The sequence below is a fragment of the Lactuca serriola genome, chromosome 6 (assembly GCF_051521515.1).
Source record: "Lactuca serriola cultivar US96UC23 chromosome 6, Lser_US96UC23_V15, whole genome shotgun sequence".
Lineage (NCBI taxonomy): Eukaryota > Viridiplantae > Streptophyta > Magnoliopsida > Asterales > Asteraceae > Lactuca > Lactuca serriola.
The window spans coordinates 18381826-18453914 of record NC_136413.1 but is presented as its reverse complement, the minus strand read 5'-3'; the positions used below and the strand labels follow the sequence as shown (position 1 = coordinate 18453914).

At 37.5% G+C, this 72089-nt stretch overlaps 4 protein-coding genes and 1 non-coding gene across 6 annotated transcripts; 2 read left to right on the top strand and 3 right to left on the bottom strand.

Moving 5' to 3' along the window:
- Positions 1–27502: 27502 nt before the first annotated feature.
- Positions 27503–30552, top strand: LOC145057867 (vacuolar-processing enzyme-like). Of its 2 annotated transcripts, none has more exons than XM_079005777.1 (7): positions 27503–27757; positions 28603–28767; positions 28858–29014; positions 29116–29201; positions 29288–29487; positions 29566–29614; positions 29693–30552. In XM_079005777.1, exons 1-7 carry the CDS (start codon positions 27563–27565, stop codon positions 30290–30292), a joined length of 1452 nt encoding a protein of 483 aa, XP_078861903.1. In that variant the 5' UTR covers positions 27503–27562; the 3' UTR covers positions 30293–30552. The 2 variants fall into 2 exon arrangements, with proteins under 2 accessions (XP_078861903.1, XP_078861904.1); XM_079005778.1 differs by lacking the exon at positions 27503–27757 and adding an exon at positions 27796–28093.
- On the bottom strand, positions 30302–33547 carry LOC145057868 (protein neprosin-like). Its single transcript, XM_079005779.1, has 8 exons — positions 33488–33547; positions 33185–33290; positions 32880–32966; positions 32544–32804; positions 31964–32125; positions 31769–31822; positions 31434–31580; positions 30302–31123 (listed from the first exon to the last, which is right to left on the bottom strand). The coding sequence occupies exons 4-8, from the start codon at positions 32802–32804 to the stop codon at positions 30743–30745; spliced, it is 1005 nt and encodes a 334-aa protein (XP_078861905.1). The 5' UTR covers positions 32880–32966; positions 33185–33290; positions 33488–33547; the 3' UTR covers positions 30302–30742.
- Positions 33548–33652: 105 nt separating this feature from the next.
- Positions 33653–36688, bottom strand: LOC145057865 (protein EARLY FLOWERING 3-like). Its single transcript, XM_079005776.1, has 5 exons — positions 36225–36688; positions 35728–35953; positions 34954–35651; positions 34803–34854; positions 33653–34711 (listed from the first exon to the last, which is right to left on the bottom strand). Exons 2-5 carry the CDS (start codon positions 35938–35940, stop codon positions 33836–33838), a joined length of 1839 nt encoding a protein of 612 aa, XP_078861902.1. The 5' UTR covers positions 35941–35953; positions 36225–36688; the 3' UTR covers positions 33653–33835.
- Positions 36689–52181: 15493 nt separating this feature from the next.
- Positions 52182–52284, bottom strand: LOC145060727 (U6 spliceosomal RNA). The gene has a single exon (XR_013686913.1). It is a non-coding gene; the product is annotated as a U6 spliceosomal RNA (small nuclear RNA).
- Positions 52285–54619: 2335 nt separating this feature from the next.
- On the top strand, positions 54620–57027 carry LOC145058213 (vacuolar protein sorting-associated protein 32 homolog 2-like). Its single transcript, XM_079006126.1, has 9 exons — positions 54620–54703; positions 54859–54913; positions 55024–55127; positions 55771–55870; positions 55970–56055; positions 56173–56264; positions 56360–56474; positions 56552–56745; positions 56834–57027. The coding sequence occupies exons 3-8, from the start codon at positions 55056–55058 to the stop codon at positions 56741–56743; spliced, it is 657 nt and encodes a 218-aa protein (XP_078862252.1). The 5' UTR covers positions 54620–54703; positions 54859–54913; positions 55024–55055; the 3' UTR covers positions 56744–56745; positions 56834–57027.
- The last annotated feature ends 15062 nt before the right edge of the window (positions 57028–72089 follow it).

Genomic DNA, 72089 nt, shown 5'->3' with positions numbered 1-72089 from the left:
TATAATGAAATGGTAATATACGTAGAAATAAGTGGAAGAAACATTTACTTTTAAAAGTTGTAAAATGAAAGCAACAGATTCACGGGGGCTTCGCTTATTTGTTGCTATAACCATGGTTGTGGAACTCGCTACTCGGTACCTGCTCGACCGACTGCCGAGTAGCGAGTACTAGGGAGTACTTGGGGAGTACTCGGATTCGGTAATTCATGTAGAAATATTTTTAGGAAAAGTATATATTTCAAAATCATAAGTTAAAATCATAATTTGATTGAAATATATAACAAAATTAAATTCATGTGAATCCATAAAAACTGAAATACAGACAATTGTCTCACTTTGTGAATAATTACTGAAAATTTAAGATATATATGTAGTAATAATCACATGTGTATGTTAAATAATAAATCATTAAGTGTATTATACATATTAATCTTGAAATTATTAATTTTTTTCTTTTTTTATGATAATTTTGACCCTTTGACCGAGTTTGACCGAGTTGGCCGAGTTTGACTTTGTTGATCGAGTAGGCCCGAGTAAGACCGAGTAGGACCGAGTTAGAGAGATGCTGACCGAGTTTTGACCGAGGTTGATTGATTTTTTGACCATGTTTGACTTAATCCAGTTTTTTTGCCGAGTTCACATAACTCGCCTCAGTGAAGGCCCGATTCCGAGTACTTGGCCGAGTAGGCCGAGTTTTGCAACACTGGCTATAACCAAAGCTACATTATGTGGATTAGCCTATGAAGACGTCACAATACACAAAAATTAAACAAATTCAATACATGATTGTGCCTAGATTAATATTGTATAAACAATATAAATATAAATGTATAAAAACTGAAATGTTATTTGAATATGTTGATTGTATCAATATAATTATGAAAGCATTTTGTGTTTTTTTAAACTTTGGAGATTAACATAAAGATAAGTAAAAGAAACAATGGTTTCTCTTCTCTTCATTCAATTCAATTGTGTTGTCAACTTCAATGGCCACAACATGAATTGAATACAAATTTTGTACAGTCCATGGTAAATAAATTCAAGGGGGGTTACAGTAAATTTCAAATGAAAGAAAACCAGAAAAATAATTGTAGCAACTGTAGATATGATAATAAGTGAATTTTAGGAAGATATGAGAGCAAGGAACATGGTTTATACGAAAATATATAGGAATCATATCACCAATCAGATGAACCAAAAATATCTTATTTACCAGATTTAGCCCTTCAAGAAAAATCTCGCAGGTCTAAGATCTTAACAGATGATAATCTTTAGAAACAATCTTACTAAAGTCTAAATGTACAGTACCCAATTCACACCAGCAACATTGAATTTTTGACCCTTTAAATCTCTCACAACCAAAACACTGAACACCTCATAAACATTATAATCTAATCCTCGTTTCTATATAAAGAGGGCTATCAACACTTCAGTAAAAATAAAATCCTTCAATTCACCTCCATATATTACCTTCTTCTTCAAAATTTCAAATTTAGCAACAACATATAAATATAAAATACTTGGTTAAACATAAAACATAGTTGGATCCAATCACCTATCTCATGTTGCGAAAATGAAAGATATATTCCTTCTTAGAGGGGGAATGTAAATGATTCTCTCTATACGTGACTCTTGTTTAGAGAGAGAAAGAGCGAGCAACGAATGATTAGAGGTTGAGAGCCAAAGGCAAATGAAAGCAATTCGAAATTGAAAGTCTAAATGAAAGCAAAAACCTTGTCCCTTCAATCGACCAAAAAATATGAAAATACCAATTCTTGAACAACGTTATCTGAATAGTTTTAGAAACGTAAAGGTTAAATAGTCTCACTAACCAAGTTAAACCCGACAACTGATGGATTAAATCAACCCAGTAATTATTAAAAAAACAATCAATAAACAAAATACCAAAATCGAAATAATCTATGAAATTGTGTAACGCTTGATATCCGATACGAAGTTGATTCCAAGTTGTTTATGTTTTTTCCTTGGGACTCAGCGAGTTGGAGCCTTAAATCGGTGTGTCGAGATGTTATTGGCGACGGAATTTAACAAACCAACTCGGCATGTTAAGGTGCCTCAACACGGCGAGTTGGCATCTGGGTTGGAAACCCTAATTTTTAGGGTGTTGCACCCTATTTAGAGGCCTTAAGTCCCTTTGGTTGGCCTCCTTCTTAGCCTCCATTGTTATGAAAACCCTAAAATGAGTTATAGTGTCCATTGTCAAGCGTTTGAGCTTTGGAATGAAGTTTGGTATTCATTTTGTGTATTATGAAGGAGTTAGAAGATTTTGAAGTTGCTAAGCCAGGAGAAGGAAGTCTTGGATCCATAATCGCTACCCATTTTGAAAGGAGTTTGAGGTATCAAGTTCTTATCTTGATCGCTATATGTTTAGATCTCTTTTTTGGGTTAAATTGTTATGTTTTAGTCATGGGTTGGATGGATGTTGGGATTAGGACGTCCCAAAGCCTTATTCTTTCAGATCTAGGGTTTCCATGGACTCTTTTGGCATAAAGGTGCCAAATTTATGGATTTAAGGGATTCATGAATTCATTAAGTCCCTTATTAAGCCCTTCTTGAACATTTGAGCCTCTTAGTCATGCATGAGCGTAAAGTTGGAAACTTTATGTGGTCTTCCAGCTCTAGGGTATCAGATTTGCAATTTGGGGCTTTATCATTGAATATTAAGTGCTTAATGGTTAAACCCTCAATCTTTTAAGTCTAGGTTTTGGGCTTGGACCCATTCCGGTGGTTCCTAGTGGTAATGTTGGAAACTTTACCCTTCTAGATCTCATTTTGGTCGAGGTCTAGGTTGTGAAATTCTTAGAGTCGATAATGTCAGCTTTATGTATTAAGATGTTGGGTTTCTGGCGAACTCGGCGTGTTTATAGATAAACTCCGCAATTTGGCTCGGCTTTTCCCCGACTTTGTAGATAATGAAGAAACATGGCGAGTTGAAGGACAACTCGGCGTGTTGGGTCAACTCGGGCTATTGACCTTGACTTTTGACCTTGTCTTTGACCAAGTTGTTCTAAGGGGGTACTTGAGGTAATCAGAATTGTAATTAAGGAAATTATGGGCTTAGGATAAGGCCCATATGGGTTTGGGCCTAATTTGGAAAATTGGGCCACTAATGGGCTTTTGTGGATCTTTTGGTTTTGGGACTCGTTTTGATGCATGTTGGGTCAGGGGTAAAATGGTCATTTTACCCCAAGTATGGATGGTGGACCTTAGAATGGAACCAAGTTAATAATTTGGTGTTATTTATATTAGATAGCTCGGAGGTGTTGTCAGGGCAGCAGCTAGGGATTTCTTTTTGTGAGCTTCTACGTTCGAGGTAAGTCTCATGATTGTGTTATGGTTCGAAGGCACCAACTCCGGCCCAGTTGGTTTATGTATTGTAGGAAGACCCGAAGGTGGCTCCTGGCACTTGTATGCTAGTTATGTAGTGTAGATTGTATGTTAGTTGTCTTTGTGATGCTTGCAAGGAATACCAAGAAGTGGCTCCTGGAACATGTATGTAAGACCCAAGGTTTTGGCCCCCGGCCTAGCAAGGATGTAACATTTTGTTTGAAATTTAATTAAATAAGTAAGTAAATAATAAACCCTTAACCCCGATATGTAAATCATATTATTTTATTGTAACCCTAAATCCTTAATAATTAGCAGGACGTTGGGTTCGGGAGTTAAATGTCATAATTTTTGGAATTCTGGGGGTTAAGTGTAACTTTCGGAGTGATTTTGTAAAGATTTCCGAAGGCAGGGGGTGTTTGGTTAGTTTGGGAGTTAATTTGAAAAATATATTGTGTAGAACGACTAAACTTGGAAAAATGAATGCATGTTTGATAAAGAACAAGGGAATTAAACCCGCTGCCTTCCCTCTCATTTTAGTGAATATTGAACCCTGTCCCTAGCTCGTTTTCTCTCCAGATGCCAACACCTTGGAAGCTTTCTCAGTCGTCACTTGCGATGTCGAGTCCGACCGCCACCATACCTCCTGCCACTTTGTCGTTGAACACCACCACCACAACTCCGTTGCCGGTGACGTCGTATGCAACCGAGAGGACCACCGAAGACCGAGGAAGGGGTTGTGTTCGTCGATGCGTGGGTTGTGATCGACCAGGGAGCTCTCAGTAAGGCTGAACTCCACTCCTTCTTTCCTCTCTATTTGTTCGATCCAGATATGTCGTTGCTGTCGTCGGTGGCATTTGGCTGCTGTTGTCGTCGATTCCAGCGATGTCATCTGCCTAGGAGGTGGTTATGTGTGTGTGTGTGTGTTCTAGTGCACATGTTGTTTTCTGTATTCGTAGGGTTTTATGTGCAATAGGTGACTGGAAAACCCACCACCACCAACGTGAGGTTGTGGCTGCCACCATTTTTCAGCCACTAGCCACCAGCTCCGGTGGCTGTGTGTTTATGTGGGTGATTGGATTGGTGCTTGGAGTGCTTTTGTCATCGTTTTGGCCTCGAATCATAACCACCACCACCATGAGGTGGTGGTTACCGTTGTGAACCACCGTCGACCACCATTTCTCGAGGTGGCAGTGGGTGGTGCCTGGCCTAGTGAAACCCTAATTGACCTAAAAACTTAACCATTGGACTAATTGGCATATTTTGGGGTTGGAAACCCTAATTAGGGTTTGGAAAACCCTAATCTTGGAGACTTTTGTTTGGAACTTATCGGGACCCGCGTTTTGGACTGTTGGATTGGAGTTATGATTTATGTCGACCGTGTTGTATAATTGACCTTGTAGTGTGATGGACTTAATGGATTAAGTCCTTAATGGGTTAAGTGTTTTTACTTAACCCTAATCGTCATTTTATGTGAAAATTGTATTTGTGTATGGGCTCGAGTTAGGCCTTTTCTTCTAGGCTTAGGTGTTTGGGTTCTTAATGGGACATCTAAGAACAAGTGTATAGACTATGATACTTGGATGGGATTTAGGGTAAGGACCGTGTAAGGGGTTTGGGCCCAATTTGGAAAATTGGGCCATAGTTGGGCCCTGGTTGATTATTTGGCTTTTGAGCTTTCAAAGTGAGCTTGGGCCCTGTCTTGGACCAAGCTAGTTTAGGGGTACCATGGTCTTTTTACCCAAAGTGTGGATTTATGGTTATGCATCGAAATCTGGATTGTTCATTGGTTTTTGTTTTGATGTTGACAGTTTGGGGATCTGTTAGCTAGCAACTAGAGATTTATCCGCGGGATTTCAGCCGTGCGAGGTGAGTTTCCTCACTGGGTTTAGTGGGTTGAGGGAACAAATGTCGGCCCATGTTTATGCTATGTTAGTATGATAACTGTTTTCATGACTCTGGCATGTGTATGTGTTTATATGCTTTCCGGGATAAGGTCCGATGCAGGGCGGGGCCCGATGACTGTTTGTGTGCTATGTATCTATGGTGCATGTATATGTATTTATTTGATATATGTTATATGCATGTCGGGCGGGGCCCGATTTACTACCGAGCTCAGCTCGATGACCGGGTGGGGCTCGATGACTGGGCGGGGCCCATTATATGTTTTGCTATGTGTGGTATGAGGTATCTTGGAGAACTCACTAAGCTTGGTGCTTACGGTTTTCATTTTATGTTTCAGGTACTTCGGTTTTCAAAATCGAAGAGCTCAAGTTGATTGCGTCGCACACACCGTTGAGATTTCCACTTATGATGTTTACTCCGATTTTATGACAAAATGATACTTGGAGTTTTATTTAAATGTTTGGATGTTATTGTAAAATACTCTTTTATCTATTATTGATAAGAAATTTTTGGGACCATATTCTAGGATGTTACAAGTTGGTATCAGAGCCTTGGTTTGAGGGATTCGGGCACACTCGCGGGTGTGTCTAAACACAAACCGAGGATTTGGTAAAGTTTTTCAAAAAGAAATATATCTTAAAAAATGATTTTTCTAAAAGAAGAAAAGGTGTGGTGTATGCAAACAACCGAGCTCAAGTAAGTTTCACAAAATACCCATACATGTTATATGTTACGCTTTGATCTGTGAATCTGTGAAAGTGCATGCTAGTTAGAGCTAAGGATCTGCTCAGTTTTTGCATATTATAATGCTAGGAGAGATACCTTTGTATGCCTATTATATGAGCTTGTAGGCTTGCATGCTAGTTTTGATTAGTCAATGATAGGTTGGCCTGATATGTGATGCCTAGTAGTCTAGGAAGCATGTGATGTTGGATTTGGTTTGGTTGGTATGCATAAGGCAATCAGTAGAGGGAGTGGGAGCTCCTAGTATGTGTTGTAGTAGGTTGGATTGGAGTGATACTGCACGAATGCTGCTTGCTTTGTGCTTTTTGGAACTTCTAGGTGATGGGAGCCAGCTACTAAGTGAATATGTCAAGTCACATGTGACGAAGGCTGGACAATCTCAGAGTGACGGATCTGACGTTATTGCGTATCTCTTGTTTGAGTCCAACCGATGTAGAGATGAGTTTGTTACTCGAAGGATTATCTAAGCTTCATTCCATGTGATTGTGTTCATGAGGTAGGTGATTGGCATTATAAGGAGTTCTTCAGCAGTTGATGGCAGGGTGAGGTCGGGAACCTATGAAAGCCTAGGGATTCCTTCAGTGGGATGTGATGCAAGTTTCGCGAGTGTTTAGTGTATGGATTTGAGAATGTGACTTAGAGGATTTGGGAGGATTCTTGAGGAAAGTATGAATAAGTGTGGAAGGTAGTATTGAGCCTATACTACTGAAAGCACAGGATCCATACTCGAATCGGGAAGAGTCTTTGAGAATCTAGGAAGCATGTGGGATGAGTATTCTCGGGTTAACTTGGACCTTTTGCATGTTGTTTGCGGTATGGTGTTGAGCACTCAGGTTTGGGGTTCAGATTATAGTTTCGGCATAGGTGCAGGTATTAAGCCGATCTATGTGCGGATGCGGGAGTTCATCCCATCAGAGATTACTCGCGGTATTTTGGAGTGGACCCCCCGGTGGTCTTGGGTTCAGTCAAGGAAGGGATTTTGGAGCTCATGGATGATCATCTCATGCCTTTCAGGCCGAGATTGTAGAAGGGTAGTTGGGGGCTCATCTGGAACCCAAAGTTTGTGATCCCTAGAATCCTTCAGGAAGGAGGATCCTATTGTTAGTTCCTATCATTGGGATCGGAAGGGAGTTTTGCACCATGTCCTCAGGATGGTCGATGTATCTTGGGAGGAGGTGACAGGATTCCTTAGATGTTTGCGGGTATGTTATCTTCTGCTTCTTCAAAGTGGATATCGAGAATTTGTATTTCTTTGGAATTTTGATTGGGATTGAATAAGTTATATCTCGAGTCGGTCCTCTGCTACTGTTTGGGTTATCAAGGATGGTTATATGCCTTTGTTCATGCCGAGAAGTCTTCAATGAATCTTCTGATGGGCATAACTTGTCGGGTGGGTTTCAGTGTGCTCAGTTGTCTATCCTAGTCCTTTTCAGGATCAATTTAAGGGTGTTGCTTGGAGGATATTTGGTCAGGGTTAGCGTGATAGTTCTCCAGTGAAGTCAGGTTTCAACGGTTCTATAAATTGTTCGGGTATGATTGGCAGTTGCCTATGGAAAACCTTTGGAGTTCAAGGCACTACCATTGCTAGGAAAGGAAGGGTAGCATGAAGATGGTGGTGTCAGTTGCGTGAGTTGTTTGATCATTGTATGTGTCAACGGCATTTTCACATGGACTGAAGTTGGTTAGAGTTCAATGATTCCTTTAGGATAGAAATTAGATTAGAGGTTCGTCAGTACATGGCAAGAGTTATGGTTCTTAGTCGCAGACATAATAACTCAAGGAATTGGTATGGTATCATGGGAAGTGATTTGGATCATCAAACTTATGGGATGAAAGAGCTTCGTCGAATCCAAGTGGGGGAGAACTGACCAGGTTTTCTGGGAGTTGGATCGGGTGGGGAACTAGGGCAACTTTAACATCCTGGTCAAGAATAGAGATGACCCAAGTGACTGTTTATATTGATGTGGTTTAGTAGGAGTTCAGGAAACTTCCAACCACTGGTCGGCGTCTTCTTTGTTATGCATTGTAGGCTTGTGGTTGAGTCCAGGTTGAGGGCTTTGGAATTCGAGGTATGACCCAAACACTTGATTGGATGTAGTTAGATGCAGGTTTCGGCTTTGGATGCGTGGGGTTGTGATGGTAGGATGTGGTAAGGCCAGGGGTGGTAACCATGGTTGGTTAGAAGTGTTGTGAGACTACGATGGGATCGTAGCCTTTACCTGTACGAGGTAGACTATCATTGGTAGTGGTTTAATGGTTTTAGTATACTACAACATCCTATGGTGCACATATAACCCTAAATGCTCCGGATCTATGTTTTCTCTAATTATACATGCAATATTGTTTCCAAAGCATTAAGCCTACAATTATCATACAAAATGATATAATCAACATAAAAGAGAGTTATAGGGTTACCTCTTAGTTGTAGCTTGTAGAACTTCTTGAGTTTGGCCTTTAAGAACTTAATGCCCCAAGTGTTGCACCTCAAATGGAATCACACAACACCACCAACAATGGAGGACTTGAGAGAGAATACTTGTACTCTAAAATCGGCTATAGCTATTCCAAGAACACTAGGGTGCCAATTTTAGGAGCCAATGGGTTTCTTATATAGTGTGGCAAAACTAGGGTTACATCATGTAAACCCTAATGTGCATGACCTTCCATATTCCTTAGTAGGGATGTCAAAAAAATCATGTGGGACCCCGATCCCGTGGGGGCCCCGTCCCGTATGGGGGCATTTATTGAAAAAAATCAGGGGCGGGGGCGGGTGCGGGGGCAAGGTTAACCCCCATTTTAATTTTGGGGACGGGGGCGGGAGTTGGTAGTCCCGTCCTGAAACCCCCGTGGGGGCCCCGTTAATAATTTATATAAATTAACATATATTAATTATATAAATATAATAAATATAATAAATAATAAAATGATTTTTACAAATAGAAATTCAATAAAAAAACATGTTTTTAAGTTGTTTGTAACATGTAAAACTATGTTATAAATATCTATTTGTTACTCAAAAAATAGTTTCTTTTAGCCCAAACAAGAACTTCTTTTAGCCCAAATAAGGTAGCCCAAAATCAATCAGGGGCGGGGGTGGGGAGCAGAAGGTGAATTTGGGGGCGGGGGCGGGGGTGGAAAGGATGGAGATTTCGGGGGCGGGGGCGGGGGCGGGGGAACAGGGAAATTTTGGGGGCGGGGGCAGGGGATGTAATCCCGGTCTCGTTTGCCCCCGTTGACATCCCTATTCCTTAGGATCCATTAATTTAAACCTCCATGGATCATCCATGGGTTGTCACATGGGTTTAGCCCAACCTAAGAAATCATGGATCATTGGCCCACACCATAAGAATGAATGATTTTACCAAATAACCCCTTATATTTAATTAGTTTCTTTTGATCACAATTGATGAGAATAAATCTCTGATCGATTAGATCTTTCACAGGTAAACGACTAAGATCAAACAAAACAAAAACAATAATACGATGAACACATAATAGAATCAATGTTGTGCTTATGATTCAAATATAGTCACGCCTCAGCAGAGCTCGATGAAGAACTTCCACTATAGAGGCGAGCTAGGGTTTACAAAAATTCAATAAGGAAAATAATAAAAGCGTTAACTACAAAGACTGCATGCATGCAGCTTAAATACTAAACCCTAGGATAAAATAAGCACGGTTGGACAGGACCAAACCGACAACCAAAACTGGGCTAAGGACCGAGCCCATGACGCAACACTATAAGCCCAACAATCTCCCCATTTGCGTCAAATGAGGCGAGAGATCACTTTCTTTTAGTTGGCTTCACAGTCTTGACCACCTTGTACAACCGAGGGATAATAGCAAGAAGAGTCTGCCGAAATTGAATGTACCATCTCAGCATATCAGTAAACATCTTCTTGTCAGCTGTAGTGTTCTGATCACACCTCTGAATAATCTCCAAAATGTGCTCCAAGCAAGCAGTTGAGAAGAGGTGTTTGTCAACAAGAGCGAACATGAATTTCTGTCCTTCGCCTCTGATGAACATCATAGTGTGGTACTTCGAATCAGTCTTGCCCTTGACCATTGTATTAACATTTCCCGCTCTGCCCATAGTTTTGATCGTGGTTTGCTTGTGAATGGCAGAGGCAATCTCCCGGTCCATCTTCGCTAACTCGTGAATGTAGCATACAAGCATGCACTTGACATGGTCAATGATCGGCTGATACTCCTGTGGATTTAACGGTAAGATATTATTGAGGAGTATCCAGTCGTGGGGATTGAGGTTCGGTAGATTAGCAAGGGTGAAGTTATGAGCCGAGCCTTCAGAGCCTCGAGTCACTTTGAATTTCACATTAACAAACTTCCCTGCTGAATAGGGCTTCAGAACCTTGACAGTTGTAATTTTCTTCGAACTCCAGGTCAAGTACTGGGGTTGAGCGAACTCTAGGTAGAACTCCAACAGATCCCTATCCACCTTCGAGTCTGGAGACGGAATGGCAACAGTCGAGTTGAAGCAATGAAAGATGAATGCCTTTCGCGTGATCGTCATGTCAAATTGTGCATCCTTGGAGTTATCAAGCCCGAACGACATCACAGGCTCAAGCCAAAGTGTGCTTGGCTCATCAATGGCACACCTTTGAAGAGAATCAAGAGTCCATTCAGGAAAAATGGACTTCTTCTTTTCCAGGAGCTCCTTTTCCTTTTGCTTCTGCTCCAGCTCAACCTTTTGTTTCTTGAACCTTTCTTCAAGCACTTTATCAGAAGGTTTTGTCTTCTGAAAAGGCTTTTTGGGATTTTCACCATAAACATCATCTTCATTATCAGTGTCATCCCCTCCCCCCCCCCCCCAATTTTCTTCTTCTTCTTGTCTCTATTACTGACCGAAGCTTCATTATCCTTCGGTTCAGTAGTTGATTTCGGTTGAGGAAGAGGTTGAGTTTTTCCTGCCTTCTCTCCCCCTTGTATCAGCTGGATGCTAGTCACCGAAACACCCTTGATACGACTAAGGATGTCCAGGGCAGGTCAAAGTTTGTCAGCCAAATGCCTGCGAATGGTGATGGTAATGATGGGATCATGGGCTTCAAAGAAGGTGAAGTAAGATGGAGTGAACATCAGCAACAGAGCTTCATATAACCTCCCTCTCAGACTTCAAGTCATTAAGTTCGGCTGTTGCAGTGCGAAGTTTGAGATTCTGCATCTTCAGCTGAGAGGTTCTTTTGTCGAGTTCATCCATGATGCGATTTTCAACAGCCAACTCTGCCTCCAATTGAGTCAATCGATCATTGACATTGTCGTGCAGAGTGGTGTTGGCTACCTCAATTGCTTGACGAGCAGCTTCAAGGTGGGACCGTTCAGCTTGAAGAGAACGCTGAAGGTTATCAATCGAAGCGTTGACAATTTGATAATTTTTCTGAGCTGCGGCCTGCAATGAATCCAAAAATAAGTGAGCCTCAGAAATTAGTTTATCGACTTTTGTGGTCGCTTCTTTTCACTTCTTTGTGGAAGCCTCAACAGCGAGGGAGGCTTTCTGGCATTATGAAGTGGAGGCGTTTATAGCCTTAGCAGCAGCAGAAAGAGAGGCATTGTGTTCTTGAACTACATAAGAGAATAAAGCCTTTAAAGCAGCATCAGAATAGGCTCCAGATGAAGAGGAGGAAATCAGTTGATCGAGTTTGTCGTTGACTGCTTTGAGATGACGCTTGGTGACTGGTTCATCGTCGTCTTCATCACTCTGTACACGGTAAGGACTGAAATAAGTGGAATCAAATTCCAAGTCCTAACCGCCTAGAACTGGGGTGGTGTCAGTAGAAGGTGTAGGTGATAAGGGTTTGGTAGTGACAGGAGGTTCAGTTGTTATTGGTGGTTCGGTTGTAGCAGGTGATTCGGTTGTAACAGGTGGGGTGGGAGCTGTAGAATGAGTAGTGGTGGTAGTGGTAGTGTCTGTGAAGATTGGAGCGGGGATGGGAGTAGTGTTTGATGGTTGAGATGTAGGGAGAGGAAATATAGGAGGGATGGATACTTGGATAGTAACAGGTGAAGGAGAGGAGGTAGGGAGCGAACTAGAATTTCTGGGGTAGGCGAGCGAGGCGGGGTATCACCACGACCCGAAGCCTCATCGTCAGAGCTTTCGCTTTCAGATTCAGAAGGAGGAGAAGATTTATGTTTGGGAGGAACATACTCTGGGTCTGAATCGCTTGAAGATTGGAGTATGAGTCTTCGAGCAGGCTTCTTCTGTTTCTTTGGTTGAGGCTGTGACGGAGCAACCTTGTTAGACTTTCGCTTCTTAGGGGTTTGCCTCTTGGTGGTTTTAGTCACCTTCGTCTCCTTCTGAGTCTCAGTTTTCTTTCCCCTTTTTGATGGCTTGTCAGCCTCGTCAATGGAGCGAACCATGGCTGGTGTGAGCTCCCTCGGACCCGAAGAAGGAATCTTCTTGTATTGTTGCAAGACATTACTTGCTGCAGACGCACAGGCAAGCATGGTGTCAGGAATGGATCCAATAAAGGAGCACTTGGTGGGATCCGTGACGATTATCTTGGTTGTATGAAAAGTACTGATGGAGGAGAGAAGAGAATCCACCATGATTGGAACATGAAGACGATCCATTGCCCACTTGCTGATGATAGACCAGTACCTGCCACATGAGATTTCTGAGTGTCTTGAGGAAGAGTACAAGCTTTGGACCAAATGTTGCCACATAATGGACCCATAGTCCAGATCTATCCCGTGATATAGACGGTAAAGCACAGTCATGAATGACTTGCTTGCTCCATCTGAGTCGGCGCTTTGCTCAGAAAGTCCTTTGAACAGTAGAGTAAATAGGCCATTCCATTGAGGAGGAAGGCAGGACTTCTTGAACTTGGTGATGGTGGTTAGGATTTCAGTGTACCCCATTTGATAGAGCATTGAGAAGAGCTGACCAGTAGTGATCGATTTAGGGTTAACCAAGTTTGGTTCTTGAGAGAGTCCAATTAAGGCACAGAAGCAATTCTTGGATATTGAAGTCTTCTCGTTGTGGATTTCAAAGTGAATCCTCTCAGCAGCTTTGTCGTAATAGGCAGTGGAGTAGATGAGTGAGAGGCAGGACATGGGAACGACTTCAACTTTGGTCAGAGCGTCGACAAGAGGCGAGTATTTGAGAAACTCGACGACATAGAGAATGTAGGGTTCATAGATGAAGGGAGTAAGATCGATGATCAGGTTTTGTTGAGGTTTGATGGTGAGAAGGGTTTGGTGAACAAAGGTATCATGAACTGATGAAGAGTCTGCCATTGTTGAAGCTTGGAGAAAATGATGAACAGTGAGATAAATCGCCTTTGTTCTTTGAGAGAGTTTTGTGAGTGATAAAAGGGTAAAGTGGAGCGTGGCTGACCCTTTTATACGTAATAGTAGGAGAGAGAAGAATCTGACTGATATCTTGGATTTAATTGATAACTGCGCCTGATTTGATGGATGAACAGTTGGCATACCCTATGATGATGTAGGAAAGAGAAAGGATGTTTCCTTTTTGCACGACATTCCATAAAATGTGCTTTTTCAAATCGTCGAAACGATTGGATAGCTGCTGAGTCACCCTTAACTTTATCCCAATCGACATTCCATATTCCACATGAACCGTCATCGCTTTTTAATGTTATCGAGCATTGAAATACGTGATGACATGAAGCTGGAACAAGTAAATCACCATTAATAGAACCAGATTTTGGAAAATTAAAAACTTTCGTGCAAGGAGTGTAAAAGATAAAGAAATAAAGAAAACTTTTTGGCATAATTTGTGATGTCTGAAAAAGACATAAAGCAGCTGATTCTGGGCACGAATCTCTTCCTTCAAAGTCAAGAGAGACTTTAAAGTGCTTGTGTGGCTTCCCATGAAATAATGATCAAGTACTTGTTAAGAAGTATTGAAAGGCATCTTTTAAATTAAAGCTTAGAACGGGTGGCTTTCGCTTCAATTCATGATTTCGATACTTGATATAAGACCGAAACTGAACGAAGTACTTGTGAGATCAATGAGATATGTTGAACAAGTAGGTAGGAAAGATATTTAATGACTGTTGGATAGATGAGAAATCTTAAAAAAGAAATTAACTAGATCCTTGGGGAAGAAAATTTCTTGGTAATAGAATGTTTCAGAAGAATCACTCAAAAAAAATAAAAAGAGATTTCAGTCGTAACACATAGTTCATGTACCGTCAATTCATTAATGGTATTGAATGGTAGGTTTCACTTAGTACATAGTAACACGAAACTAAGATCATTAACATAGAATTTTGTATAACCATAAACCTCAGTGGTAAATGCTGAGAGTCTCAAGGGTTATGTTGGTGAGACGAAGTGTAATGAAGAAAGATGATAGAGGTGGTATAAGAAACAAATGTACCTCTGCTATAAAAGAACGACTAAGCAGAAAACTCTAAGCTCAATGTGAGTAGAGTAAGGTAGCTCATGATTAGAGTGAATATTGCAGCCTAGCTTGGGAAAACATGATTTGTATATATCATGCTATTAAGGCTTCACTCAAAATCTTTCGAGACTTTAGTCAACATGCAACAACATGCTTCTAGGGACGTATAGAACGTGTGTAGAAAAGAAATCATACCTTCTGGATCTTCATCATTGAGAATAACACTTAAAAAAATTTGATTAAAACGAAAAATATTTTTGTATTTTGTGAAAAATATTTAATTGAACAAAAAAGAAAAATATTTTTGAATTTTATGAATATAAAAAGAAGTATTTAAAAGAATGTACATGGTAATACAATCAAAATGCCTTGATAAGAAAAAGAAGCGAACAAGTTCAGAAGGACCGAACCCGAAATAGACCGAACGTTCGGTTCATTCGGTTCATGGTCGAGCTTCACCCGAAATAGACCGAACGTTCGGTTCATTTCGGTTCGCTCTATTTCGCTTCTTACCTTTATTGAAGTGAAGGCGATTTTGGTACTGATTCTGCTTCCATCATTCCTAGGATTTGCAAAATCTTGTTGAAGCTTGCTTCAGGTAAAACCTTGGTGAATATATCCGCTAGTTGATCAGTTGTCCTTACGAAGTGAATTTCCACGTTGCCATCTTCCACGTGATCCTTGATAAAGTAATACCTCAGTGCTATATGTTTGGTCTTTGAGTTTTGCACTGGGTTATGACAAATCCTAATTGCACTTTCAGAGTCGCAATATAGTGGGATTTTCTTCATGTTCAGCCCGTAATCTCTTAGATGACTTTGTATCCATACAACTTGAGATTTGCATGATGCTGTAGCAATGTATTCAGCTTCTGCAGTGGAGAGAGAAACACAAGTTTGTTTCTTCGATTGCCAGCTCACCAATTTACCGTCTAGAAATTGGCATCCTCTAGTGGTGCTTTTACAATCTAATCCACAGCCACCTAAGTCAGCATCTGAGAACGCTTGAACAAAAAATCCTGAGTTGGCTGGATACCACAGACCGAGAGAGGAGGTTCGCTTTAGATAGCGAAAGATGTTTTTCACGGCTTGCAAATGAGGTTCGCGTGGGTTAGCTTGGAATCTGGCACAGTAACAAACTGAAAACATGATGTCAGGTCAACTAGCTGTGAGATACATTAAGACCCAATCATTTAACGATATAGCGTCATGTCAGCGGTCGGCTTCTCCAATGAGGGCGTAAGCTTTCTCCCAAAAGCCATTGGAACTTTAACTTTGGAGTCCCCCATCATACCAAATTTAGCCAACAGTGTCTTGGTGTATGCCTCCTGATTAATAAAAATGCCTTTTGGTCCCTGTCTAATATTTAAGCCAAGGAAAAAGTTAATTGGACCCATTGAGCTCATCTCAAATTTAGTTTTCATCAACTTCCTAAATTCAACTGTTAGGCTGGGATTTGTGGAACCAAAGATGATCTCATCAACATAAATTTGGACTATCATAAGGTGGTTACCCTCTTTCTTTCAAAAGAAGGTTGGGTCAACCGAGCCTTGTTTGAATTTAGACATTTTTAAGAATCGAGTTAGAGTTTCACACCATGCTCTGGGAGCCTGTTTTAGGCCATATACCGCTTTATCAAGTATGTAGCAGTGATGTGGATACTTTTCGTTCACGAAGCCTGGCGGTTGCTCAACGTACACAGTTTCTTCAAGTTCTCCGTTGAGAAAGGCACACTTGACGTCCATCTGATAGACTTCAAAGTTTTTGTGTGCAGCGTAGGCAAGAAAGATACGAACAGACTCTAATCTTGCAACGGGAGTGAAGGTTTCTTCATAGTCGATACCTTCTTCCTGATAGTAGCCTTTCATAACCAACCGAGCTTTGTTACAAATCATGTTCCCCTCCTTATCCATCTTGTTTCTAAATACCCATTTGAGACCTACAACCGAAGCATCCTTTGGAGTTGGAATAAGACGCCATACTTTATTTCTTTCAAACTCATTCAACTCATCTTGCATGGCTTGCACCCATTCAGAGTGATCAAGTGCTGAATTAACATTCTTCGGTTCAACTTTGGAAACAAAGGAGTTGAACATACAAAACTCCACTTGAGAAAAGAGTGCAGCTTGTTTCGCTTTGATCTGAGATCGAGTTAACACCTTTTCTAAAGATTCCCCAATAATTTGACTTTGAGGATGATCTTTGGTCCATTTAATAAGCAGTGGGTAATTTGGATCACAAGAGGGATCCAATTCTGCATTAATTTCTTCTTCCAATTCTGATAGCATGTCATCATTATTGACATTGGTGTTCTCCCCCTCGAAGGATGACGCCTGTTCAGAATATGGATTAGTATCTTCTCCTTCGATTGGATTCTCAAAGGAGCTTGAAGATTGTGATGATAAATTCTCCCCTGGAATGAAGAAACTTGATCGTGTTGTAGTGACGAACCCTCCCCCTGGACATTAGGACGGTCATTCAAAGGTTCGCTTCAGTCTGGCCTCTCGGTTGCTTTAGGTTGATCAACAGCCATCTTTTGAGCAGCATCATCAATGATTTTCCTTAGACTATCAACCATGTTGTCTTTCACCGTTGATTCAGAATCAATTGCTGTTTGAGGCTCGTCAAAAAGAAGCATATATTGCTTGAAAAGATTTGAAATAGATGTTGTAACTTGACTAGTCTTTGGAAAGATTTCCTGTATGGCACCTTCGGTTGTCTTCATCTTCTTAACATAGCTATCGTCAAAAGTGACATAGTATGTTTCTTCAATCTTCTTAGAGCTCTTGTTTAGAACTCTATATGCCTTAGAATTTAGGGAGTAACCTAAGAATATTCCTTCATCCGCCTTAGCATCAAACTTATTTCGATTCTTTTTAGAGTTGAAGATGAAGCATCTTGAACCGAACACATGGAAGAATTTCACATTCGGTTTGCGATTGTTCAAGATTTCTTAGGGAGTGATAGAGAATCGCTTGTTCAGATATGATCTGTTCTGAGTGTAACAAGCAGCAGCAATTGCATCAGCCCATAAATACAAAGGTGATGATGCGAAGCATAACATTGTTCGAGCTGCTTCACACAGAGACCGGTTTCACCTTTCAACGATACCATTCTTCTGTGGAGTACAGGGGGATGAGAAATTATGTTTTATTCCCTTCTCGGCAAGAAACTCTTCGAAATATTTGTTCTTGAATTCTAAGCCGTTGTCGCTTCTTACATTACAAACAACTTTCCTCAGTTGAACTTTTATCTGTTTTATGAAGAGCTTGAGCTTTGGAGTAGCCTCAGATTTTTGCTTCAAGAAGAACACCCAAGTGAATCGAGAGAAATCGTCCACAATGACAAGAATATACTTGTTTCCACCAATGCTTTCAATGGAAGAAGGACCACACAGATCGATGTGCAATAGCTCCAATGGTTCTATCACCTTTGTATTGATAATAGAGGGATGACTTTGTCTACTCTGCTTTCCCATTTCACAGGCTGCGCATAGGTGATCTTTATCGAATTTAAGAACTAGAAGACCTCGAACATGATCTCCTAAAACCAGCTTGTTGATATCCTTGAAATTAAGATGAGAGAGTCTTCGATGCCATAACCAGCTTTCATCTGAGTGAGCCTTCGTGAGTAAATAGACTGCTGGCTTACCTTGAATTGGGTTGAGGTTTAAAGGGTACATTTCCCCCTTTCGCTTCGATTTAAGCATAATGTTATTTGACTTCTTCTCGACAATTTATGAGCCTTCATCATCAAACGATACCTTCAATCCAGTGCTAACTACCAGCTGTGATATGTTGATAAGGTTGTGTTGGAGCCCTTCAACATAAGCCACTTTCCTTATCGAGAAATCTCCATTGGTGATCATTCCATAGCCTTTAATAGTACCAAATGAGTTTTTGTCGTACTTCACAATACCACCATCATTGAGAGACCGAAACTCTCTCAATTCTTCCTTCCTTCCAGTCATGTGACGCGAGCAGTCACTATCAATATACCATTCTTCGTCAAACTGCTCGCCACGAATAACCTGCAAAATATTAAGCAGATTTAGGAACTCAAAGTTTCTTGGGTCCTTGTGAGCCTTTTACAGGACAGGGTATAGTAAGAGAAATATCAACCAAATAAGTACGTTTAATCAAAGTTGTTTCATCTTTTCTTTTAATAGTGAAAACTTTAATTTTGGTCAGTTTAGGTTCATTGGATGTAGGTTTTGAGATTTTGACATCAATAATCTTTTGTGTCTCTTTTGGACTTTTGTCATCTTCTGGATAGAGCTTTTCTTTTCCTTTTAAATCTTTTGAGGAATAAGAATTAGTATGAGAAGAGTTGGGTTTAGAAGTGACATTGGGTCTTTTGTTCATCTGATTGAACTTGTATGGTTGCGGACCGAAACCTCTCTTTCGGTTGATATTGGATTGAGGACCGAAACCGCTCTTTTGGTTAATATTGGGTAGAGGACCGAAACTGCTCTTCCGATTGATATTGGGTAGAGGACTGAAACTGCTCTTTCGGTTGATATTGGGTAGAGGACCGAAACCACTCTTTCGGTTGATATTGGGTTGAGGGCCGAAACTCTCCTTTCGGTTCCCTTCAGTCATGGGACCGAAACTAACCTTTCGGTTCCTTTCTGTCGAGGGACCGAAACTACCCTTTCGGTTCTTTGATTCCTCTTGAGATTTATGCTTCCTTTCATTCCTGACATAGTGAGGATTTTGTGATCTCGAAAACTGTTTTCTTTCCGAGAGATTCTTCTTGTATCTCAGATTTCGTTGGTGTTTTCGATATGCCACCTGTTTTGGATTTTTGTAGATGTTAGACTTTTTCTTTGAAGCACGAGCACATTTTTCGCTCTTTGTTGAAGATGTTTCACTGGTAGTTTGCACCGATTCACCCAATGATGTTTTGGTGCCACTTGTGCTTGGCACATCATATCTTGTAGGCTCATTTAATGGTTCTGGCACGTATCTACCTTTCACTCTCCATGAGGTCTTCTGAGATAGACCTTTTGTCTCGTCAGCATTGTCTATTGGTGCTGACCAGAAGAACTCATCACATCCATCTACATTATCTTCTTCCACCATCGTTGTCAACTCTGCGGTTTGTTGTGGAGAGACTCCTGGAACTGTGTATACTTGGTTTGGAGAGGTTTGTACCTTTTGATACACAACAACTTTAGCTTTGAGAGTTTTGGTCTTGTATGTTGATGAGCGAGCGAACTCAACAGAATTTTCAGAAATCAGATTTTTGCGTGTTTCAGGTTCGCTTTTGACAAATTCTGAACAGTCCACCAAATCCTCTACAGAGATTTCACTCAGATCATCATCCTCATTAAGTTCAGATGCATTTTCAACATCAATTTTATTTTCTGAACTTAATTTGGCATTCAATGAGTCAAATTTCTATACAGTTTCGGTTCTTAACTTCAATTTATCATTCTCATCTAACAGATTTTTTAGCATGTCCTTGTGGTCTTCGACTTTATGTAGGATTCAATTTTGTCAAGACCGATTTTGTATGCAGGTGAGACCTCATCAGAAGATACAACGCTTTCACAGTTGTAGGCTTCAGCATCGATTTCATCCTCCTTTAACTCAAGGAAGGGTAAAATCATGCGATGTATCTTCTTTCCTATTTCACAATCGAGATGCAACTGAGTGATATTAAAATAATTTTTTTTAGAAATCAAACAAAACACATTTCGTTGTTTTAAAAGTTTAAGATTGTCTCTTTGTAAATAAATCGACTCATCCTTAGACCTAATCAACTCTTTCTCCTTCAGCTCAATCCACATCCTCCTTTCCTCACTCTTCGACGACATCCTGCTAATTTGATCAGTCAGGTTAGAATTTGTGACACGTGTTTGGGTAAGACTACTACTTATACTTGAAAATTTAGATTTTAAGTTATTCAATTCCTTTTCATAGTTAGTAACAGGTATTTTTAGAGAAGCAAGAATATTTTGTACCTTCTTGATCAACTCATCACATTCGTTGATCTGTGCACTAACAGGTTTCGCAGCAAAACACCTATCCTCTCACTCCTTCTCGCCTTCTATCCCACCATCGGTTGTATATCCTCTCATCTGGGATACACCTTCGGTCACCATCAAACATCTTCCTGTAGAAGGTTCTTGTTTAACTAGCATCGCCTTGTCATGAGTGGGTTTTCTTACTTCTTCATCCTCGGAAGCTGTGGACCATACTTCCACACCACCGAATTCATCACAATTGCATGAATCCTCTACAATCAAAGCATTCATGGTTATATTGTTAGCAGCAGACTTTCTTTTCTTGATTTCCTCCAGTCATCTCAGGAGGCTCGCTTCCTCCTCATCATCATCTATCTTTTCTGCTTTCTTTTTCATCATACAGTCTTTTGCAAAATGGTTCTTGCCTCCACAGTAATGGCAATTAAATCCTGAATCTCCACCAACTTTCACTTCTTTCTTTGACTCTTCTGACTTCGACCCCATCTTCGGTTCCTCCTTAACCTTTTCAGCGCTGTAACTTCCCTGCCAATTTCGGTTCTTGTTGGCTGGGAGCTTTCTTTTAATGAACTTTCTAGGATTAGACACCATCATGGCATATTCTTCACCGGTTAGATCGTAGTCAGCAAGATCCAATTCCTCCTCTTCTTCAACTGAACTCTTCCCTTTTGAAACAAGGGCTAACGAACCCAAACTGGAAACCACATTCGTTTCCTTAGATAGTGCATTTTCATGGGATTTCAAAATTCCCACCAGTTTCGCTAGAGAATACGATTTGAATTGTTCATGTGCTTTAACAGTGGATACGACAGCCACCATTCAAATCTCAGACCGTTCATGAATGTAACCTTTTGTTCTATAACCTTCCTTTCGATCCCATGCTTTATCATCTTACTTAAAAGATGATTAAAGCGATCAAAAGCCTGAACCAGTTTCTCTTCGGGCTTCTGTTTGAAATCACCAAATTCAGAAAGCAAAAGAGTTTGAATGGAATGTTCCCGATCTTCATCAGTGGAATACAATTCTTTTAGCATGTCCCATATCTCTTTAGCAGTAGCGCACGAACTCACCAAACGGAACGTATCTGACTGCAGAGCAAACCTAATCATCCTCAAGGCCTTGATGTTGCATTGAAACTTTTCCTTATCGTCTTGAGGAACATCTTTTACATCGTTAACAAGCTGATTGTACTCCTTCTGAGTTTTGACAATCTTTGAGGTGCTTGAGTGACTGAATGGGCCAACAGTGATTGCTTCCCAGATCAAGTACCCATTATCTTCCGATCCAATCACATAATCTTTAAAATGATGCGTCCAAACTTCATAATCTTGAGTATACAATATTGGAATCCTTGTAGTTGAACCAATGCTATCAGAGATGTTGATCGGATTGGATTGAGAATCATCCATGGACACTGTGGTTGCGTTTGATCGATTACCTCTTTAAAGACCAGACTTGTAATTTTATCAATTAGAGTAAGATTGATGATTAATGAGATACGTCAATATAGAATGACGGCTCAATTAATATCAATCAATGCGGAATTAAAACCCTAATAACTTCTTCGACAGAAGAGATGTGTATGAATTACACAGTCTCCTGCTCTGATACCAATTGATGAGAATAAATCTCTGATTGATTAGATCTTTCACAGGTAAAGGACTAAGATCAAACAAAACAAAAACAATAATACGATGAACACATAATAGAATCAATGTTGTGCTTATGATTCAAATATAGTCACGCCTCAGCAGAGCTCGATGAAGAACTTTCACTGTAGAGGCGAGCTAGGGTTTACAAAAATTCAATAAGGAAAATAATAAAAGCGTTAACTACAAAGACTGCATGCATGCAGCTTAAATACTAAACCCTAGGATAAAATAAGCACGGTTGGACAGGCCCAAACCGGCAACCAAAACTGAGCTAAGGACCGAGCCCATAACGCAACACTATAAGCCCAACAACAATATTAATTCCAAATTAATTTTTGATCAATACTAATTAAATAATATGATTTCATATTAATATACTAGAACTTATAACATATTAATTAATCATGAATATCCTCTTCTCAAAAGTCCATCCTTACAAATTGTTTCGGTGTCATGCAACCCAAATGGACCATGCTACTCTCGGGTCAAGTACATATCAATTATAGTTATGGGCTCAGACACTAAATCCAACAATGGTCATTAGTGTAAAGGGGAAATCAGTTGTGCCTTTGGCACGTCATCCAGGTCTGTCGAGGAGTATTTCCCTGTTGGGTTGAGGACCATTGGGGTCCATAGCAGAGTCGGGCTTGTATAGCTCTAGGCGGGTGGGACCCGTAAGCAAGGTAACTCTGTGATATAGAAGGGTGTGAACCATGGGCAAGGCCCATGTGATTTTGGCAATATAGGTGAGACTTGGTCGAGGTCGTTGAGTCAAGGATTTGGATCTTGAGTCGCAGGATTAGATGGTGGTTAGTGTGTGACGCAGAGAGGTTTAAAGGTTGGGTAGCCTTGTTATTTAGACTCTCTGGAACCTGGTGGTTGGACCAGGTGCGAGACTGGTAGTCTCAGCATTGGTTTGGGAACATTTATATCTCGGCCTAGCAAGGGTTGTCATTATCAGAAGGTCTTGGGTGAAATGCAAGTGTAAATCTGTGGATCTCGGGTTATGAGTTTAGTATCGGGTTGGATTTTTGGGTATGATCTCGAGTCGGGTAACGCAAGTGTTTTGTGTAGAATTTTTGTTTCCGTGGGCTGAGGATCGGGGCATCTATGTGTCGAGGGAATCGATCGAAGGGTTCAAGGGTAATGAACGGATTCATTTTTTATGATAAATCAAGTTCTTGTGTTGTGACTTGGAATGGTTCTATTGGTAAAGGGCATCAAGATGAGTGAAGGTGGTATTATTGATTTGGAACTCGAGTGTGGTGTTACTCTGAGGAGATGGTAGGTCACTTGCAGATGGGTTTGGATAATCTCAAATTAAATGACTTGATCATATTGCGCATCTCTCGTCTGAGTCTAACTGTTGCAGGGATGAGTCTCCTACTTGAAGGATTATCTAAGCCTTGGTCAAGTATAAGTGATCTACAGAGATAATTGGTCAGTGATTCTGTTTCTAATGGGAATCTCTAATATCAGAAGCTGAGTAGTCAGTTAGGAAATTAATGGAATGAATTCAACAATGGGTCGGTATGGACAGTCTGTCAGGGATTCAGACCATCTCAAGACTTCAGATGTCAGATTGAGTAAATGTGTTTATGTTGCAAGGCATTCGTTCACCCTCGGGTTGTAGAGCCTTGCGAGGGTTGGTTTTGGTTTCCTTGGGAAGGCCGGGGTATGCTCGGGGTTGTGGCCGTATTAGGAATGGAAAGGAATGATTTCAGACAACAAGTATATCTATCAAGAAATCACATAACTTTACTCAAATAATACTATGAGATTCAGGCCCCACCCACACTCATCTACTAACATATCACATATACGGGCCGGCGTTGGTGCCTTTGACCCGTTCCTACTGAAAGGGAACTCACCTCGCATGACTGACTGCTGAAACCTTGAGTGAGGAATCCCTGTCTGATGCTCCGGCGACTCTCCGGCTATCACTTCCATAACAACACTTAATCAAAATCTCCTTCTTAGGGTAAAATGACCATTTTACCCCTGGTCAAAGTCAACATCCTGGTTAAAGTCAAAGTCAAGGTCAACTCCTAGTCAACCCCAACTCGTCGAGTCATCTCCCAACTCGGTGAGTTCATGAACAACTCAGACACGTGGCCAACTAAGTCAACTCGTCGAGTCCCTTAACCAACTCGTCGAGTTCTTCTTGTCATAAAGATCGGGACAACCCGCTTCAACTTGTCAAGTCTTTTCCTGGACTCGTCGAGTTCCCCTTTCTGATTGAGCCATCTCAATGGATTAAGCTCCTACCTTTCAGATCTATACTCCTAACTTCATCTACATATTGTAAATACATTCTTAAGGGTAAAGTTTCCATCTTTACCCGTCCTTAGTCCCTCTTAATGGGTTTAACCCAAGCCCTAACTTCTCTAAAGCATGAATCTTGGTCCACAAGCCATAACACCCTAACCAAGGAAAGATACACTAGATATAGGCTTTTAACATCTGTTGGACACATAAAGTCCCAAGCTTGCCTTCCATGCATGGTCTTTTAGGGCTAAAAAGGCCATGAACTTGCTTATATGCTTGCATGGGGCTTCCATGATCACAAAGTTTGCACCTTTATGCCATGGAACCCTTCCTAGATCCTAGATCTGAGATATAAGTCACTTGGGACGTCCCAATCCCAAAGACCAAGGTTCTTGAACCAAAACCTTCATAAAATGGAAACAATTAGATCTAAGAGAAGAATGATCAAGTTAGAGACTTGATTACCAGAAAATGTAGCAAATGGAGTGTAGTTCCTAGATCTACTTCTTCCCCCTTGAGCCTTCTATCTTCTTCTTCTTCCATAATCTTCAAAAAGCACAAATAACACTCAAAATGGAAAGAAATAGCTCAAGATCACTCAATGTGGATTAGGGTTTGGATGTGATGGAGGTTGGGATGGAGGCCAGATATGATGCTTAAATAGGGTTCAAACCCTAAAGATTAGGGTTTCATCCAGCCTGTCCTACTCGTCGATTCAGGGCTGCGACTCGTCGAGTAGCTCACTTAAAACCCACGCATATATTGCCTTTTACTCAACGAGTTAGGGCCACCAACTCGTCGAGTAGCCCTTCAAAAATGAATAAATAAATAAATTAAGTTCATACCAGGAACCAGAAGTTACACATTTGCGGAAAATATTTAAGAGGTGAGAAGTAATAAATTGAAGAAAAATATGAAATCCTGACACGAACACATAAAAACGCTTTGAAAATTTATAGCATTTTTTGTTTTTTATATTTTTTTTTGTATCAAGAAAATACTTGTACTATTGCGTTTATATATTAGTAAATAAAAATGAGTTTTTTATATATAATTTACTTATGAATATTATAATATAAGAAATATACATATAGGCACTTAAAACGTTGATTTTTTTGGGTTAAACAATTTAATAGTTTTTTTTTAATATTCTAAGTTTTTTTTAATTTATTGTTTTTTTTTAAATTTACTTTTTTTAAAAAAATTACAATTTTTTTAAAATTCATGTTTTCTAAAAAAATAATAATCTACACTTTTTGAAAAAAAAAATCAAAAAAATTGATTTATTTTGTTAATTTTTAGACCCTTTTTAATAGTATTTTGAATAACACAAGGAATTAAACATTAAATAAGATTGATAAGATGACGAGCCCTTAATGAATTAACTTTGATCTAACGTTCCATCTTTAGTCTCGGATTCTAAGAAAACTATGAGTTCTCAACGAATCTCTCATATATGATTTTGAAAATAATAAAACATGTTTTTGAAATCTGAAGAACAATCCAAAATTTTGAAAAAATAATGAAATTAAACATTTTGAATTTAAGGATTAAAATATTTTTTAAAAAAATATTTAGTATAAATGAAAAAAACATTTCGTAATTTCGAATTTGATAATTATTAACTTATATTACCATTTACCTATATACATTTTATAATAATATGATATTTTTATGTTATCTTAATAAAATACCTTCGGTCTCCAATAATTACTCCTATAATTATTTTTTAGAAAACTAAATAATATATTAAAATATCTTACCGGTAAGCGGTAGCATGCGGGAGAAGTTAAAATGTACAAGAAACCCACTTCAAATGGGCCCCGCGACGCCATTTTAATACCCTCTTATTCAATTAGCGGACCTCAATTACCCACAACTCTACATCATCACAAAAGATATTTAATGGCCCTACATGTTACACATCACCCCCTTCGTCTCTCAATTATGACAACTTTGTGGTGTTTTATTTTATGACAACTTTGTGTGAAGTTGTTTGATGTTATTATTCATATATATTAGTTTGTATTTGATATTTCACATTTAAACTGTTTTCTATTTATTATTTATTTATATGCAATGTTTAAAAATCAGTTGAATCAGTTTGGTGGCTAGCCTTCGGTTCGATCGGTTCAATCTAGCTTTCATAATTCTTATATATTTTTTATTTTTTTACGTACATACTGACATTGGTGTGCATTGATTTCGAGTTGTATACACTCTGGTTAACCTGATCGATTAAGTTATGCAATTTGTTTTAGAAATAAGTTGTTTTTTAATGGGCTAAATGAAATTTAATTATCCAAGTCTAATAAAACAGTTTTTTACCGATTTTATTACTTCGGTTCAACCCGTTTTTTAGAAGGAACAGTCCGGTTTGATCTCATATAAAAATTGACATAAAACTGATTATTGTTGAACCGCACTCATCCCCGATTTTTGGTCCGACCGGTTCAACCGACCAATTTAAACTTGATATTAAAACATTGTTTATAGGTGGTTGATTTGAATTAATACCTATTTACCTAATAAGTAATTTATCAATCATTTTCCCATTATTTCTATTGTTATCGACATCATTTTTAACATCTTCTACAATTATAATAATAATAAACATATTCAAACATTTACAGTTGAGTATAAAACAAACAACTTTAATGATTGTATATTCAGACTTTACCACTATCTACTTTAGTAAGAAACTATCCTTTAATCTGTTTTTTTAATAACAATTAAGTTATTTATTTTTTTCTTATAAAACCTATAATTTGTTGTTTCTTTTTTACATATGTTTTTAATTAAAAAGTATTTTAAATATATAATTATAAGTTAAAGACTGTCATTAAATAATATGTCAGATCAAATATTATATTATTAAAGCAAAAAAAAAAAAGAGTTTCTTTTCTCTTTTGAGTTTAGATGTAAAGTGGGTCTTGGGAATATTTTTGGTACGTTGGTAGGTTGTCCCCCATTCTTTACAAATTTCAATTCAAGAATACGAGGGACTAAATTGTCACAATACAAAAGTCGAAGACCTCCGATGCAAATTTGAAATATTAAACAAAGCTTCCCGTATAGAAACAAATACAGATATCGTATAGTATGCATTGAGTGGTTGTAACTTGTACATGTAGCCGCCACACTAAATCCGACATGAGAGCTCCGATTGGGTGCAGTAGTATCCATACGTCTATATAATACACCCTCAGCCTCATCACCTGAAGAACATTGCTAACAATCCTTTCAGAGAATATTCTCTTCGTCGACGACCAAAATGAGTCGTTACGTCATCTGTTTACTTGCTTTCTCGATCATCGCAGTTGTCCATGGCCGTGAATTGGCTGATGATCTTCTCAGGTTGCCGTCGGAAAAGCTTGATTTCTTCGACGCTGGAAAGGACGACTCCGTTGGTACCAGATGGGCCGTCTTGCTTGCTGGATCTAATGGTTACTGGAACTACAGGCATCAGGTAATCGTAGTAAACAGGATATTAAATGCTTGAATTTTGCATTTTTAGTTTTTCCTTGATAGGTTACGAATTACGATCAGTTTGTCGTCGTCGTTACTTACTCTACCTGTTCCAGAAGAGCCACAAACTTTAATTCTTCAAATTTAATCAGAAAATTTTCTAATTATATCTAACATAAGGATGATGATTCTGTTAGATTTGTTACTGAATCCATATAGATATCAATTTTTTCCTTGGGGAGCATAAAGCATTCAATTCGACTTAGAAAAGTAACGTGTTAAAGGAATATTCAGTCAAAATTTTGTCTGGGGTCAGCAGGAACTGTGCTTGAGCAAGGTTAGGGGATTCATAATGATTGATTTTTAACAAGTTATTTACTGCTTACTTTTGTCCGATTATGTATTTTGTTTGATTGAACATTTGAAAAGTTTTTGTGGATTCCGGTAAGTAATTATTTGAACTCTGTCTCTATGCTAGCAAGTTGCTTGTCTTTATATAAATTTAAACATGGTTTGATCATGGAACCTTTTAGGAATTATGGAAGCTATACAAAAAAACAAATTCCCAGATAAAAATCATCAAATCTTGAGATCCATTTGCTCATTTAATCTAAGAAATAAAAACCTCCTTATTTTGCTTTCAACAAGCTTCTTAGTGTATGAAGTCAACTTCTATACAAGATCAACTAAACTTTTCCCTTGTTTGTATGTGGTTCAAGAAAGTTAGTTTGTTACTGTATGCAATAGGATGACCTCATTGAAGCTTTCACTTTTCTATATTTGTCCTTGAGAAATTACAAGCCTCACTTGTATTTAAATCTTTTCTATTTATGTTAATGACTCCAGGCAGATGTATGTCATGCATATCAAATCTTAAGAAACGGTGGTGTGAAGGAAGAAAACATTGTTGTTTTCATGTATGATGACATTGCATATAATAGAGAGAATCCCAGACAAGGTGTCATAATCAACAGCCCAGATGGTGATGACGTTTATCATGGAGTACCCAAGGTTGGTTTTTTTTTTTTTTTATCATCATCCATTCACAATATCATATATATTATGAGATCATAATATAATTGAAAAACTAAAATGAAACAGGATTACACTGGGAAAGATGTGAATGTTGACAACTTTTTTGCTGTTTTACTCGGTGATAAATCCAAAGTCAAAGGTGGAAGTGGAAAGGTTGTAGATAGCGGCCCAAATGATCGCATTTTTGTTTACTACACCGATCATGGTGGTCCTGGTGTTCTTGGTAAGTTACTATTTTACCCTTACATTTTAACAACCAATTCTTCATAGAGGATAAAAGAAGGGCAAAAAGGTAAAATTAAATTATTTTGTATTCTTTCTCAGGGATGCCAACAAATCCTTACATGTATGCAAATGATCTTAACGAGGTCTTGAAACAAAAGCATGCTTCTGGAACATACAAAAGCTTGGTAATTTTTTAAAAAACTTGTTTTCATATTATGTATAAATATATATACTTGATAGATGTTAATCCTGATTTTTTAAAAATGTTCAGGTTTTTTACCTTGAAGCTTGTGAGGCTGGAAGTATATTCGAGGGTCTTCTTCCACAAGGTTTAAATATCTATGCAACCACAGCCTCTGGCCCTGATGAAAGCAGCTGGGGTACCTACTGTCCTGGGGAGTACCCTAGCCCACCTCTAGAGTATGACACGTGTCTTGGTGACCTGTACAGTGTTGCCTGGATGGAAGATTGGTATGTTTTTAAAATTTACAGTTATACCCTTTTTACTAAAAGAAAACTAATTCTTTCTATCTCTCTTGTTGCTTACAGTGATGTACACAATCTGCGAACAGAAACTATCAGACAGCAATATAAATTGGTAAAGTTATTTTACTAATTTATACACTTTGGTAAACTTTTTTTTTACACATGATTCATTTTTATTTATTTATTTTAGGTTAAAGAAAGAACATCAAGTGACAACTCTTATTATGGATCCCATGTGATGCAATATGGTGACTTACCACTTAGCCAAGATAGCCTCTACTTATATATGGGCACCAATCCAGCAAATGAAAACTTCACTTTTACTGAAGAAAACTCGATATATAAATCACCCAAATCTGTCAACCAGCGTGATGCTGATCTTTTACATTTCTGGCATAAGTTCCGGAAGGCTCCGGAAGGTTCCGAAAGGAAAATGGAAGCTCAGAGAAAGTTCAGTGAAGCCATGTCACACAGAATACACTTAGACACCAGCGTACAGCTCATCGCCAAGGTTTTGTTTGGACTAGAAAAGGGTCCTCAGGTGTTGAACACCATCCGATCTTCCGGAACACCTCTAGTTGATGACTGGACCTGCCTTAAAACATTCGTAAGGACATTTGAGACACATTGTGGGTCCCTATCACAGTATGGAATGAAACACATGAGGTCATTTGCTAATTTATGTAATGCTGGAATCACAAATCAACAGATGGCTGATGCATCATCACAAGTATGCACTACATTCCCATCAAACCCTTGGAGTTCACTAACCAACGGTTTTACTGCATAAGGTGGTTGATTTTATAAAAAAAATCAAAAGGGGGTGGGCTATTAATCTATTATGATTATGTTTGTTGAAATATATATATGGTATATTAGTGGTATTAACAATATATATAGATATAGCTTCTTTGTATATAGAGACTGAAGCTTCTCATTATAGTTAATTAGGTCCACCACCACGAAAAGTTGTTATATGTTATATGTATGTAATGGTGTAATCTTTGATATGCAAATCATGTATGCATGGTCTACATGATGTTGGGAAAAGTTGAATTGTTCAAATATTGTATGCTATTTATTGAATTTGAATGTGTGGAAGTACAATGCTATAATAAGGAAAAAAAATAGGAAGTACACTGCTACATCAACACAGTTTTTGAATCGGTTAGCACTCAACCCATTTGATACAGTCTCTAAGCTATTAAATGGTTCAGTTTTATCAATCAGTCTGTAACAGTTATGGGCACCATGGGCTTCTACCAGGGCCACCATAATAAAATATAGGATCATCAACATAATCAACTTCATATAAAATATCATAACAACGATATTCATCAACAATGGTGTCGGACCATTCGGGTATCATCAAAGGTTCTGAGTTTTGTTCAACCCGCATACGTTTCATGGTCCCACAGTTCTCAAAGATTGGTGAAGGAGTGTAACCGTTGCCCATTTGTGTGGCTGTGTGGGGATGAGTCTTGACCCTGGTGCTATACACCTCGCCACCCCACTTCACCATGAGCCCATGGTGCTTTAAAAACACAAACAGCTCACCCGGCCAATACCCTATGTTGATCGACTCGCCATAGTTCACCCACCAATTGTTTGTTTTTGGATCCTATTTGTTGACATGTTTAAATTACATATTTAGGTAAAATATAAAATACCCTTTGATTACAAAATATATCATGGTTAAAAACATATCACCACTATGTCACATTGATGCTGGTTTAAAAAATATAAAATTAATTTGAGCATAAAATGTTAAAAATCTTTGAAATGTCCCAAAATCTTGTAATTTTTAATTTAAAAACCTTGTTTAACTGGACCAGAGGGTATAATGATATAATGTTAAACAAAAAAACAAACTATAGTTTTTTTATGGAATATTACCTTAATAAAATTGTTAAAAGGAATAGTGTGCAGACCTTGTAAATGTAAACGGTGATTTGGTAGGGAAGGCCCTTGGAGTTAGAGATAGGATAAATGGCCGCGCCAAGAGCTACTTCATGGCTCACTTGAACAAATCCTGGACACGTCATGTCAAAACAACCTGTTTTAATTGATCCATCGGCCTGTTAAACTTTACAAATAAGTGATGTTGTATATATTCAAAAATCAAAATTCCCTCTAGTAAAAGAAAACGAAATAGATATCTAATGCACAAATAAACTATTAATTACGAATTTCACAAAAATAAAAATGTGATGACAAGAAAAAAAAAAAAAAAAAAAAAAAAAAAAAAAAAAAAAAAAAAACTTACTGTCCAATAGACATATAAGCGAGTTTCGTGATCACCATAAACACTTGGATTTACCTGAAAAGAATATAAGTATTTTGTGAACATAACTATTTCAAAATCATCAAAAAAAAACTTATATTATTTCAGATATCTAATGAAATAATGAAAATCAGACTTAATAAGTTCTAAAAGGAACAAAAGAAAAAAAAATCTTACAGCCCATCCAGTTTCAACAATTTCAAAATCATCGACATCGCCATTTTGAATAAGAACATGTGAAGTACTATACTCGTCTTCCTTCTCAACATAAGGAGTCCACACTTTGATATCGGTTTTGGCCCCTGAGTAACTGTAACCCTGTGTGAGTACAAGTGCCACCTAATCATAAAAAAAAATAATAATAATAAATAAACATATATGATGTCAAAATATTTGTCTTTTATAACAAACAAAAATGTTTCATATAACATATAATTTTATGAAAGGCATCTTATAAAGTTAAATCCAAGACCTAAATGACCACACAAAAATTTGAGTAAAATATACTTTTAGTCTCAAAGTATAGTTTTTTTTTTTTTCAGTTTTGGTCTCAAAAAGAAATCTGTTGCAATTTTGGTATTTATATGAGATTTCTATAACGTTTTTTTATCCTTTTTTCCAATTAAAATGACTATATTTTTTACCAAAATTGTAAAATTTAGCTATATACAAAGATCAAAATATAATTTACTCCAGAAACTTAAATATCATATAGCAAAGACAACCAATAGAATTTAGTTGAAGTTGGAATACAAACCGAATGATTTGCCAAAGAGTTCCTTGGGTCCTTCAATATCGTTGTTTGATTCTTCGATTCATTAGGTCTCTTTCTCCCATAACCATGGACATTGAGAAAACGCTTATGAACTCTGCGAATTGGAATTGTTCCTTTTGGACAACTTCCACTTTTTTGCCATAGTTGTGATGTTATTGTCATCGTATTGTCATCCTTTTTAGTATCTTTAAATGTTTTTTTCATCATACTTTTCTCAATATTTAAAACGTTTGTCGGTGTCATCTAACAAAATACCACGCACGTTTTCATTATTTTGTTTCTAATTTCGTCTCAACATGCAAAAGGTAGGAAAAAAACCTGGATAGTATGATTCTTTAAAGCTGGATGTTTAAAAGCCGGTTGTTTGTAGATATCAACACAATCAATTATGTCCCCGTCTTCACTCTACATTTTCACATTGTGTATGTCAACTATGTAAGTTCAAAATGAAACAAATACAAACTCAATTTAGATCTTTTAGCTAGGCAACAATGTAAACATATCGTATTTGGATTTTTTAAAATAAACATGACATTTAGATTTTTTATTAGCAATTTATATCAGTTTTAAGAGATTCATAAGAATAACAAAAGATTGTTCTAAAAGGACTATATATAGCTTACCAAAATGCTTTTGACACCTTGCTTTTTGGAAAATGTTGTTTTTCTTGTTGTAGTAGTAGCATTGAAAAGGTTACTTTTTGGAATAGAGTCCCCCTCCACTCCGTCACTAGTTATAGAACAAGAAAGATATATTATTCCAATTGACAAAATTACCCCCAATTTCATATCCATCTATTATAGTTTCTAGTGAAAAGATGAGAGAATGGGGGCTTTTTTGTAACACAAAAGAGTGAAGTATGATTTGAAGATGCTTAGAGAGGCTAAACTTTAAAGTAGTGTTATACGTAGTTATGCATGATTCACCTTCTATATCATCCAATTCACATTCTCTTTTTCAATTTGAAAATAACCAAGAGTACCAACTACAATGCAATAAAAATACCAACATTATCAATTATACAGATGAAAATATTCGTCAATACAAAAAATAATAATACAATAAACTGATAAAGAAGACTGCATATGCTATTATGCTTTAAGCTTTGATTTGCATTCCATCATGTGTACACCTTCAAAAGCAAGCATTTTTACAACACCAAATCTTCGCATATTTACATCATTTAACGTACCCAAAAATAAACACATTTACCCAAAACTTACCACAAAATAAGCACAAAGTACAACACCGCCATATCCAAATCCCAACCCGAATCATACTTGTTTTCTTTCCTCTTGTATAGACCGAAAAATCCGTGCTACAGAAGCAGTTGCTGACCTGGCGTTATGAGGCACAACTCTAATAACACGTGGCGCCTCCTCCGCCACTCCCACCTGAGCCACCGCCGGAGCCGCCACGGGTGCCGCCGGAGGAGGAGGAGACGTCGGAAAAAGAGAAAGCGCGTTTCGATTCCATGTTTTGTCACTTCGACTGCTTGCTGTACTCGCTTGTACCTCCCTATCTTTACATGCTTTACTCTTGACCCGGGTCTGGGTCTGGGTCTGGGTCTGGGTCGAGACGGGTGGGTTGACCGGTGGCATGTTGTAAGCTGGAAAGTAGCCATGGCTAGCCGGAGGGGCGAAAGGGTGAACCCCGGTTGGACCTTCATAATGATGATCAGAAGGATGGGGGACACCATAGTTACCGAAATTAGGTCCCATCATGGGCCCACAACCACCATAAACCGGGTTCATGAACCCGGGTCCCAGGTAGGGTTTGTACACGAGTCCTTCAGATGGTGACATGACCGGAATCAACCATTGGTGTCCAGGTGGCGGATTGTAATTCCAAGAGGAAATGTCGGCAGGCGGCGGCACCGGCAACGGGTTGCCGGAAAACGGTCGGCAATAAGTTGTCTGACTGCCATTTTGAACGGTGGATAAAGAGGCTTTCCCGGGTGCATTTTCAGCTGAAAATTCTGTCTCATCATTCGGCTTCTCGAGGGCAAGGGCGTTTTCGTCATTTATGTTTTTAGGTTTTATAACATATTCAATGGGAATTTTCTTGATTGGAGTGACTTTTGGTGGTTTTGATAAATACAAATTTTCTTCAAACAGAAGTTGAGGTGATCCAGCTATTAATCTCTGAACCTGTTTTTAATTACAAGAATGAAACAATTAAGACTTCAGGGGCCGTAGTGAAAAACAGGAATAGTTCAGGGGTATTAACTAAAGATTATACCTTTATCAATCTGTGGAGCTCGAACACTTGAACAGCAAAGACTCTTTGTTGGCTGTAAAGGATAAGGGATGCAATTCGAATGAGTTTTTTTATTTAAGGAAAGATATTGTCGAGAACATGTAATTAACGGGGTTGAATTGAAAAAACTTACTTGACAATAGCTCTTCTTGCTTTCCAAAAATGTTTTTGACCAATAATCCCTACAACATCATCAGGAGAAATATCGACTCCACAAATGGAATCCACCATCGACGTCTCTGAAACAGCATCAGCATTCGTAGGATCATTATTATTAGGGCTTCTTAAAGCCTCCATTACTGGAACCGAAGTATTCTCATACCCACTAGCTTTAGATGCTTCATTTAAACCGCTGTCACCCCACAAAGTGTTATCAGCTTGTGAGTCACCTCTGTAATCCCTTAAATTCCCATTATTTGAAGCATGTCTGTGACTATAATTTGAAGATTCGTTCGTCTCCTTCAAAGGAACTTTAGGGTTTTGCCTGGACAGTTGATTTGAGGCAGATCTAGTAAAATCTTGAGAGTTTTCTTTTTGAGCTTTATTGATGATTTGTCTAGCATTCTGAACATTTGATAAACGACCTGAAAAGGCTGCTGCACCAAATGGAGTGATGCCTTCGTTTTCTCTGTTTTGATGATTTTGACTTGTTCCAGATTGTTGATCAAAGATTGGAACCCTAAAGTCGTCATCTTCTTGTCTTCTTTTATGTTCTTGTTGTTGCACACGTTGATTGTTGAGTTCAGAATGGCGATTGTCTGTCATCCTGGTTGGGTGCATTGAAGACGATTGTTGAAGTGGGGAAAACGTAGCCCTTTCATTCATGGTGCCCTAAAATCATAAGATAACCATCAATTGATATGAATCACTTCAAATCAAAGCAAAAGTTAAGTGTTTTTTAATTCACCTGTGTTGAAGATGACGGTGGAACAGAGCCATTTTGTTTAGGGTTAAAGGGCAACGCTCCGCCATTGAACCTCTGTGAAGGTATACTAAGCTGTTCGTAAAGAGCCATTTTGTTTCTAGGAGGTGCTCGTGGACCTCCTTTTTCAGTATCATTCACATGAAGCCTTGGAAACATTGGCCCCATGGTTTTTTCTTCATCTTTTCCTCTCTTCATCTTTCTCTTTCCCCTTCAAAATTCAACAACGCAATCAGGAAAAAAATAAAAAAATAAAAGGAAAACTTGAAAGGGGTTGCTTTTCAATCTCAAAGTTGATATCGATTTGAAGCTGTTTTATGATAGATGTACAGAAATTCGTAACAAAAACGGCGGATGGAACAATATCGGTGAAGAAACTGCAATACCCTAAGTTGGTATCAAATTTGCATTTGGAAAGTACCAAATCTGACAAAAAAATTGTACAAATTAGAACCTCATCCACCAAATAGAGCGAGAGATACCTTACAGATCGGAAAACAATGATCCTAACTTAAAAGAGCATTGGTTCCTCAGGAATCCCTAATATGCTGGACGTTTGATTGAAGTGATGGCAGTGAAAAATTCCCCCAAATTGAAGATGCGACACCAACCCAAAACAAACCTAATCAGGTAAAAACGGGATTTCTTCGACGGAGATCAGAATCGATGCAAACCCCACTTCTGATGAACAGAATCACGAAACCCGAAATAGCAAAATTAGGTTTTCTTGTCAACAAATCATGGATTTTGAAATAGACCCAGTTATGGAAACAAGCATAACTTATGAAATAAACAAGAATCAAATAACCAGGACTCTAGCAGATGAACCGATTGTGAAGAAGCGAGATGAACAACAGAAACCAATTGTGTTTGGTGGGGAAAAACATGGAAATTAACTACAAATTTTCCATGAAAAGGTCATATGAATAAAAGAAATGGCAAAAGTGCAAAACAAGTGGACCCAAGATTTTTGAAGATAGAATAGAATCTTTAACGCAAGTTCAGACATAAAATAGCATATCACAGGTACTAGTGGAGCCACGTCACCTACACATAACACTACCATAAATCCGTAATTAATAATCTACTTTCGTCTACATTTTTAACATAAACATCCTAATTAAAGCCTAATATCAAACCGAATCAAACCCTTAATATGGTTTTGTACAAAAATATGACCAAAATTCGGTTTGTTTTATGAGTTTTATTAGAAACCAAACCACCTATTTACCGGTTTAATAATATTTTTCTTCAAAAACTATTTTCATATAACTTCAAACACACAGATAAAAGTATAAATAAAAAGAAAATATAAAAAGATATTTAATTTCTCAAATTCAAATGCTCGAACGTGGAAGGATTGGTTCATAAACAAGCATTTGATAAAAGTTAAAGCTCTTGTAGCTTATAGTGAAAAGGAGAAAAGGAGAAATCAAAAGGTTATAACATTAATCTTAACTACTATTTGATTCATTTTGCATATTGCTGTGGCAAACTCCTTTGTACCTAAAATAAACAAAAAGTAAAAAAAAAAATTATGGAAATCTTCAGAAAAATCCTAAAATTTTAGTTTAATTTATGAAAAAATCTCAAACTAAATTTTGTTTATAGAAAAGCATAAAATACCAGCTAAAACTTCGAAAAAACCCTTTTTGGCCAGTTCCTTAGATTTAGCCGGTATTATGTCCTTTTTCGTTAGTTTGCTTAAAATATTATGACTTTTTTGAAAATTACCTGATAACCAAAATATTATGACTTTTTTGAAAATTATTATGAAATTAATGGATATTATTATTAACAAATCATTTATAAACATAACAAATATTTTTTATTATAAGCAAAGGAAATACATTTGTTTCTAATTTCTAGGAATAGAATGGTCGACTAGGTTTATTGTTTGTTGACTATTTCAAACTCCTTATGTTCCTTCTATGTATCGTTGTAGGTGTCATAATGAGATGTATTATGTACGTTTCTTCAATTAAATACAAGAGTTGATAAAATTTATTAATACACAATCAATAAGTGTCTACTTTCTATTAGGTGTGACGCTATAGGATCACATGTTATTAAAAAATATCATTACATAATGATTCTTGAACATATAGATCTATCTCTCATTTTTGAGTTTGTGGTTGATTTATGAGCTTATTTTCCCATTACTAAGTGAATCTTAAAGATCAAGAAGTTCTCTTAGTATCTTTGAAGGAAGGTTCAAGCTTAGATCCAGCAAAACTCATAAATAAGATAATATCAAGTCAACAATTTGTAATCAACTTTGTTTATCATATAAAACAACAATTATCTTAAAACTTTGACAATTATCTTGTGATTGGATGAGCATAATCACTACCATATCATAAAAATCAGATTTAATGATGTAAAACAATTTGTAGTAGTGATTCCAATCCAATCTAGGCCAAGAAAACTCGAAATTCTGCAACCATAGCCATGGACTCGATGAGTGCATGAACTGACTCGTCGAGTTGCCCTTGTTACTGAGTGGACTCGTCGAGTCAGCCAGTGGACTCGGCGAGTTCATCAGTCAGAGGCCAAAAAATCGATTTTTTTAACTTTGAAAAACAACAAGCATCAAGTATAACAGAAAACAATCCTAGGCTCTAATACCACTCTTGGGTTTTTGAGCACTATCACTCCTATGGTGCACATGCAACCCTAAATGCTTTGGATCTATGTTTTCTCTAATTATACATGCATATTTTCAGTTTTCCAAAGCATATATCCTAACTAGCATACAATTTTTCAAATGAACAATGCAACTAGTTAGATGACTTACCTTTTAGAAGGACTTGTAGTTCTTGACCTTTGAAAGCTTGAGTACCCCAAGTGTGATGCCTCTAATGGTTCACAAACACCAATATGCAAGAGGAGGCTTGAGAGGATAAGTTACTTAGCATAAAATCAATACACACTCTCCAAGAATGTTGTGGCAATATGTGTAACCGATTTTGGTCATGATGGTGTGCTTTTATAATGTAGCAAATGCTAGGGTTACACCTTGTAAACCCTAATGACCTTTCACATTATTTAGGCTCCATGGGTTAACCTTCATGGACTATCCATGTTGGTTTAGCCTACCCAAATAACCATGGATCATTAGCCTATACTATAAGTATCATTGGTTTACATAATCAACCCCTATAAATTTAATTAGTCTCTTTTGAACACAAAATTAATTCCAAATTAATTCTTGATCAATACTAATTAAATAATATAATTTCATATTAATATATTATACTTGTAATATATTAATAAATCATAAATAACCTTATTCTCAAAAGTTCATCCTATCAAATTGCACTGGTGAAGGCAATCCAAAAAGACCATGCTACAATCGGGTCAAGTACGTCCCAGTTATAGTTACGGGCTTAGCCACCAAATCCAACAAAAGTCTCAAACTTTAAGACTTTGGACGTCCAAAAAGTCCTTAATACATGGTCTTAATCCATTAAGACCTTTCTACCAAATTCATGAGACACTTCTAGCTATTAGGACTTCGTTTTTATCACTTAGGACCCTCCCTAGGGCCTGAAAGGACAACTCAAAACGTCTCAGACAAATCATGCACAACTTTGGGAGTTTTGGGACAAGAAGAGTAACAAAAAGCTAACAAAACAAGATCCACACAATACAAGAACAAAGGCTTAAGCTTTTTACCTTCTGGAGCTTCTAAATGACAAGATAAGCTCAGATATACAGGCTTGATTCACTCTCCAAACACCTTGATGTAACTTCTCCATCTTCAACCACACAAGAAACACACTCTCAGCTCACACACACGTAAAAAAGAGAAGCCAGGGTTGCCAAGAAATGATCTCAGGACTTGGAGGCTGAAGGATGGGGGTGAAGGGTCCATAATGGGGTTTAAATATCCAACAAACCCTAAAAGTTAGGGTTGCACTCGGACATACGTATGCCCTGCATACATATGCGTACGCCCAGCATACTTATATGTACGCCTAGCGTAATCCCCCATCCGACCAAAATTACCAATTTACCCCTCGGGCGTCTTAGGGCTAAATTCAACCAATATCAAATACTAATCATGACATAATAATTTATTGAAGGAAGGATTTGAAAATACCTGGAAACATGGGATGTTACACTGCCACAACGTGGTGGGTGAGCTGAGCATACCTGTTTTGTCGTATTGCGATCACGCCGTGGCCATGGATGGCCACGACGTGGCGGTCAGCTGTAGGTTGACTTTGACCGTTGACTTTGACCCAAGTTTGACTTAGGGGAGTTTTGGGTATTTTGATTAGTAGTTTGAGCTTAAGTGATTGTGAGTGTATAGGTGGCTGGTAGGGTCAACATTTGGAGTAGTGATATGTGTAGCTATTTCTTCAGAGTGTGAAGTGAGTTTTCCTCATTGTACTTGTAGGTCGAAGGCACCAATGTCGACCCATTAGGTTATGTATCCTGATATATAGGGTGATGATATGTAACGCCCGCGTTTCCAGGCTAGTCATTTCCGTTGATGTAATAGTCTAGGTTAACCTTTGTAACCCATTTTGAAATAATAGAAGTGTATTATTTGAGTATTATGTGTTTTGTGCTTAATTGCTTAATTATGTGGTTTGATTAATTAAGAATAAAAATAAGCGTCAAAATTTAAGTGTAAAATAAACTTGATATCTTTGGATAATGTTGTAGTAGTTGAAACGAGGTTTCCGAATATATAAAGAGCGCCAGAATCTGACTTCGTATGAGGAGGTTATGATTTTCTGAAGTTTCGACTTAGCGGTATGCAGCCCGAATTACTCGATTTGAGATCGAGCGGTTTTTAGTCGAATCGATCTAAAAGAGAATCGAAGATCTCGTTGTTGGTATCGAAGCGATGAAAAGTTAGGTGAGAACGGACGTCAAACGAAGAAGTTATGAATTTATAACGAAGTTTTTCTGTCCCGGCCTATTAAAAATAATTAATAAAAATAAAGTCAAAATTAGCCGACGGAGTCTAAACGAAAGTTGTAGAGCGTAGTCTCACCTTCGCGTGGATATAAAGAACATCGAAAACGGAGTTCGTATGAAGAAGATATGAAATTTCGAAGTTTATTAAATAATTAATAATTAAATTTAATTATTAAATCTCGGTATTATCCGAAGACGAGTCATCAGACTCATCCGAAGTACACCCCGCATACTAGCCTACGCCCCGCGTACACCGAGGTATGTCGACATTCGCACTCGAGTTCTTCGGATACGTAAGCAATGACGTTTCGGAGCAGTACGCCCCACGTACTCCGAGGTTCCAGCCTCTATAAATAGGATCCGAAGGCAGCCGACTCCTTTGCTATCTTTCTCTCTTCTCTCTCCCGTTTTACCTCGATTTGCGTGCCAGAAGTACCCCGAAGCCCCGGTATTATTCTCGAGCCCCGAAGCAAGTCCCGAGATCCCGAAGATCCCGAGAAGTGCGATTCCCGAGTCGAAGCTCTGCCCGAGAGAAGTTCGATTTTTGTGAAGATCTTCCAGATCTGCTGAGGATTACTACTTCTGCAAGTCGTAGTTATGTCCGATCATCTTCTGATCAAGTGAGTGTATACTAACTTTCATAAACACGATAATAATACAAGTATGGTTTGAGTGTATTAAGTATATTGTTGTTTATATGTGTGAGTGTGTAGTTACTTTCTTCTAACGCATAATTATGAAGTATTTTAGACGAAATACGTATTATGTGTATAATTTTGTGGTTATGTTTGTGAAGGTGTATTCACTTTCTTCTATTTTATATATATGATTTATTCTCTATGAAATACGTGTTATGTGTGTGTGTGCCTCATCTGTTATGTGGAATATGTATTGATTAAAGCATTCTATACAGGTTTTTAAACTATGTATAAAAATGTATATTTTTATCTACTAATATGTTGGGTAGAACATGGGTAGATAGTTGGTGTGTAATAAACAGATGAGAGGCCTCGTTGTTGTTTGATTTAGTCATCTAGCGGAGTTTAGATGACGACCACGGACTTTTCTAGACAGTCTTGTGGAAACATTAGCAGGTTCGCCACCTGTAGGTGTTAATGAACTTGGGTGTTCATTCGTTGTACTCCATCCCCCTCATGGTTGCCTTATTTGACTTATATTGTTGAGGAACCCCCGAAGCATGTGTTGTTGCCCCGATGAAATATTCTTAGACTAGGTCCCTTGTGTTAGTTATTTTAGGGACATAAAGTGAGAATAACGGGAATGGGTAATTGGGTTATTGTTGGTTGGTGGAATTAAATATAATTATTTATTGTGGGTTGAAAACCCTATAGGCTCACCAGGCTCCCAAGCCTGACCCACTCAGTTTTATTTGTATTACAAAAAGTGGCGCGAGGGCATAAGATGGATGAACCATCAAGTTGTTTTGTTTACAAGTCTGTATATGTATATATTTGTTTAATGACTTGTAATGTTTTCGTTTATGCTTATTGGTCTGTATCGGAACATGACACCCCGAGTTTTGATTATATAATGAAAATACATTTCCTTTATGAAATGCTTTGGTAAAAATTGTTTTATCATGTTTTGTTTTTGGAAACAAATTCCGCAACACTTTCAAATCAAAAGGATTTACTCTTACATTATTTAAAAGCATAAATGAAAATCGGTCTTTGCTGGCCGAGATTTTGGGGATGTCACATGATATGCTAGTTATACGATAGATTGGTAAATCTGTATGAGTACCTGTATTTGTTGGATATGTGTTTATGTTTATCTGTTGTATATGTTGACATATTATGGATGGGTTGAGGCGGTCTTGCTGTATGCTGAAGGCCAAGATACTTGTGGCGGTCCGAATAGGCCGTAGGCCTTACAAGGCGGTCATGTCAGGCCGAATGCCCGTAGCGCGGTCCAGATAGATTGTAGGCACTGCGAGGCGGTCCAGTCAGGATGAAGTGTCATATTTTCATGTTATTGTTTGTTATGTTGTGTGGTGGTACTTTGGGGGAACTCACTAAGCTTTAGCTTACGGTTTCAGTTTGTTGTTTAAGGTACTTCAAAGGATCATGGGAAAGCGAAGACGTGATCGTGCACATCTTCCTGTTTTTATGATATTTGATCTTGGGATATTCTGATTATGATTATATTTTTGAAACAATGGTTTTTGTAAACACTTTATGGTTAATGAGTTTTTTTGAAAAATTTAAATTTTTATGATTTTTGGGATGTTACAATAGTGATATAGTTCCCAAAAGAAAATTAGACATTATAAAACAATAACTAGAGCATGGAGTTATCGACACCTATAAAACTTGTTACATTAGTATAAAATAATAGTCTTTTTTAAGGATTGTCTCGTTCCCATATTTGGGAGTTCTATAGGCTTTCAGGTTAAGCTTTATCCCTTCTCTAATTTCCTCATTACTTTCACATTTGACTTTGGTGGGTGTGCCTTTTCTTTCTATTGCCACATCGGGTGCTTGTCTCTACAAATAAAAATATATTTTTTAGCATTATAAAATATGAATATAATTAAGTATTTAAATACAAGCTTACATTAAACGACTCTGATTACTACATATATTTATTTGTAAACCCATTTTTAAGCAACATCACGCAAATTGATTGGGTGCATCTCCGTATTAATTCACACTATTGCTTCGGATTTTGTACTTATTTGACGAATTTGGTTGTATGCAAATCACTATTACTTATTAAAAAACAATACAACATTGTACTATTAAGGGGTTATTTTTTATATAAATTGAAAATGTGTTCTAGACAATTGTTCGTATTCTGAAACATATCATATCATTCCGGACAAATCTTGGCATTCAAGAGTATTTTTCTAAGGTTGTTAAGCTACAAAAATGTTATCAAGTCATTTAGTGACTAATCTAGCAAAAAATACAGGAAAATGGAATTCACATCTTTATAAAAGATACATTATGAACATATTCTCCGCATTCTAGAGATGTTGTTTGCATTCCGAACATGTACTTTACACATTGTTACCCCTTCGTATGAAGGGTATTTCAATGATGTTGTTCTCATTTTGCACATTTTCAATGTAAAATGTGTTTTAACATGGTATCCGATGCCAAAAATATTATATATTTAAAATGTTGGTTGGTTTAAAGAAAAACCACACAATCAATTATCAACTAGATGCATTCCAGCGTGTTGCGCTGGTTGGAAATGGTGTTGTGTGGTTCGGAAACTCGGAATGGTTCAAGTGGATTGGAATCAATGTTGAAGTATAATATTATAGACATAGTTATTGTAACGCCCGCATATCTGGGCTAGTCAATTTAGAGGCAATAGGGGTCGAAAACGACTTTTCGACAAAATATTATTTAGAATAAATAATCTTAACCAATTTGTAGAATATGTCACAAGGTTTCTGTACATATAAAGAACGCCGAAATCCGAGTTATAACGAAGAAGTTATGGCCCGTCGAAGTTTCGCGACGGAACCGGCACGACACCGGGAAACGTAATTAGTGAATTTACGATGGAGGAATTTTTAGCCTTAGTGATCTAAACAAAAGTCGTAGAATATGTTAAACCGAGAAAATCCATAAAAAGAACGCCCAAATCTGACTTCGTATGAAGAAGTTATGATTTTTCTAAGATTCGGCTTAGCAGTGCACAGTCCGAAACTCGAATTTTAGTTCGAGCGGTTTTTGGCTTAAGTGACCTAAATGAGAGTTGAAGATCTCATTAATAGGAACTCAACGGTAAAAAGATAGACGAAAACGGAGTCCGTATGAAGGAGTTACGAATTCTTCGCGGTCATTTAACAGTCTAAACGCCTCTTACTGTTAAATTTGAGATCGGTCGAGAATTAGCACCAACTCGGCGAGTAGGTCCCCCTACTCAGCGAGTCCATCAGATATTTTCACTATAAATAGAGGTGTCGGGCATTTACTTCTCTTCACACCTCCCAAACTCACTTTCTCTCTCTAGCCTCCCAAACCCCCCCTCCCCCTATAAAGCCTATGTAAACCCCCTAGCACCCGAAGGAAGCCCCGAGGCTCCTGGAGTCCCGAGAAAAGAGCCTTTCGGCTCGGGAACGCTGCTCCAGCGAAGCCCCGTTTTCAAGAAAACCCGCTGTAAGTGAGCTATGTCTACCATATCTTTAGTATAGCTTATGTTTTAATATAGTAACGTTATTAGGAACTTATAATGAGTATTTGGGCTATTATTATGAGTTACATTGAGTGTTATTTAACACTTATATAATAATAATAATAGCTAGACTATTAATTTGTCGCGGTTATCGTTAGACTAAACCCTAGTGGTATTGGTATTAGGTTTTATCGAAGGGAAATTGTTTTGAGAGTATCGAAACGCTGTCCGAGTGATGAGTCACCACCTTTCAGGTGAGTGCATGGTCCCTTTCATCTTACACATAGATATGAAGTATTTTATTATAAATTACGTTCTATGTGTGCATATTGTCTGAATACTTGCTATCTATGCTTGTGAAAGATTTTTATACATGTTTTAAATGATGTAAACTGTATAAAGTATTTTATATCTACAAAATATGTTGGGTAAAACATGGGTAGATGAATGATGAGGGATAAAATCTGAAATAGAGGAACATTAGTAGCATGGACCTAGTGCCCTATAGGTATACATTGACAGCAGTGGACCTAGTACCCTATAGATGAGCATTGGTAGCTGCGCCACAACCCGTAGATGTTTTAGATCTACGGTAAACGTCCTAGCAGCTGCGCTCTAAGGACAGTATCGGCAGCTGCGCCTAATAGGGAGCCTTATGACCATGACAGTAGCGTTTAAAGGTCAATACCGACAGAAGCGCCTCATAGAAAATGTCCCAATTCTGGCAGCTGCGCCTAAGTGACAAGATTAGCAGCTGCGCTTGCCCAATGTGTCATTGACAACAATGGACTTCATGTTGTTTCCTTAGGATGATCCTTAGGAATGAATGAATGAGAAATAGCTGATTCTTAGGGTAGATCCTTAAGAATAAAGAAGATAATGGGGATGAGTAATTGGGTTGATTGTTTGATTGTTTAAACATAATAATTATATTATTGTGGGTTGAAAACCCTATGTACTCACCAGGTTTCCCAACCTGACCCACTAAGTTTATTTATATCACATGTGTTGATATGAAGTCACATTATACTGAGAGATTTAAAAGAGATGTAGATCACTAGAGTAAATGAATGTAAGTTCTGTTTATGCTTATGTTTCTGTATTGACGATGACATCCCAAATGTTTTAAAAGTGAATAAAAATATATTTCTTTAGAAATGCTTTGATAACGCGATTATCATGTTTTTCTGGGAACAGATTCCGCAACATTTTTATTAAAAGAGATACTCTGATTTTTATAAAACATAAAAAAAATCGGACTTTTCTGGCCGTAAAAATGGGGATATCACAGTTATGAATGTAGGTTGCTATTTCTTGTACTTAACTAAAACTTAAATGCAGAAATAACATATTACTTGTACTTGAATAAACAACGCTCAAACCTATCTAATACAAATGATGAAGAAGTAAAAGCAAGTTCCTGCAATTCCATTGAATTTGAAATCAACAATCCTATTAAGATATTGCGTGTGCCTCTGGCTGTATGATTTAGGGTTCCCCACTTCACGCAACGCAGATCGTAACTGTGCACATGGAAATTTACGATTTTGCCATCACTTGGGCATGGAATAAACATTCTGCTACATTATTACTATTTGGAAGCTCTCTTCTCAACATATTGTTACGCCAACTAATTTTATGTAATAAAAAAACAGTAGATCAAATTCAAATAAAATTGATTTTCATGTGTCATGTATACCTACTATTTATACGTGTTGAGTTGTGCATATAAATGACCATTTTGCCCGTGTCTCCATCTGCTTCAACTCATTAATTTTTAAGAACTCTAAACTTTAAATAAATTCAACGAAGCACATGTCTGTTTCTTTTAAAGTCGAAGGCCTCCCTAACCATTCAAATTTTCTCAGCAAGTGTTACTTCCCATTTTCCAAATTCCATCTCCAATCAGTAAAATTATTCTTCGCTACATGATCGAGTTAATTGAAGTTCAAGTCCTCATACTCGCCCCTTACTGTATTAGCTCCAATAATGCTTCGTTATTGCTTTGTAGTAGCATGCATTTTTTAACACAGAGTTGATCAAACTTGTATTGATAATCTAAGAGTACGAATTCCCCTTCTTTCCCAACATCTTAACCTGTAATTTTTTTAATCAATCATTACAACTATATGAAAAAAGATAAAAAAAAAAAAAATATAAGAGTGATATAAATATTACCTGCACTGTCATTGATGCAAAGTTAAAAAAAAAAAAAAAAAGTTTAAATTAATTCAATATTTTTGAAGAATTGGAGCTAAACGGGTTGTTCCCAGTTATGCATTCCAGTGCTCTTGTTGATTAAATCAACGACGCCGCTACAAAAGCCAATAACCCCAACTGGTCAATAACAATGATATTTTTCTCATGTTGAAATAAAACGCAATTTTTGAGAGATACAAAAAACTCCAGGAAAGAAATATTGACGACCACATAGCACTTTACATGAAATAAATGAAATTCTTTAAAAGTTTGTTGGCTTTGGTCTGTTACAAAGATTATTTTACATGAAACAAAAAGGATATTTAAAAAATGTTATTGACTTTTCAAACAGGATTTTAAAATGAGGCTATGTTACTATGTACATATAATAAGAAAGCCACCGTGTTGAGTGATATCCCTAACCTTGGTTGATTTATCTCAAAATGGGAGTCAATAGCAAGAACTCTTCATCGTCCATCTCCACATGCAGTTGTTTCTCATGATTTTGCTAAAAGGGTAAATTTGTCTTTTGATATAATGCTCGCTTCAGCTTTGGAGATCTTTCTTTCCATAAAACAACACTTTCACTCTTCGGGTCCACTTTGGCTCTTGCGTCTTTGAAGGCATAATACTCTTTTTCCCCTAGTTGCTTTTGGGTTCCGTCGGACAAATTTGTCCCTGCCTTATTTTTTGGTTCAATTTTTCCCCTTAATCAAAAACTTGTTCCAGAAGGCATGTGGTTGGGAATGCTTTTGGAAGTGATGCGTTAAAACAAATAATACACTCAAAGCAAGATTATATGAAGATAAACTTTAAAAAAAAAAGATAACCTTTCCAGAAATCATATTGAAAGAGTCTAGTACTACCCTCCTACCCAAGCTCTCATTGTAATGAGTCTGTCAACAACAAACATATCCACATGAGTTCATATAATTTAGCATACTAAGTCTTTTTTTATTAAGTTCATTATTTTATGATATCATCTGGAAAAGCGTAAAGTATGATTTTATTTTAACAAAAAAGGAAGAGCAAAATTAACAATACATAATTTGTGTTCTTAATATTGAATCTCAAATTACTAATCAAAATTGGAAACAGTGGATGTTTTTTGCCTGCTTGTCTTTTTCTATCCCGTGATACCATCGTTAGGTTGAATGAATTGCCGAAAGTCTGTCGATTCGTAGTCATGGATACAAAGAAACCTTGATACAACCGTTGTGTTGAATGGATTAGCCATATTTTTAGAGTGCTTCAAAATACATGTGAAAAAATGTTATAGATGAAGCAAAATAATGACATAAAAATAATAGGATATCACCTCTGGTCTGGAAGTCTAACCGAAAGCTGCAAATTTGGAACTCGGTGTCGCGATACAAAAATTTGGGTGAAAACAGATATGGGAAAAATGAAACCAAACGTAGCTTATTTTCCCTAGAAACAAAGGACAGAGGATGGCGATAAATATACCGGTGGTTGATTGGAAAATGTCTGTTGAAGCAAAAATCGAACCCTAATCTCTGGTTGCTTGGAGGATGTTGTCGAAGAAATCTGGTAGAAATCAAGAGCGAAGAACGAAGCAAATGAAGGGCAAACAGTCGAACACATTTGGGTAAGGAACCGATAGATGGAGTCATTGAGATAAGAGTAAGGCGGTGGATCGGTGTTAACCCATGGTGAAAGAACGGTGAATGATAGAATAAGCACACATTTGGTCGATAATGAAGCTAAGCAGGTGCGGGGGCGGTGCGATCTTCGACCGCGTCTCCTCCGGTGGGACGACGGGCTCGGATGGTTGATGATCGGTTGGGTACGGAGGAAAGTGGATTTGGGCGACCAATGGTGGAGGTTAGATCGATTTGGCGGATTCCATGCAACGACGACGGGGATGACGGTGGTTGAAGCTGGCGGAGGTCAGCGATGCAGGCGGGTGTCGTTAGCGTAGGGGCGGGGTGGTGCTGGAGGCTCCGAAGAAAACATCGACTCTTTGAAGGAACGGTGGAAGGAGAAAGGGTACGAATGGCAAGAGGCCTCCAATCCATCCAACCGATTCAAAACTGGAATGTAAGAGAGGCGGTGGGAAGGATCCGGAAGAACGCCAACAATCATAAAGTGATTGGGTGGGAAACGGTGAAGAGAACAGACGCGTAGCAACAAAAAACCGATCAAATGGCAGAAAATGCCCAGAAAACAAAAACGGAAAAGAAAGCCAGAAGTAGACAGACGACCATAAAAGAAGGACTATTTGTGCCAAAAAACCAGCATGTTGGAAGGTAAAAGAAAATAGATAGAATTGCAACATCACCCATAATCAGGGGACCAGTTTTGCCCAAAGCGATGAAGATTACTGTAGCTAAGGATTGATAATTTTAATATATATATATATATATATATATATATATATATATATATATAATTATTACAAGTTTTAGTCCCCTTTTAACAGCTGATAGTTGATTATGAGTTTGTGTTCATAAGGCTATGAGGAGTAGTCACGCTCAACCCATTCAAAAAGTGATGCTAATTCAACGCCACGTCAACTCTATTATAAGCTCACTATCAAACAAATAGACTTTGAAAATGGTTACGACTCAATATTATTTATCTTTTTATTTTTTTTATTTTTTTTACATTAGATTAAATAATCATTAGCCAATGACAGTAAAAAACATTAGCCAATCAACTTCCATGTCTTCATCCGTCTTAGCCACTACCTCACAACCAACCCACCGGAGTCAAGGACGATGTTCACGTGTGGGTTAGTTTCGCATCACATGTGAGTTATCCGGGTGAGCGGATAGTCTAAACCTATTTAAAAAAAGGGATAATGACTTAGGAGGGTAATTAGGTTTCCAGTTTGTCCGTATTAGGTAACTAAGGTTTTTTTTGTGCGTATTAGACCATTATGGTTGTTATTACCGTTTAGAAATACTCATTTTTACTGGTTAAAACGGTAAAAAGAACTATTTTTAAACGGTAATAACAACCATATTGGTCTAATACGCACAAAAAAACCTTAGTGACCTAATACAGACAAACTGGAAACCTAATTCCCCTCCTAAGTCATTAACCCTAATTATTTAGAAAACATGCTTACTAATCAATGTGACTGACTTGTTTGACTGAAAATAGTTGCTTCCATTTAAACTTATCTCACAACCCTTCCAGAACTTCCAAGTCCAAAAACTCATATGATTGATGATCTTCATTACATAAATAGGCAACATTTTATCAATAACTTCTTTTTTGTCATTTAAATGTTTATGAACACATCCATATGTACAAGAACAATCTCACTTTGATACCTCCCATCAATGTCTACATTTGATAACCAATGGAAACATAAAACCAACAGGGACTTGCAGAGGATGCCTATTATCAATTATTTTATAAAGACTAAACTGCAAATTTGGTCCCTGTGGTTAGCAAAAACATGTGGATGGAGTCCAAAAAGTTTCCAACTTGCATCACTAGTCCAAAATCAGAAACTTTTTGTGGTTTTAGTCCCTCAAAAAGTTGAAAGGACTATTTTGCCCTTTTAATTTCTTTTTCTAATTTTTTGTATTTGTTTTAACACCCTTTTAATTTAAAAATAATAGAAAAAACAAAAATTGGCCCACCCCACTCTCTCTTCACCGTATCCCTCGTTTTTTTTCTCTCTCTCTCTCTCTCTCTCACACACACACAACTCCTTTTGAAATTCGTCTTCTCCAGACATCCTCAAAACGAAGAAAAAAAATCCAAAATCAAGCCCTAGAAAAAAAAACTGAACTAAACAAATCAAAGAACATCTTATTTGCACCCTTTACAACAAATTTCTTATTCCTGCATTTCAAACCTTTTCCCTTGGATCATTGTAATCACCTATTGAACTGAGTTTACAAACCCAATGATTAAAACCCCGTGAATCCAAGAAAAAAAGATTTTAATGTAAACTCACAAAGAAGGGGCGATGAGTTCAGCAGATAAACATATTGACATATATATACACTTATTCCCGGTAAGAGGGAGACAAGGTATCACAACTTACCTTCATTTTCGACTTCTTCACCTTAAGTACAAGACGAGATCAATTATCCCGATTCCTTACTAAGTTCTTGTCATTAGACTTCAAATTGAAAAAACCCATCAGCCAAGCATACACCAACACTATCAAACTGTAGGAGCGTTTCCTCCTGTGAGTAATGTTGGCTGTCACTCGAGGAAGATGGGTATCGTCGGGAAACATCTCCTCCATCATTGTTTTGTTCCATATTTTCTTTGACTTGTAATCACCCTTGATGTTTCGTTTTCTCCGTTCCAAATCTTCATGGAATTTGTATTTCGAGGTTAGATTCCTTCTCTTTAATCCTTCAAACACTCCATTGATGAAGTTCTCACATTATATGTGTATGTGTGTTTGAGCTTATCTAATTTTGTTGTGTTTGAGCTTCTATATTTTTGGTGTGTTTAAGCCTCTCTGTAACTAGTATGATTTGGTTAAAAAAATCGTGAGAAGGGTGTGAAATGGAGCAGTAAGGAAGAAGATGATGAGAGAGAGGGGGTATGGTACTGTTAGTGAGGGTGGGGTGGGTTAATTCTTGTTTTTTCTATTATTTTTAAATTAAAAGGGTGTTAAAACAAATACAAAAAATTAGAAAAAGAAATTAAAAGGGTAAAATAGTCCTTTCAACTTTTTGAGGGACTAAAACCACAAAAAGTTTCTGATTTTGGATCAGTGGTGCAAGTTGGAAACTTTTGGGACTCCATCCACATATTTTTGCTAACCACAGGGACGAAATTTGCAGTTTAGTCTTTTATAAACAACAAAACCACAACATGAACTAAGAAACTGAAGTTGCAAAATGAATAAAAAATCAGCACATAAACAAACACATACAAACTATATACAACACATAAACGGGAGTTTATAAAGCATGAAACTTAATGACAAGAAAAGTAAAAAACTTAAATGAGACTTTATAGAAAGAAAGATTATCATTACTTGCCACAAATGGTTGAAGACATCAACAAGAAGATCAATCTGACCATAGAATCCGCATGTTGTCTGATCATGACTTCAGTGGTGAACTACTAAAACGTAAGAATTGTAATTGAACTCTATTAGCATTTGAAAAGGGCATTAGGGTTTCAGAGAAGACGACGAAGGGTTTAAAATTTTTTTGGACCATTTCTCAATTTGTGCGTGTCATCCTTGCGCAGGGGTCATGCTAATCTTCTCTGTATCGTTCCATTTTTATCAGATGTCCCCAAAGAGACGACTATAGATGAAGAGCTTCGCGATATAGAGGAGTATCAGGTTATATGGGACGACGCGAGTTCTAAACGAACTAGTTTAGTGTTGATGGTCATATATTCTCAATGTCTTTAAATTTAGGGTTAATGACTTAGAAAGGTAATTAGGTTTCCAGTTTGTCCATATTAGATCACTAAGGTTTTTTTTGTGCGTATTAGACCAACATGGTTGTTATTACCATTTACAAATAGTCCCTTTTACCGGTTAAGGTTTTTTTGTGCGTATTAGACCAACATGGTTGTTATTACCGTTTACAAATAGTCCTAAAACCGGTAAAAGGACTATTTGTAAACGGTAATAACAACCATATTGGTCTAATACGCACAAAAAAACCTTAGTGAACTAATACAAACAAACTGAAAACCTAATTACCCTCCTAAGTCATTATCCCTAAAAAAAAAAAAATTAGAAAATACAAGAGTTTGATATTATTATTAAATTTATTGGGATAATGACTTGAAAGGGTAACGAACTTTCGACTTTTGTCACATTTAGTCACTAAACTTTTTTTCGTTATCTATTTGCCATTGAACTATTGAAACTGTTCACATTTTATCCTTATGACCGGCTGTTGCCGGTCATAAGGGTAAAATGTGAACAATTTCAATAGTTCAATGGCAAATAGATAACGAAAAAAAGTTTAGTGACTAAATATGAACAAAATCGAAAGTTCGTTTCCCTCTAAAAAGTTCAATGACTAAATGTGAACAAACTTTCTCTTGTATTATGTTTTAGCAAATTATTTGTTTTTGTTAAATTCTAACAACATTTGTTGATGAAGAAATCTATGAAATAAAAAAAAAAAACAAAACCCTGAAAATATATTTAAAAAAAACAAAAAACCAAAACCGAAATAAAAAACCAATGGTTTGACATTTTCCAAAATAAAAAATCAAAATTTCCAATCTGATTTTGGTTTTACAAAAAAAATGAACCATTCTCACTGATGTGAATTATGACCATTAGTTTGGCATGCAGAATTTGTGACATCCCATGAATATGTAGTTACAACATCGTCTGAACTCGTAATTCATAGTAAGGGGTTAGAGTATCATCGCATGAATACGTAGTTACAACATCGCCTGAACTCGTAATTCATCACCTACAGGTTATGGGCCTGCTGGTGTTTCCACGGAGTTGTCTAGAATAGTCCGTGGTCGCCATCTATACTCTGATAGATGACTACATCGCCACATTGTCGGTTAAGGTTATGGTATCTCCTTTCATCCTACATCACATATTCATCATCATCGATTTACCTAATTATCATCACCTTTTTATCATCACCTATCTCTCATCGTTTTATTTCATCACACACCAACTATTTCATCTACCCATGTTTCATCCGCAACATATTTGTAGATATAAAATAAATATACCGTTTAAATCTTTTAAAACATGTATAAAATCGTTCATCCAGCATAGACAACAAGTATTCAAATAATATGCATACATAGCACGTAATTTATATAAAATACTTCATATCTATGTTTAAGATGAAAATAACTATATATACCATAAAAATCCCATAAATGCTTCCTAACTTCGAACCCCAAGGTTTACTCTACTAAAGCTTCATATTCTCGGCTCTCTGGACCTAGAAGGGTCCAGATCTATCACACCAAAAAGCTCAAGATAGCTCTTTCTTTCACTCTACACACTCAAGCTCGCTAGGGTTCTCACTTATGGGAAAGGTAGTCGCAATTGAAGGTCATAAGTGCCTCTAAATATGGCTCGGGCCCAAAGATTTAGAGTTTCTGCCAACAACGCGGACTCGTCGAGTCGCCTCACCGACTCGTCGAGTCCATTCATTAATCCGAGTCATCAGTCGCGACCTTACTCGACGAGTTGAGGCATCAACTCGTCGAGTCTCTCTTCTTAACTCAAAAGAAAAATACTTAAATTATGATACCTGGAAATCCGGATGTTAGATTTTGTTTTTTTATTTCATAGATTTCTTCATCAACAAATGTTGCTACTATTAAACAAAAATAAATAATTTGCTAAAACATAATACAATAGGAAGTTTGTTCATATTTAGTCATTGAACTTTTTAGAGGGAAACGAACTTTCAATTTTGTTCATATTTAGTCACTAAACTTTTTTTCGTTATCTATTTGCCACTAAACTATTGAAACTGTTCACACTTTACCCTTATGACTGGTAATAGCCGGTCATAAGGGTAAAATATGAACAGTTTCAATAGTTCAATGGCAAATAGATAACGAAAAAAAATTTAGTGACTAAATATGACAAAAATCGAAAGTTCGTTACCTTTCAAGTCATTATCCCAAATTTATTTTATCAATATCCTTTCATAAGTTACCCCTCTCCAAACCCCCAAACACGTTATTGAGTAAAGCGTGTACATCGACATTGGAGGTAACCATTAAGCCTAAGAAAATCCCCCTCCAATTGGATTCTATTATAGATTCATTCAATCTTCATCATCGTTTCAAAACCCTCCTCGGTTTCAATATAAATCCTTTCAATTTCGATTTGCTTCAGTGTTTTTATCTCACAAACCTTCCACACAGGTTAAGAAGTATCACTTGATTATTAGGGTAATCACTCACACTTGTCAATTCTCAGGTAACGATTGTTTGTTACTTTGACTTTTCTTGTATATATGTTTGTTTGCTCACCGATCAAACGATTGTGCGATTTTAGTAATTCGAGTTTCTTGCTTTTGATCGGATCAGATCGCAGGGGTTTCAAGTAAAAATAGTTAACAATGTTTGCTCGAATGTTTGGCAAACCTAAGCAAGAAGCTAACGCCGTAACGACGTTAGACAAACTAAATGAGGTAATCTCTTGCGAACTTTTAGAATTTTGACTTTTTCTTTGTTAATTGTCGAAATCTGTTTGCTTTTTTTTATCTTGACATTCTCATCTACTCGTTAACGTTTGTTGGAAGCATTGATTTTTGTAGGAGTTTTCAGATTGCTTTCTGCTAGTCTATCTGATGTTTCTTGGGTTCGTCTTGCATTTAGTTCATGGTTTTCTGAATCCATTTGATCTGCTTCTCGTATTTAGTTGCTGAAGGACTTGTATAATCTTACAAGCTATGGGCTTTACATGAGATGTTAACTATCTAATATACTTCATCCTGTTTAAAGCTACTTAATTTTAGTAAATAAGCATACCCTTTTTGCCATGCTCTAGCTAATTGGTATCAGAAGATAATCCTTCACTAAGGAGAAGAATGACTTGTGCTATGTTGTTTTTATGTTTGTTCTTACTTTGTATGATAACAATTCTTCATTGCTTGCACATATGGTGAATGTATCTTCACCAGATCTGTGAATTAGTAACTTGTGATTGAAGAGAAAATGAGATATGCTTTTCTTGATTCTTTAAGGGAATGACTGTTGTGTTGAAATATGGAGTGATTCTAATGGTTTTTTTGTCATTTTTCTCTTGTATTGAATTATTAAATATTTCTGCAGACACTTGAAATGCTAGAGAAGAAAGAAAAAGTGCTTCTGAAGAAAGCTGGTGCTGAGGTTGAAAAGGCAAAGGAGTTCACTAGAGCCAAAAACAAAAGGGGTATTAATTAAGATTTCAAAGTTTTATACCCTAATTTGGCTATTGTTTGAAAATTCAAATTATACTAATAATGTTGTTTCTCATTATGGCATTATTCAGCTGCAATACAGTGTCTGAAGCGAAAAAGACTTTATGAACAACAAATTGAACAGCTTGGCAATTTTCAATTACGTATTCATGATCAGGTGCCTTTTAGATTTTTGTATCATCAAAACATCATCAATTTTACATTTATGTTTTATATTTTCACCAACAGTTATTCTTAATTAATTAATTAATTAATGTTTGTCCATGGACACCAGATGATAATGCTTGAAGGTGCAAAAGCTACAACAGAGACAGTGGATGCCTTGAGAACTGGAGCTCAAGCAATGAAGGCAATGCAAAAGGCTGTGTAAGTTTCAAAATCTATTATTTGTGTATATAATAATATAAGAAGTCAAAAAGAAACACCATTATATATTTTTTGATTTTTTTTTTGTGATACAGGAATATTGATGACGTGGACAAGACAATGGATGAGATAAATGAGCAGACAGAGAACATGAAACAAATTCAGGAAGCATTGTCAACGCCTATTGGTGCAGCAGCTGATTTTGATGAGGTACTCTTTTTAAACTTTATAAAGAATTATATAATAAAATTTTGAGAAAAAAAAATATTGATTGTATAAATATGCAGGATGAGTTGGAGGCTGAACTTGAAGAATTAGAAGGAGCTGAGCTGGAAGAACAGCTGCTACAGCCTGCCACCACCGCACCCGCAGCTCCACTCCATGTACCTGCAGGCAGACAATCAACACGTCCACCTCCCCGCCACAACACAGCTGAGGAAGATGAACTCGCTGCATTGCAGGCTGAAATGGCACTTTAAAGGTCTGTTTATTTATTAATATATTTTTTTGGCTTATTAATATCAAAAAGTTTGATAAAGTTTTATGGTGTATTATTATTGTTCATGCAGTTTCAACTCTCGGTTGGAAGAATTTGTAAAGATTTGGATGTTTGAAAAATGTTGGTTATGAATTATGATCTGTTAAATCTATTCACATGGACACGTATTGTTTATTTGATAACATGATGACTTTTTATCTTCTTAGGAACGAAAAAAGGATTGTCGTTCCATTTTTATCATAGTGTTCATGTGTTGATGTGTTATTTGAGATTTTTTTTTTTCTTGGTGAATTCTATATCATTGTGTTGCATTGTTTTATGGCTAGTATATATTTTGTCCTTTTGATGTCATGGTGATAATGGTTGATGTTGACTTTTGTAAAAGTCAACTCCATATGCTTGACTTTCTTACAAGTCAATTGTTTACATATAAACTGTAAAGTACGGCTTTTGTTAACTTATGCTGTGATGGTTTTGTCAAGGTTTTGGGAAGCCACTATTAGTGATTACTGATGATTACCCTAACAATTCTTAAACATGTCTGCTTTTATGTTCGATTCCTTCTGATTTAATTATAATATTTATGGAAATCAAAATTGAAAATCCGATTTGAGGTTGACTTTTGATTTTATCAAGGCTTTGTAGGAACTACCCTTCCTTTTGCCACCAATGTTGTGTCTAAAACCCTTTAAACAATCAAATAAATTATTCGGTCAATCATGGGTCGACTCAAGAACCTGCAAACTCATTTTCAGTGATCAAATGGTGGATTCGTTGGAGAGATTATTGATTATTTGTAGAAGTTTGGGGTTGCAGGTGGGATGGAAAATCTTGGTGTGGGAAATTAGAGATAGATTCTTGTTGCAATTTGATCAAGTCTTTTGAATAAATGGTTACGAGTTAAAAGACTTGTCATACATATTTATAAAGCTAACATTTTTTTCTTGAATCCCATGCATTTGAAACCTCCATTCTTTTTTCCTTTCACCATATTCATTTGAAACTTCCATGACTTTTCAATTTCTTTATTATAATAATTATAATTTGGTAATTAGGTTAAATAAATATCAAATCTAAAGTGTATTCATATATAAACTAAATTTCAATATTAAAATAATATCTTTAATTCTACTTATAATATTATGTTTTTTAACTTTTAACATATTATACTTAATTTATTAGTTTTAATATATTGTTGGATGTAAACCATTATCATTTTAAATGTATAATTTTTGAACAATTTGTATAAAATACTTAAATTATTACTTAAAATATAACATTATAGGCTCAACTTAAATATAAATTTTATTTAACTTAAACAACCCAAAGATTATTTTATAAATAGTTAAAAGTGATAAATTGTAGTGCCTTTCTAATAATGATTGTAAGTTGGTTAATAAGGTAAAATAAATATCAAACCTAAAGTGTAATCATAAATAGACTAAAATTCAGTTTTAAAATAATATTTTTTACTTCTATTTATAAAGTTATGTCTTTAAATTTTAACATATTATACTTAATTTATTAGATTTAAAATGTTGTTGCATTTAACCATTATCAGTTTAAAGCTACAATTTTTAAACAGTTTAGACAAAATACTTAAATTGTTAATTTAAATATAACATTACAGTGTCAATTTAAATATAAATTTCAGTTCTACTAAAAAAACCAAATAATATTTTGTAAATAGTTAAAAGTGATAAATTATAGTGATAAATGCAAAAACTAAATTGTAATATCAGTTTAACTAAAATATTTCCTAAATATATTTATATAATCATTAAAAATTCTCAAAGAAGTAGCTTAAAATAACTTATAATAACAATAGTTAAAAATAACTCTATATAAATAATTATATTGTTACCTTTAAAATCAAAAAATAATGTTTGATGTTTTAAATAATTATAATGATAGAAATTACAACATTAAGTAAATAAATTTTAAAAAATTAGTTAAAAATAACAACTATAAATAATATTAAACCATATATAATATTTAATTTTATTGATGTGTAACTCGCGAGTAAAAGTCATTCAAACGATTGAGATTATGACGTTATAATAGATTTATATATTATCATATTATTGAAAATAATCAATATATTATATCAAATTAATATACGAATTATTATATCAAATTTAACAACGTTAGTGTTATATTTTAAAAAATATATATTTGTAAAGACTTCAACTATATAGGTGTTTTTGCGCATTACAATGTCAACTCAAATATAAGTTTCAGTTCCATTTAAAAAAACTAAAGAATATTTTGTAAATAGTTAAAAGTGATAAATTGTAGTGATAAAAGAAAAAACTAAATTGTAATCTCAATTTAACTAAAATATTTCTTAAATATATTTTTATAATCGTTAAAAGTTTTCAAATAAGTAGCTTAAAATAACTTACAATAACAATAGTTAAAAACAACTCTATATAAATGATTATATTGTTAGCTTTAAAATAAAAAAAAACAATGTTTGATGTTTTAAATAATTATAATGATAGAAATTAAAACATTAATCAAATAAATTTTAAAAAATTAATTAACGGTAAAAACAACTATAAATAACATCAAATCATATATTATATTTAATTTTATTCATGTGTACCTCGCGGTAGAAGTCATTCAAACGATTGAGATTATAAAGTTATAATAAATGTATATATTATCATATAATTCAAAATAAACAATATATTATATCAATTTAGTATATATACAAATTATTATATCAAATTTAACAACAACGTTTTTGTTATATTTAAAAAATCATATATTTGTAAAGACTTCGACTATATAGGTGTTTCTGCGCAACGCGCGGACATTCACCTAATTTGTACTTAAAAAGACATTTTGGGATGCTATGATAATGTTGTTTCATATGTTTACACTTGTTTGTCTTTGATCTTGAAGTTGCAAAATGGTTATATATGCCATTTGTGTTAGTTGATACTGAAGTTGCAATATGATATTCTTCAGGTTTCATGTGTGTGTGTGTGTGTTTTTTAAATAGAGGCTTCTGATCTAAATCTATATAACAAATTAGAGATTATATATATATATATATATATATATATATATATATATATATATATATATATATATATATATATATATATAATTTGTTTAAAGTTTTGCTTTATTTCTAATTTTTTTTACCTTCTAATCTTGGTTCATAGGTTGATATTTGTTCATTGAAGTTGTTTTTGTTAGAAAGGTTAAAATTATAGTTTTTCTCATTTGGGGGATTCGTTCTGCAATTTTATCAAACATCTCTTAATGGTTTAACACTGAATCATCCAATTTCATCGAAACAACCCCTTAATGGTTAAGTTGAATAAAAGCAACACAAGGTGGAAGAGTAGAAAGAAAGATAAAGTTGAACAAAAAATATAGCATCGAATGGCGATTCGAGGTGGAAGAGTAGGCAGATACGTGAGAGATGTCGATTTTTTTTTTTTTGTAAAGATAAAGGAAAATCAAGTAACAATGTAGTGTGTGGTTAAGAACCGAAGAAAAATAATTTTGATTTGAGGGTTAATATAGTTATAAACCATCAAACTATTTGTATTTATTACAATAGGTCCCTAATCATTTTTTTATGTATTTAAGGTCCCTAAACTTGTAACATGTTAATTAGACCATTTTACTTGATTTTGAAATTGAAGGTTAACAATAAAACTTGACATTTTATTGGCAGATATTCGTCAACTTAATGCCACATGGTGTTGATAATACTTGATATAATGCCTGCATGGATATCATATTTTCTTAAACTTGTAACTTGTAACTTATAACTTAGGTTATATATATTTAATACATCACCACACTTTTTTAGTGCTTTTAGTTTGTGTTTTAAAGATACATTAGACTACATTTGCTGATATATGTAGAAGAATAGATAAATCAAACATCTCCAATCTATATGAAGAATATTGTTTGTTTTTTTAACATTTTTATGCTGATAAAATTAATTGAAATATAAATAAAATGTTTTTTTAAACTTAAAAGTGTTTTTTAACACTGAAATTTAAATAATTTTAGCTTTACAATTGTAAGATAATTTATACAACCACAATAACATTTTTTTAATATCCATTCCATATAATTCGAAACGACGCATTGGATTGCTTATATTAAGAAAAAAAAACTTATCGCTCAAACATTTTTTCCTTATAAAATTATGAAGCACAAAATATGTAATCATAATGTTTCTTTGTGTAACCAATGGAAATGGTGTCATCATGTAACATCCCGATGATGAGGTATTCTCAATTTTAACGCTAAGTATGAAGATTATTTGTATTTTAACCATTGTGTATGGGAAGTGTTGCAAAATGGCCCATAGTGGCATTTTTGTAAATTATGGGCGGAGCTCACGTATGCTGGGTGTACGTGCCAGAACCTCAAACCCTAATTTTTAGGGTTTGGACCCTATTTAAACATCCTTAAGTCCCCAACCTACCTTCTTTCATCAACCTCCAACCCACTTTCGTCTCCAAGCAAACCCTAATCCATTTTAGAGCATTTTTGAGCATTTTATGTGTGTTTGGTTAACCTTGAAGGAGAGAGGAAGAAGAAAAGATCATCTTGGAGGAGTGAGACTCTATAGATCCAGAATATCATCATTTGGCATCATTTGGAGGTAAAAAGCTCTGAACTTAATTAAGAGTTGTTCAGATCTTGTTTAGTTATGAAATAGTGTTCTTTTGGTCCCATAAGCTTGGTATTATGAGTATGGGTTACTCTAAGCCATATACGTTGTCCTTTCAGACGTTTTGAGCCATCTAGAAGCATAAAAATGTAATTGTGATTGTTAGATTCCTTCCATGCATGAGTTACAAGGTCTTAATGGGTTAAGTAGTTAGGGTTTTTGTGTTTGGGCACTTAATGGCCATGCAAAACCATAAAGTTGGAAACTTTATGGTTAAGGACGACATTTGAGGTCTAGATCTATAATTTGGGTGTAAAGGCTTAAGCATTAAGCTATTAATTGGAAGGGAAAGGGGTCAGGCGTGTACGTTGGGCGTACCAAGTGGTGCGTTGCGCGTACGCAGTCAAACACCTGTTTTGGTTAATGATTGAGTACGCCCAGTGTACTCAGCTGTGTTGACCAAGTTTGACTTTTTGACTTTGACCAAGTTTTACCTAAGAGTATTTTGGGTATTTTGAGTGGTAATTGAGATTGGTCATCATTTGATGAATAGTTTACCGCTTGAGCTGATATTCGGAGTTGTGTCATGTTTAACGATTTTTTTTAGACTGAGAGGTGAGTTTTCCTTACTGTACTTATGGGTCCAAGGCACCAAGGCCGGCCCATTGGATTGATATCCTATTATATATTGATTGATGATATGTTGAATGTGTGGTAGATCTGTATGATTATATGATAGCTGTTGATATGCGTTAGACTGGTGGATCTGTAGGACTACCTGTGATTACTGGCTATATGATTATCTGTATGCTAAATATGTTTGTAATATGTTATATGTTGATATGTTATGTTAGGGTTGAGATTACTTCTTTATGATGTCAGTCAACAGACCGGGGCAATCCAACCGGGACGTTGTGGGCTAGGGTATTCCAACCAGGAGGTTGTGAGCCAAGGTAATCCAAACAGGAGGTTGTGGACCCAACATGTTGATTTGTATATTTTATGTGTTGTGTGGTGGTACTTTAGGGGAACTCACTAAGCTTTGGCTTACAGTTTCAGTTTATTGTTTCAGGTACTCTAGATGATCGCGGGAAAGCGAAGGTGTGATTGTGCACATCTTACTGTTTTTATTATATTGAATCTTGGGAAAACACTGATTATGATTATACTTTTCAAACAATGGTTTTGTAAACAGTTTATGATTAAAATGGGTTGTTTTTGAAAATTTTAAATTTCAATGATTCGTGGGATGTTACACATCCTCTTCAATATGGAGATATGTGTAACCCTTGGTTCAGGTATAAATCATTTCTTAAATATTTGAAATTATTGCAGGAACTCGACGAGTTGGGGAGCTCCAACTCGTCGTGTTGAGAAGGATTGTGGCCGCGGGTTTTAGTGGCCCAACTCGGCGAGTCGGGGTGTCCTAACTCGATGAGTTGGCGGCTGTGAGGAAAACCCTAATTTTAGGGTTTTGCACCCTATTTAAAGACCTTAAACTCCCTTCGCTGGCCTCCTTACCATCCTCCCCTGTCCAGAAACCCTAGATACGTGTATTACCTTGCAAGTTTGAGTGTATGAGCTTGGAAAGTTGATTTTGGTGATTCTTTGGAAGGAGCTTTGAAGTTGAAAGTACCTAGCTTGGAAGGAGGACCTTGGATCCATAAACTCTTCTTCAATAGCAGTCTTTTTGAGGTATAAAGTTGACATCTTGTTTTGTTATCATCTAGATCTCTTTAATGGAAGTTTTAGCATGATTTTGAGATTTTGGTTGGGCTAGACAACATGTTGAAGGTTCCAGGGCTTATTATGTTAGATTTAACCCCTTCATGACTTCTCATGGCTGAAAGTTGCAAACTTTATAAGTTCCAAGTCCTTATTAACCTCTAGAGTGTATTTCTAGCTTGCATGGATGTAAAGTTGGAAACTTTACGTGATTATCCAACCTTTGGACTCTAGATCCGTGTTTTGGGACTATATTGGGAAAGTTCAAGGGCTTAATGGATTAAGACTCACTCTAAAGAGACTAGGTTGTGGGTTGCTTCATATTGGATGGTTCTTAAGGGTAAAGTTAGAAACGTTACCCTTCTAGACATCATTTTGGATGAGATATGAGATTTAGAGTCCCTAGATTCGATGGTATCAGCTTAATGCATTAAGATGTTGGATTTCTGGCCAACTCGACGAGTCCGTTATTGAACTCGACGAGTTGATGGGATTTTTCCCAATCTGTTCGGATGATGGAGAAACTCGACGAGTTGAGGGACAAATCGGCGAGTTGGGTCAACTCAGGTAATTGACTTTGACTTTTGACCTTAGTCTTTGACTAAGTTTGACCTTTAAGGAGTTTTTGGACATTTTGAGTTGTATTTAAGGAATTGTTTTTGTTATAGGGTTTGTGTAGAGCAAATATTTGGAGTCTCGATCTAGTCAGCTACCGTTTAGTATTGAGGTGAGTCTTCTCACTACACTCATGGGTCAAAGGCACCAACGCTGGCCCATAATTTATATGAGATGATTAGTATTGGAATATTTATGATTTGCTATTTGATCTATGTATACGTTTATGTGAAGAACATGGGAGGAGCCCATGGCTCAGGGATACAAGACCATGGGGGTAGCTCATGGCATTCCATATGAAGACCATGGAGGGAGCCCATGGCAAGTTTATATGTATGTGTGCATGACAATATGTGATTATGTGTTATGTGTGCTTTGGGAAACTCACTAAGCGTGTGCTTCCAGTTTGTTGGTTGTTTCAGGTACATCCGACCCTAAGGGCAAGGGCCTGGCTTGATAGCGTGGCATGCATTCTCTAGTATTTTCGCACTTAGTTTTTGATACTCTGATATTTAAAGAAACATTATGATTATGTAATGGGATTTTAGAAACAAATGTGGTTGGTATTTATGATTAAATAAATGAATTTTTTTTGTAAAATCTGGGCTGTTACAAGTTGGTATCAGAGTCTTGGTTTGAGAGATTCGGACACACTTTTGGGTGTGTCAGAACTCAAACTGAGGAAATGGTAACAATTGATTTTCAAAAAGAAACCAAAGTTAAATTTCTTGGAAACACTTTTTGTAAGAAAAAGGGGAGAATGCAATGCGTGTAATCGACCAAGCTCAAGTAAGTATTCCTATTGTTTTAGTCATGCTATAATATATATGGAAATATGGTTGTATGGATTATTTGCTAAGTGTAGGCTTTCAAAGTTGTACATGCTTAGGATTGCATGGCCCTAGAATGAGGGAATCTGCCTTATTCCTATTCCTTGTTTGGTTGTGGTTTAGGGTAGAAGCTTTATTTGACAGTCTATGTGATTCTCTTTGTGTATAACTTGCGTGCATAGAGCAACTTGCTATGATTAATCTGGGTTCCTGGTTTGGTGAGGGTTGAGAATCCTAGGGCGGTCTAGGGTCTGAGTTAGTGTTGTAATTTTGAGTTATGAATTGTGATTAGATGATTTAGGGATATCAGGTATGGCCTTGGGGAAGGTGCGGGTAGGTGTGGAAGGTAGTATTGGGCCCGTACTACTGAAAGCACATGACCTGTACCCGAAGCAATGACAAACCTGATAGTTCCTATAAGTGCGGTGAGGAGGAATCTCTTTCTAATTCCTTATCTTGGTTATTTGTGATATTTTCAGTTGAGGATAGTGATGTTCATGCGAGGTTTAGGTTCAGGATGAGGATCAGGTTCAGGCTCGGGTGCACAACCCATAGATGAGAGGTTGCACGATCTTATCGCAGCCGAGGTTACTCGTGGCATCCTTGATGCCAAGGTTTTCAAGATCGCAATCCTACCTAGGATTGTTTTTGGGTTTGCAAGATCGGGATCGGGATCCTAAGATCCCACAAAATAAAATATAATTTTAATTTATAATTTTTAATCTTGAAAAATATTTCAAACATTCAATCTTTCGTTCAAAATTTATAAAAACTTCAAAATATTAGTCATAAGTCACAATACAAAATGATAAATGGTATATTGGTAAAGGGTAACAGACATAAAGTGGTAAAAAATTCATTTGCAAAAAAAAAATCAAGGGAAGGTAGGATCAGATCGGATCTCGATACGACGATCCTACCTGCGATCCTACACCAAATATGATCCGTTTACGATCCATATCGTTTTTCATACCTAGGATCGTAGGATTGTAGGATCTAACGATCAAGATCGCGATTTTGACAACCATGCTTGACGCTACCCCGATGATTTTCGGTACTGTCAAGGAGGGCATCATGGAGATCATGGAGGAGAGGCTCAGGTCCTTCCGAGTCGAGATTGTTGCAGGCCAGATTGGGGCCCCGAGCTCCCTCATTCAGGGAGTTCAAGGCGTGTAGAGCGCCTGAGTTCTTCGGGGTCAGGGATCCCATCACTAGCAAACATGGAGAATGCCCAGTGCATGAGTTTTTGCCCCGAGGCGGCAAAGGTGGGGTTCACATCTTGTATGTTGAGGGATCGAGCACGAGACTGGTAGGAGGAGGTGACCCGTGAGGTGGGATCAGCAGGGGTGGCTGAGATGACTTAGGAAGAGTTTGTGAGGAGGTTTGATCAAGAGTTTGCACCATCCATTGAGGTGCAACGTTTGGTGAGAGAGTTCCAGGATCTACAACAGACTACCGAGACTGTAGCGGAGATCACGGTCAAATTTCTAGAGAGGGAACTTTTGGTTCTACAATATGCTGCGGATGAGGAGATGAAGAAGACTAGGTATCCTTCCATGTTGAGAGATGATATTCATGAGTTTTTGAGTTTTTCAGGGTGCAAGATCCTGAATGGGATGGTGGAGAAGGTCCGGGAACGGGAGATTGAGTTAGAGCTTCACACGAAGTGGAATCCGGAGCAGCTTCAAGCAGCAGTGGGTCAGGCCAAGAAGCCTAAGACCTCCAATCCTCCCAACAGGGGCCAGAAGGGTCGTGGACGGTTTGCCAAGTGCGGTAAGCCGCACAATGGAGACTGTCGAGCAACAGGCTCGGTATGTTACGCTTGTGGCCAGCCGGGCCATATGAGTAGGGATTACTCCAAGAAGGGATTGATTTGTTTTCACTACAACCAGACTAGTCATAAAAAGGTCGATTGTCCGAGGTTGGTTAGAGGAGGATGAGCAGTGGCGGCGCTTGCGCCAGCCACGATGAGGATTACAGATGGCCACCTGATCAAGGCAGAAGCTCCTGCGGTGAAGAGCCGCACATTTCAGCTGACTGCTAAGGAGGCCCGAGCAGGGCCAGACGTCGTTACTGGTATGTGATCTATTTCTGTCTTGTTTATTTTATTGCCATGCTTATGTTATTATGATCTTATATAGGGGCCTTCTTGGTCAATGGTTTGTCGGCTCATGTTCTTTTTGATTCGGGGGCTACCCGATCATTCGTATATCTTGCACTCAACAAGAAGTTTTGGGATGCTGCAGGGACCTTGGATTCCCACTTGAGGTGGAGATTGTGGATGACCACACCGTGAGTGCTGCGAGGGTATTTCAGAGGAGCGTTCTAAATGTGTTCGAGGAGAGGTTTTCTATCGATTTGGTTCCCATTCCTTTGCGGGGGTTGAAGGTGATCATCGGGATGGATTGGTTGGGGCCTAATGGGGCCATGATAGACTACGATCGTCAGCCGGTGAGAGTTCGAACCCCAAGTGGGGGAGAACTGGTTATTCATGGAGAGTGAGCCTCGCGTGGGCAGCTCTCTATTCGAATGCGAGTGCTAGGAGGCAAGTGGAGTTCCATATTGATTTAGAGCCTGGTGAGGCTCCGATAGCCAAGGCACCGTATCTTCTAGCTCCGCCTGAGATGCAAGAGTTGTCTAGGCAGCTTCATGAGCTGCTAGACCGAGGATTTATTCGTCTGAGCAGTTCCCCGTGGGGAGCAACGATCCTGTTCGTGAAAAAGCATGATGGGTCACACAAGATGTGTATTGATTATCAAGAGCTGAACAAGCTAACGGTGAAGAACAATTATCTGCTTTCGAGGATTGATGATTTGTTTGACCAACTTTAGAGTGCATCTTGGTTTTCCAAGATTGATCTTCGGTCGTGGTATCACCAGATGCGGATTAGGGATGAGGATATACCGAAGACGACCTTTAGGACTCGTTATGGTCATTATGAGTTTGTGGTGATGCAGTTTGGGATCACCAATGCTCTAGCGGCGTTCATGGATCTCGTGAACCGGGTTTGTAGACCAATGTTGGATCGTTCTGTGTTCGTCTCCATTGATTATATTTTGGTCTATTCTAAGACCAAGGAGCAGCACGAGCAGCATCGGTCTGTGATCGTCTCCATTGATTATATTTTGGTCTATTCTCAGACCAAGGAGCAGCACGAGCAGCATTTGAGGGAGGTGTTGGAGACCTTGAGGATGGAGAGGTTGTATGCCAAATTCTCCAAATTTGATTTTTGGTTGCGTGAGGTGCAGTTTTTGGGGCACATCATCAATCAAGATGGTATTTTGGTTGATCCATCCAAAATTAAGCGGTGCTGTGTTGGGAGGTTTCGAAGAACGCCTCCGAGATCTGGAGTTTCTTGGGTCTTGCAGGGTACTATCGGAGATTTATTCAGGATTTCTCCAAGATCGCTGTACCTTTGAACTGGTTGACCAAGAAAAGCATGACCTTTCGGTAGGGTCCAGATCAGCAGTCGACATTTGAGACCTTGAGACAAAAATTATGTGAAACCCTGATTGTTGCACTACCCGAGGGATTGGATGACTTTGTAGTGTATTGTGATGCTTTTATTTTGGGGTTAGGAGCAGTTCTGATGCAGAGGGGGCATGTGATTGCTTATGCTTCGAGACATTTGAAGACCCATGAGGTGAATTAACCCACTCATGACTAGGAATTAGGGGCGATGGTTTTTTCCCTCAAGATTTGGAGACATTATTTGTATGGGGTCCGATGCACCATTTTCACTTATCACAAGAGTTTGAAGTATTTGATGGATCAACAGAATCTGAATATTCAACAGAGGATATGGCTCGATGTAGTAAAGGATTACGACTGTGAGATTTTGTACCATCCCGGGAAGGCCAATATGGTAGCTGATGCTTTGAGCCGTAAAACGACAAGTGTCCCGATTCGAGATGTTTGCTTGAGGATGACAGTGATTTCACCTTTATTGGATATGATTAAGGAGGCACAGGTGGAGGGTTTAAAAAGTGAGAACTGGAAGATCGAGCGGATTCAGGGGCAAATTTTGTTGTTTGTTCGAGATGGTTGAGGGTTATTGCCTTAGTGTGGTAGAGTTTGGGTTCCGGCGTCCAGGGGTGCGAGGCAAAGAATCTTGGAGGAGGCACACAAGTCCAAGTTTTCTATCCATCTGGGGGCCACAAAGATGTATTGAGACCTACGATTGAGTTATTGGTGGCCCTGCATGAAGCGAGAGGTTGCGTGGTTTGTCGAGCGGTATTTTACCTGCAGGAAGGTCAAGGCCGAACATCAGAGGCCTCATGGAAAGATGCAGCCACTACCTATTCCCATGTGGAAATGGGAAGAGATCTCTATGGATTTTATCACGAAGCTACCTAAGACGGCGCGGGGTGTGGATTCCATTTGGGTTATTGTGGACAGGTTAACAAAGAGTGCACATTTTTTTCCAATTTCTTAGAGTATCTCCGCCAAGAAATTAGCAGATATTTATGTGCGGAAGGTGGTGTCCAGGCACGGGGTGCCGATATCTATGGTCTTGGACTGTGATGTTTGTTTCACCTCCAGATTCTGGAGGAAGTTTCATGAGGAGTTGGGTACTCAATTGCATTTCAGCCGTAGCACCTGGTTCCTGGTACGTAAATCTTATGTGAGTATTTTCCATTTTTTTAGCCTTGGACTCGGCGAGTCATAGGTCCGACTCGCCGAGTAGAGACGGGACCCGGGACACGTTTAAGTTGGTGACTCGGCGAGTCCATATTCCGGACTCGGCGAGTCACCGCTGTTGGATGAAACCCTAAGTTTCAGGGGTTTGCACCCTATTTAAGCCTCATGTCCGCCCCAAGCCAGCCCCCATTCACCCTCAGAGCCCCCAACCCTCGTTCAAAGCTTATTTCCTAGAGAGTTTGAAGCATTTTGTGTGATCTTGAAGGTTTTGAGAAGGAAGTGGTGTAGATCAAGAGGAAGGGAAGGAAACCAAGCATCTTAGTGTTCTCTCAGTGGTTCCTTTGAGGTATAACCCGTTTTCCCTCTGTTTATATGCTTATTACTCCATTAAGTCTTTCTTGAGCCCTTCCCCAAGCTTGTATGTGCAATATAATCCATAATAAGTTGATTGGCCTTTAGATCTAGGCATGGTTGAGCTCCAGGAGTTCAGATCTGTTGCCTTTATGGACCCACATTGCATGAAGACCCTAGATCTACCCTTTTGGGTGCATTTTGAACCCTAAAACCCTTATTGGTGAATATCTACACGTAAAGTTGGAAACTTTACGTGTGATTCATGCTCTAGGAACCCAGATCTGTGAATGGCATGGACTGGAATCGAGCAAAACCGCGTATTTGGTGATTGCATGGCAATGACTCGGCGAGTCGTTCATCTGACTCGGTGAGTCTGCTCGTGAGTCTTCGAGTTGTCCCCTTTTTCGTAGTGTTGAGTGTGAGCAGTGAGTCACGGGGTGTGACTCAATGAGTTGGAAGCCGGACTCATCCATTGAGGAACTCGGCGATTCAATGCCCTGACTCGACGAGTTTAAGGTAATCTTCTTAGATCAAGAACAGACTCGGCGAGTTGTTCATACAACTCGGCGAGTCTTAGCATAAGTGTTCATCGGATGAAGATGAACTCGGCGAGTTGTTCATACAACTCGGCGAGTAGGATGAAGGACTTGAACATCAGTTTAGAAGGAGAACTCGTCGAGTCGTCGCCTAACTCGACGAGTAGAAACGGGATTCAGGACAATCGTTTCGGTAGGGACTCGACGAGTTGGAGAGCCAACTCGGCGAGTCGGGTCAACTGAAAGTTGACTCTGACTTTGACTTAGGGCATGATCAGGGGTAAAATGGTCATTTTACCCAAAAGACAGTTAGCAGTGTTTGATTGAGTATGTTGTGGGAATTACAGCCGGATGATTTCCGGAGCAGCAGTAGACAGTCAGTTCCCGATCAAATCAGCAGCTACTTCGAGATGAGTTACCTTCCAGTAGCGGTGGGTCTAAGGCCACAATGCCGTCCCACCAGTAGGAGACGTATGATAGATGATTGTCTCTGTGATATCATCTAGGTTTGCTACTACCTGATATGTTATATGCTAGCATGATATGTTATATGTGATAGTAGTAGAGTTCGGTTGTTAGGACTGGAGGGTAGTCAGACACCCCAGATACGTCTGACAGTATGTGATGTTATGTTTATATACTAGCATGATCTGTTATATGAGTTAGAGGTAGTAGGAGGGGAGCAGTCCCCGAGTTCGGTTGTTAGGACCGAAGGGTAGTTCAGACACCCCAGATATGTCTGATAATATGTTATGTTATGGTATGTGATAGTAGTAGCAGTAGGGGGTGAAATAGTCCCCGAGGATCGGTTGTCAGGACTGGCGGGTAGTCAGCACCCCAGAATAGCTTGACACGGGTAGTCAGCACCCCAGAATGGCTTGACACGAGTAGTCAGCACCCCAGAATGGCTTGACACGGGTAGGATGGCACTCCAGAATGGCCGCACAGGTAGTCGGCACCCCAGAATGGCCGTACCGGGTAGTCAGGCACCCCAGAATAGCCTGGCAGTATGTATGATATGTGTTGTATGGTATGTGGTATGATGGGGGAACTCACTAAGCTTTGTGCTTACGTTTTTCAGTTGTTGTTTCAGGTACCTCTTCAGCCAAGGGGAAGGAGCAGGCGCGGTAGCGGCTCATCACACACACTCCTTGATTCCGCATTTATGAGTTTACCATGGGATTCATACTCTGATATTTTGGTTGTTTACATGTTGTGGATTTCAAATTTGGGTTTTTGATGTGAAATGGTTTAATTGAACAATGTTTTAATAAGTAATGTTTTTAAAACGAAATTTTTGGACGTGAAAATTGGGTTGTTACAAGTTGGTATCAGAGCCCTGGTTTGAGGGATTCGGACACACCTTCGGGGGTGTCTGAACTCAAATCGGGGGATTAAAAGAGTTTCCAAAAGAAAATGTTTTCTAAAGATTGATAAAAGAGTTTTGAGAAAGAACGAAGTGTGTGATGTGCGCGACCGGCCGAGCTCAAGTAAGTATTCCCCAAAGTACCCATACAAGTTTATGTTATGTTTATCAGCTTTTGTAGAACAACATGCTAGAATAGGACTAGGGATCTAGGAGTGATGCCTTATGTGCCTGCTTTATGTGTTTCAGTTGTATGAGAATTGCATGCTAGTATTGAGTAGACAACGAGTAGGATAGCCTGATTAGGTTATGCCTGGTAATATGAGCTTAGCATTTTATGCTAGTACAGTTCCTGTAAGCAGATAGAGTTGATTGAGATTGTTACCCTTGTCTGAATGCTGCTTGCTTCGTGCTATGTGGGACTCTGAATAATGGGAGTTAGCCATTAGGCGAATACGTCACGTCACATGTGATCAGGGTTGAATAATCTTAGAGTGCCGGATTTGATCCTACTGCACAACTCTTGTTTGAGTCCAACCGTTGTAGGGACGAGTTGAGTACTTGAAGGATTATCTGAGCCTCGTCACATGTGATGGTATTCGGGTAAT

Coding starts and splice junctions, on each gene's coding strand:
- LOC145057867 (XM_079005777.1), top strand. CDS start 27,563: ATGAGTCGTTACGTCATCTGTTTACTTGCTTTCTCGATCATCGCAGTT. Junction 27,758..28,602: donor ACTGGAACTACAGGCATCAG/GTAATCGTAGTA, acceptor TAATGACTCCAG/GCAGATGTATGTCATGCATA. Junction 28,768..28,857: donor TTTATCATGGAGTACCCAAG/GTTGGTTTTTTT, acceptor AAAATGAAACAG/GATTACACTGGGAAAGATGT.
- LOC145057868 (XM_079005779.1), bottom strand. CDS start 32,804: ATGACACCGACAAACGTTTTAAATATTGAGAAAAGTATGATGAAAAAA. Junction 31,823..31,963: donor TTGTTGAAACTGGATGGGCT/GTAAGATTTTTT, acceptor TATTCTTTTCAG/GTAAATCCAAGTGTTTATGG. Junction 31,581..31,768: donor GCTTATATGTCTATTGGACA/GTAAGTTTTTTT, acceptor AAAGTTTAACAG/GCCGATGGATCAATTAAAAC.
- LOC145057865 (XM_079005776.1), bottom strand. CDS start 35,940: ATGAAGAGAGGAAAAGATGAAGAAAAAACCATGGGGCCAATGTTTCCA. Junction 35,652..35,727: donor CACCGTCATCTTCAACACAG/GTGAATTAAAAA, acceptor TTATGATTTTAG/GGCACCATGAATGAAAGGGC. Junction 34,712..34,802: donor AGCTCCACAGATTGATAAAG/GTATAATCTTTA, acceptor AATTAAAAACAG/GTTCAGAGATTAATAGCTGG.
- LOC145058213 (XM_079006126.1), top strand. CDS start 55,056: ATGTTTGCTCGAATGTTTGGCAAACCTAAGCAAGAAGCTAACGCCGTA. Junction 55,128..55,770: donor CGTTAGACAAACTAAATGAG/GTAATCTCTTGC, acceptor ATATTTCTGCAG/ACACTTGAAATGCTAGAGAA. Junction 56,056..56,172: donor AATTACGTATTCATGATCAG/GTGCCTTTTAGA, acceptor CATGGACACCAG/ATGATAATGCTTGAAGGTGC.